Genomic DNA, 72,089 nt, shown 5'->3' with positions numbered 1-72,089 from the left:
TGAGTCATTCTTAATTAGAAGGACATAGGGTTGTCGTAGGGCTGCCCTAAGTCTAAATAGACTTCAAAGTACACAACAACAATCCTAATTCACTGCACTCTCTGTCTATTTTTCATGTATTCTTAGAACGCTTCAAGGATCGGAAGTTGCTGTTCAAATCTGTTCCCAAGATACTTTGATTTTAAAATATTTTTCAGAATTGTTCATTGATTAAAGCAATGGATCAATTAATGAAAATCAAAACAATCTGTGGGGTGAGATAGTGCATATGGAACTATTAGCCAAATTAATTTTGAATTCATATTCAAGAGAAAGTATTCAATGCACTTACGCATGAATTCAAAAAATGATTTGACATGGGAAATACTAATATCCCTATTTCTAAAATACTTAGCATTAAGAACTAGAATAAAAAAGGAACAAAGGAAAGAGAAAGAAATAACAACAACAACAACAACAACAACAACAACAATACAAAAAAAATACAAAACAGCACCACTGAAAGTCTTTGATTTTGGAAATGCGTCTTGATGATGTTCGAGGTTGTCCTCTCTCAGAAGGTTAAGAAAAGATTCCCATTTTTAGAAAAATCTAGAAAATGGTACTTCTGGGGTCACACTTTCTCGGCCTCGGTTCACCTTCTCCATAGAAAAACCATTGAAAAGACATACCCACGGATAACTGTTCATTTATTTTTCCAATAGAGTTTTTATTATTATTATTATTATTGATATTACAGTAGTGTCTCACTTATCCAACATAAACGGGCCAGCAGAACGTTGGATAAGCGAAAAGGTTGGATAAGAAGGAGGGATTAAGCAAAAGCCTAATAAACGCCAAATTATGTTATGATTTTACAAATTAATTAACAAAAATATCATGTTTTACCACAAATCGACAGTAAAAGCAGTTCAATACATGATAACGTTATGTGCGGTAGTAATGATTGTATTTACAAATTTAGCATCAAAACATCGCTATGTATTGAAACATTGACTACAAAAATACTGGCTACTAACAAACTGACTACAAATAAAGATAGATTTGCATAAAATGAACTTACAGTAACAAGATTGTCGGAAATTAAGCGCGTCGAAAGTTCACTCCTTCCTGCCTAGAGAAACAGCTGTGTATCTGGGCGGGATGCAAAACTGCGTCGGATAATCCAGACTGTTGGATATGTGAATGTTGGATAAATAAGACTCTACTGTATTCCTAAAGGGCGGGGAACGCTCCTGTCAATGTCAACTCCCAATGCACTATGATTTCGAAATCTGATTCGTAATGCGACATGAATGAAAGCACATTTGCACAAGGCAATGGATAAAGGAACATTTGGAGTATTGCAAGCGCGTGATGAATTTAGAAGATGGCCAGAAGGGAAATCATAACTCTCTCCGGCGTAAAGGAATGCATACGGAACTACGAGCATCGTTCATTTAGAATTTATTTTAAACAGGAAATATTGAATACATTCAAAATTAAATTCCAAAAATCATTTGATATGGGTAATATGAATATCCCAAGTTTGAAATGGTACTTAAACAAAGAAGAATTAGAATAAAAAAGAAGAAAGGAAAGAGATGTAAACAATAATATCGATAATAGACTAAAAAAGCAAGAATAAAAAGAGACCGTCCAGTGGCCGCTTACTAAGCCGGATACGAACTCCTACCATTGAGGGCTCTATCCAGACGCTTAGCGCTGTCGCCACCTAGGCTCTTCCCAGGATTCCAGCTGGAAAACGGCCTTAAGAAGCAGAAGCTGAAAGAGAAAGTGGGAGGGGGGAAACGCTCCTGATGTCATCACGCCAGCCAATCACGTCCCAGGGAAGGCGGGACTGACTGACGGAGGGGGCGGGGCCAAGACCAAGGCATCCCAAGGCTGCAAGGCAGGACTCGGTCACGGAGGGAGGGAGGGAGGGAGGGGGCGGGGCCAAGGGGCTCAGGGACTGGCCTTGAACAGCAGAGGCCAACCGGGGAGCTGTCCTTCCTTCCTTCCTTCCTTCCTTCCTTCCTTCCTTCCTTCCTTCCTTCCTTCCTTCAGCCTGAAGCCTTCCGAGGCCCCTCTGCCCTTCTTTCTCCAGGGAAGAAACCTCGCCCAAGGGGGAGACATGGCCCGCCCCTTCCGGATCCACCAACCAAGGGCCTCTGGGCTCCTCCCCCTCCCTCCCTCCCTCCCTCCCTCCCTCCCTCCCTCTCTCCCCTCCTGTCTACGTCATTATACCTATTATGACATACCCATAAGGCACAGATCCTGTCTGATCTTGAAAGCTAAGCAGGAATAACCCCTTGATAGTACTTGGGTGGGAGAGACCATTGGTGTTCTCCCATTAATTCTGCGCCAGAGCAAGCCCTGCTTAGTGCCAATCAGCATTCTACCACCCATTCTGAACCAGGGCCAGCCCTGCTTAGTGCATATTGCGTGTCTCCCATCCATTCTGAACGAGAACCAGCCATGTCACACTCTCTCAGCCTCAGAACAATTCAAAGGAACATCCCAATTGAGTCATTCTTAATTAGAAGGACATAGGGTTGTCGTAGGGCTGCCCTAAGTCTAAATAGACTTCAAAGTACACAACAACAATCCTAATTCACTGCACTCTCTGTCTATTTTTCATGTATTCTTAGAACGCTTCAAGGATCGGAAGTTGCTGTTCAAATCTGTTCCCAAGATACTTTGATTTTAAAATATTTTTCAGAATTGTTCATTGATTAAAGCAATGGATCAATTAATGAAAATCAAAACAATCTGTGGGGTGAGATAGTGCATATGGAACTATTAGCCAAATTAATTTTGAATTCATATTCAAGAGAAAGTATTCAATGCACTTACGCATGAATTCAAAAAATGATTTGACATGGGAAATACTAATATCCCTATTTCTAAAATACTTAGCATTAAGAACTAGAATAAAAAAGGAACAAAGGAAAGAGAAAGAAATAACAACAACAACAACAACAACAACAACAATACAAAAAAAATACAAAACAGCACCACTGAAAGTCTTTGATTTTGGAAATGCGTCTTGATGATGTTCGAGGTTGTCCTCTCTCAGAAGGTTAAGAAAAGATTCCCATTTTTAGAAAAATCTAGAAAATGGTACTTCTGGGGTCACACTTTCTCGGCCTCGGTTCACCTTCTCCATAGAAAAACCATTGAAAAGACATACCCACGGATAACTGTTCATTTATTTTTCCAATAGAGTTTTTATTATTATTATTATTATTGATATTACAGTAGTGTCTCACTTATCCAACATAAACGGGCCAGCAGAACGTTGGATAACCGAAAAGGTTGGATAAGAAGGAGGGATTAAGCAAAAGCCTAATAAACGCCAAATTATGTTATGATTTTACAAATTAATCCCCAAAATATCATGTTTTTCAACAAATCGACAGTAAAAGCAGTTCAATACATGGTAAGGTTATGTGCGGTAGTAATGATTGTATTTACAAATTTAGCATCAAAACATCGCTATGTATTGAAACATTGACTACAAAAATACTGGCTATTAACAAACTGACTACAAATAAAGATAGACTTGCATAAAATGAACTTACAGTAACAAGATTGTCGGAAATTAAGCGCGTCGAAAGTTCACTCCTTCCTGCCTAGAGAAACAGCTGTGTATCTGGGTGGGATGCAAAACTGCGTCGGATAATCCAGACTGTTGGATATGTGAATGTTGGATAAATAAGACTCTACTGTATTCCTAAAGGGCGGGGAACGCTCCTGTCAATGTCAACTCCCAATGCACTATGATTTCGAAATCTGATTCGTAATGCGACATGAATGAAAGCACATTTGCACAAGGCAATGGATAAAGGAACATTTGGAGTATTGCAAGCGCGTGATGAATTTAGAAGATGGCCAGAAGGGAAATCATAACTCTCTCCGGCGTAAAGGAATGCATACGGAACTACGAGCATCGTTCATTTAGAATTTATTTTAAACAGGAAATATTGAATACATTCAAAATTAAATTCCAAAAATCATTTGATATGGGTAATATGAATATCCCAAGTTTGAAATGGTACTTAAACAAAGAAGAATTAGAATAAAAAAGAAGAAAGGAAAGAGATGTAAACAATAATATCGATAATAGACTAAAAAAGCAAGAATAATTAGAGACCGTCCAGTGGCCGCTTACTAAGCCGGATACGAACTCCTACCATTGAGGGCTCTATCCAGACGCTTAGCGCTGTCGCCACCTAGGCTCTTCCCAGGATTCCAGCTGGAAAACGGCCTTAAGAAGCAGAAGCTGAAAGAGAAAGTGGGAGGGGGGAAACGCTCCTGATGTCATCACGCCAGCCAATCACGTCCCAGGGAAGGCGGGACTGACTGACGGAGGGGGCGGGGCCAAGACCAAGGCATCCCAAGGCTGCAAGGCAGGACTCGCCCACGGAGGGAGGGAGGGAGGGAGGGAGGGAGGGGGCGGGGCCAAGGCGCTCAGGGACTGGCCTTGAACAGCAGAGGCCAACCGGGGAGCTGTCCTTCCTTCCTTCCTTCCTTCCTTCCTTCCTTCCTTCCTTCCTTCCTTCCTTCCTTCCTTCCTTCAGCCTGAAGCCTTCTGAGGCCCCTCTGCCCTTCTTTCTCCAGGGAAGAAACCTCGCCCAAGGGGGAGACATGGCCCGCCCCTTCCGGATCCACCAACCAAGGGCCTCTGGGCTCCTCCCCCTCCCTCCCTCCCTCTCTCCCTCCCTCCCTCTCTCCCCTCCTGTCTACGTCATTATACCTATTATGACATACCCATAAGGCACAGATCCTGTCTGATCTTGAAAGCTAAGCAGGAATAACCCCTTGATAGTACTTGGGTGGGAGAGACCATTGGTGTTCTCCCATTAATTCTGCGCCAGAGCAAGCCCTGCTTAGTGCCAATCAGCATTCTACCACCCATTCTGAACCAGGGCCAGCCCTGCTTAGTGCATATTGCGTGTCTCCCATCCATTCTGAACGAGAACCAGCCATGTCACACTCTCTCAGCCTCAGAACAATTCAAAGGAACATCCCAATTGAGTCATTCTTAATTAGAAGGACATAGGGTTGTCGTAGGGCTGCCCTAAGTCTAAATAGACTTCAAAGTACACAACAACAATCCTAATTCACTGCACTCTCTGTCTATTTTTCATGTATTCTTAGAACGCTTCAAGGATCGGAAGTTGCTGTTCAAATCTGTTCCCAAGATACTTTGATTTTAAAATATTTTTCAGAATTGTTCATTGATTAAAGCAATGGATCAATTAATGAAAATCAAAACAATCTGTGGGGTGAGATAGTGCATATGGAACTATTAGCCAAATTAATTTTGAATTCATATTCAAGAGAAAGTATTCAATGCACTTACGCATGAATTCAAAAAATGATTTGACATGGGAAATACTAATATCCCTATTTCTAAAATACTTAGCATTAAGAACTAGAATAAAAAAGGAACAAAGGAAAGAGAAAGAAATAACAACAACAACAACAACAACAACAACAATACAAAAAAAATACAAAACAGCACCACTGAAAGTCTTTGATTTTGGAAATGCGTCTTGATGATGTTCGAGGTTGTCCTCTCTCAGAAGGTTAAGAAAAGATTCCCATTTTTAGAAAAATCTAGAAAATGGTACTTCTGGGGTCACACTTTCTCGGCCTCGGTTCACCTTCTCCATAGAAAAACCATTGAAAAGACATACCCACGGATAACTGTTCATTTATTTTTCCAATAGAGTTTTTATTATTATTATTATTATTGATATTACAGTAGTGTCTCACTTATCCAACATAAACGGGCCAGCAGAACGTTGGATAAGCGAAAAGGTTGGATAAGAAGGAGGGATTAAGCAAAAGCCTAATAAACGCCAAATTATGTTATGATTTTACAAATTAATTAACAAAAATATCATGTTTTACCACAAATCGACAGTAAAAGCAGTTCAATACATGATAACGTTATGTGCGGTAGTAATGATTGTATTTACAAATTTAGCATCAAAACATCGCTATGTATTGAAACATTGACTACAAAAATACTGGCTACTAACAAACTGACTACAAATAAAGATAGATTTGCATAAAATGAACTTACAGTAACAAGATTGTCGGAAATTAAGCGCGTCGAAAGTTCACTCCTTCCTGCCTAGAGAAACAGCTGTGTATCTGGGCGGGATGCAAAACTGCGTCGGATAATCCAGACTGTTGGATATGTGAATGTTGGATAAATAAGACTCTACTGTATTCCTAAAGGGCGGGGAACGCTCCTGTCAATGTCAACTCCCAATGCACTATGATTTCGAAATCTGATTCGTAATGCGACATGAATGAAAGCACATTTGCACAAGGCAATGGATAAAGGAACATTTGGAGTATTGCAAGCGCGTGATGAATTTAGAAGATGGCCAGAAGGGAAATCATAACTCTCTCCGGCGTAAAGGAATGCATACGGAACTACGAGCATCGTTCATTTAGAATTTATTTTAAACAGGAAATATTGAATACATTCAAAATTAAATTCCAAAAATCATTTGATATGGGTAATATGAATATCCCAAGTTTGAAATGGTACTTAAACAAAGAAGAATTAGAATAAAAAAGAAGAAAGGAAAGAGATGTAAACAATAATATCGATAATAGACTAAAAAAGCAAGAATAAAAAGAGACCGTCCAGTGGCCGCTTACTAAGCCGGATACGAACTCCTACCATTGAGGGCTCTATCCAGACGCTTAGCGCTGTCGCCACCTAGGCTCTTCCCAGGATTCCAGCTGGAAAACGGCCTTAAGAAGCAGAAGCTGAAAGAGAAAGTGGGAGGGGGGAAACGCTCCTGATGTCATCACGCCAGCCAATCACGTCCCAGGGAAGGCGGGACTGACTGACGGAGGGGGCGGGGCCAAGACCAAGGCATCCCAAGGCTGCAAGGCAGGACTCGGTCACGGAGGGAGGGAGGGAGGGAGGGGGCGGGGCCAAGGGGCTCAGGGACTGGCCTTGAACAGCAGAGGCCAACCGGGGAGCTGTCCTTCCTTCCTTCCTTCCTTCCTTCCTTCCTTCCTTCCTTCCTTCCTTCCTTCCTTCAGCCTGAAGCCTTCCGAGGCCCCTCTGCCCTTCTTTCTCCAGGGAAGAAACCTCGCCCAAGGGGGAGACATGGCCCGCCCCTTCCGGATCCACCAACCAAGGGCCTCTGGGCTCCTCCCCCTCCCTCCCTCCCTCCCTCCCTCCCTCCCTCCCTCCCTCTCTCCCCTCCTGTCTACGTCATTATACCTATTATGACATACCCATAAGGCACAGATCCTGTCTGATCTTGAAAGCTAAGCAGGAATAACCCCTTGATAGTACTTGGGTGGGAGAGACCATTGGTGTTCTCCCATTAATTCTGCGCCAGAGCAAGCCCTGCTTAGTGCCAATCAGCATTCTACCACCCATTCTGAACCAGGGCCAGCCCTGCTTAGTGCATATTGCGTGTCTCCCATCCATTCTGAACGAGAACCAGCCATGTCACACTCTCTCAGCCTCAGAACAATTCAAAGGAACATCCCAATTGAGTCATTCTTAATTAGAAGGACATAGGGTTGTCGTAGGGCTGCCCTAAGTCTAAATAGACTTCAAAGTACACAACAACAATCCTAATTCACTGCACTCTCTGTCTATTTTTCATGTATTCTTAGAACGCTTCAAGGATCGGAAGTTGCTGTTCAAATCTGTTCCCAAGATACTTTGATTTTAAAATATTTTTCAGAATTGTTCATTGATTAAAGCAATGGATCAATTAATGAAAATCAAAACAATCTGTGGGGTGAGATAGTGCATATGGAACTATTAGCCAAATTAATTTTGAATTCATATTCAAGAGAAAGTATTCAATGCACTTACGCATGAATTCAAAAAATGATTTGACATGGGAAATACTAATATCCCTATTTCTAAAATACTTAGCATTAAGAACTAGAATAAAAAAGGAACAAAGGAAAGAGAAAGAAATAACAACAACAACAACAACAACAACAACAATACAAAAAAAATACAAAACAGCACCACTGAAACTCTTTGATTTTGGAAATGCGTCTTGATGATGTTCGAGGTTGTCCTCTCTCAGAAGGTTAAGAAAAGATTCCCATTTTTAGAAAAATCTAGAAAATGGTACTTCTGGGGTCACACTTTCTCGGCCTCGGTTCACCTTCTCCATAGAAAAACCATTGAAAAGACATACCCACGGATAACTGTTCATTTATTTTTCCAATAGAGTTTTTATTATTATTATTATTATTGATATTACAGTAGTGTCTCACTTATCCAACATAAACGGGCCAGCAGAACGTTGGATAACCGAAAAGGTTGGATAAGAAGGAGGGATTAAGCAAAAGCCTAATAAACGCCAAATTATGTTATGATTTTACAAATTAATCCCCAAAATATCATGTTTTTCAACAAATCGACAGTAAAAGCAGTTCAATACATGGTAACGTTATGTGCGGTAGTAATGATTGTATTTACAAATTTAGCATCAAAACATCGCTATGTATTGAAACATTGACTACAAAAATACTGGCTATTAACAAACTGACTACAAATAAAGATAGACTTGCATAAAATGAACTTACAGTAACAAGATTGTCGGAAATTAAGCGCGTCGAAAGTTCACTCCTTCCTGCCTAGAGAAACAGCTGTGTATCTGGGTGGGATGCAAAACTGCGTCGGATAATCCAGACTGTTGGATATGTGAATGTTGGATAAATAAGACTCTACTGTATTCCTAAAGGGCGGGGAACGCTCCTGTCAATGTCAACTCCCAATGCACTATGATTTCGAAATCTGATTCGTAATGCGACATGAATGAAAGCACATTTGCACAAGGCAATGGATAAAGGAACATTTGGAGTATTGCAAGCGCGTGATGAATTTAGAAGATGGCCAGAAGGGAAATCATAACTCTCTCCGGCGTAAAGGAATGCATACGGAACTACGAGCATCGTTCATTTAGAATTTATTTTAAACAGGAAATATTGAATACATTCAAAATTAAATTCCAAAAATCATTTGATATGGGTAATATGAATATCCCAAGTTTGAAATGGTACTTAAACAAAGAAGAATTAGAATAAAAAAGAAGAAAGGAAAGAGATGTAAACAATAATATCGATAATAGACTAAAAAAGCAAGAATAATTAGAGACCGTCCAGTGGCCGCTTACTAAGCCGGATACGAACTCCTACCATTGAGGGCTCTATCCAGACGCTTAGCGCTGTCGCCACCTAGGCTCTTCCCAGGATTCCAGCTGGAAAACGGCCTTAAGAAGCAGAAGCGGAAAGAGAAAGTGGGAGGGGGGAAACGCTCCTGATGTCATCACGCCAGCCAATCACGTCCCAGGGAAGGCGGGACTGACTGACGGAGGGGGCGGGGCCAAGACCAAGGCATCCCAAGGCTGCAAGGCAGGACTCGCCCACGGAGGGAGGGAGGGAGGGAGGGAGGGGGCGGGGCCAAGGGGCTCAGGGACTGGCCTTGAACAGCAGAGGCCAACCGGGGAGCTGTCCTTCCTTCCTTCCTTCCTTCCTTCCTTCCTTCCTTCCTTCCTTCCTTCCTTCCTTCCTTCCTTCAGCCTGAAGCCTTCTGAGGCCCCTCTGCCCTTCTTTCTCCAGGGAAGAAACCTCGCCCAAGGGGGAGACATGGCCCGCCCCTTCCGGATCCACCAACCAAGGGCCTCTGGGCTCCTCCCCCTCCCTCCCTCCCTCTCTCCCTCCCTCCCTCTCTCCCCTCCTGTCTACGTCATTATACCTATTATGACATACCCATAAGGCACAGATCCTGTCTGATCTTGAAAGCTAAGCAGGAATAACCCCTTGATAGTACTTGGGTGGGAGAGACCATTGGTGTTCTCCCATTAATTCTGCGCCAGAGCAAGCCCTGCTTAGTGCCAATCAGCATTCTACCACCCATTCTGAACCAGGGCCAGCCCTGCTTAGTGCATATTGCGTGTCTCCCATCCATTCTGAACGAGAACCAGCCATGTCACACTCTCTCAGCCTCAGAACAATTCAAAGGAACATCCCAATTGAGTCATTCTTAATTAGAAGGACATAGGGTTGTCGTAGGGCTGCACTAAGTCTAAATAGACTTCAAAGTACACAACAACAATCCTAATTCACTGCACTCTCTGTCTATTTTTCATGTATTCTTATAACGCTTCAAGGATCGGAAGTTGCTGTTCAAATCTGTTCCCAAGATACTTTGATTTTAAAATATTTTTCAGAATTGTTCATTGATTAAAGCAATGGATCAATTAATGAAAATCAAAACAATCTGTGGGGTGAGATAGTGCATATGGAACTATTAGCCAAATTAATTTTGAATTCATATTCAAGAGAAAGTATTCAATGCACTTACGCATGAATTCAAAAAATGATTTGACATGGGAAATACTAATATCCCTATTTCTAAAATACTTAGCATTAAGAACTAGAATAAAAAAGGAACGAAGGAAAGAGAAAGAAACAACAACAACAACAACAACAACAACAATACAAAAAATATACAAAACAGCACCACTGAAAGTCTTTGATTTTGGAAATGCGTCTTGATGATGTTCGAGGTTGGCCCCTCTCAGAAGGTTAAGAAAAGATTCCCATTTTTAGAAAAATCTAGAAAATGATACTTCTGGGGTCACACTTTCCCGGCCTCGGTTCACCTTCTCCATAGAAAAACCATTGAAAAGACATACCCACGGATAACTGTTCATCTATTTTTCCAATAGAGTTTTTATTATTATTATTATTATTGATATTACAGTAGTGTCTCACTTATCCAACATAAACGGGCCAGCAGAACGTTGGATAAGCGAAAAGGTTGGATAAGAAGGAGGGATTAAGCAAAAGCCTAATAAACGCCAAATTATGTTATGATTTTACAAATTAATTAACAAAAATATCATGTTTTACCACAAATCGACAGTAAAAGCAGTTCAATACATGATAACGTTATGTGCGGTAGTAATGATTGTATTTACAAATTTAGCATCAAAACATCGCTATGTATTGAAACATTGACTACAAAAATACTGGCTACTAACAAACTGACTACAAATAAAGATAGATTTGCATAAAATGAACTTACAGTAACAAGATTGTCGGAAATTAAGCGCGTCAAAAGTTCACTCCTTCCTGCCTAGAGAAACAGCTGTGTATCTGGGCGGGATGCAAAACTGCGTCGGATAATCCAGACTGTTGGATATGTGAATGTTGGATAAATAAGACTCTACTGTATTCCTAAAGGGCGGGGAACGCTCCTGTCAATGTCAACTCCCAATGCACTATGATTTCGAAATCTGATTCGTAATGCGACATGAATGAAAGCACATTTGCACAAGGCAATGGAAAAAGGAACATTTGGAGTATTGCAAGCGCGTGATGAATTTAGAAGATGGCCAGAAGGGAAATCATAACTCTCTCCGGCGTAAAGGAATGCATACGGAACTACGAGCATCGTTCATTTAGAATTTATTTTAAACAGGAAATATTGAATACATTCAAAATTAAATTCCAAAAATCATTTGATATGGGTAATATGAATATCCCAAGTTTGAAATGGTACTTAAACAAAGAAGAATTAGAATAAAAAAGAAGAAAGGAAAGAGATGTAAACAATAATATCGATAATAGACTAAAAAAGCAAGAATAAAAAGAGACCGTCCAGTGGCCGCTTACTAAGCCGGATACGAACTCCTACCATTGAGGGCTCTATCCAGACGCTTAGCGCTGTCGCCACCTAGGCTCTTCCCAGGATTCCAGCTGGAAAACGGCCTTAAGAAGCAGAAGCTGAAAGAGAAAGTGGGAGGGGGGAAACGCTCCTGATGTCATCACGCCAGCCAATCACGTCCCAGGGAAGGCGGGACTGACTGACGGAGGGGGCGGGGCCAAGACCAAGGCATCCCAAGGCTGCAAGGCAGGACTCGCCCACGGAGGGAGGGAGGGAGGGAGGGAGGGGGCGGGGCCAAGGGGCTCAGGGACTGGCCTTGAACAGCAGAGGCCAACCGGGGAGCTGTCCTTCCTTCCTTCCTTCCTTCCTTCCTTCCTTCCTTCCTTCCTTCCTTCCTTCCTTCCTTCCTTCAGCCTGAAGCCTTCCGAGGCCCCTCTGCCCTTCTTTCTCCAGGGAAGGAACCTCGCCCAAGGGGGAGACATGGCCCGCCCCTTCCGGATCCACCAACCAAGGGCCTCTGGGCTCCTCCCCCTCCCTCCCTCCCTCCCTCCCTCCCTCCCTCCCTCTCTCCCCTCCTATCTACGTCATTATACCTATTATGACATACCCATAAGGCACAGATCCTGTCTGATCTTGAAAGCTAAGCAGGAATAACCCCTTGATAGTACTTGGGTGGGAGAGACCATTGGTGTTCTCCCATTAATTCTGCGCCAGAGCAAGCCCTGCTTAGTGCCAATCAGCATTCTACCACCCATTCTGAACCAGGGCCAGCCCTGCTTAGTGCATATTGCGTGTCTCCCATCCATTCTGAACGAGAACCAGCCATGTCACACTCTCTCAGCCTCAGAACAATTCAAAGGAACATCCCAATTGAGTCATTCTTAATTAGAAGGACATAGGGTTGTCGTAGGGCTGCCCTAAGTCTAAATAGACTTCAAAGTACACAACAACAATCCTAATTCACTGCACTCTCTGTCTATTTTTCATGTATTCTTATAACGCTTCAAGGATCGGAAGTTGCTGTTCAAATCTGTTCCCAAGATACTTTGATTTTAAAATATTTTTCAGAATTGTTCATTGATTAAAGCAATGGATCAATTAATGAAAATCAAAACAATCTGTGGGGTGAGATAGTGCATATGGAACTATTAGCCAAATTAATTTTGAATTCATATTCAAGAGAAAGTATTCAATGCACTTACGCATGAATTCAAAAAATGATTTGACATGGGAAATACTAATATCTCTATTTCTAAAATACTTAGCATTAAGAACTAGAATAAAAAAGGAACGAAGGAAAGAGAAAGAAACAACAACAACAACAACAACAACAACAACACAATAAAAATACAAAACAGCACAACTGAAAGTCTTTGATTTTGGAAATGCGTCTTGATGATGTTCGAGGTTGGCCTCTCTCAGAAGGTTAAGAAAAGATTCCCATTTTTAGAAAAATCTAGAAAATGATACTTCTGGGGTCACACTTTCTCGGCCTCGGTTCACCTTCTCCATAGAAAAACCATTGAAAAGACATACCCACGGATAACTGTTCATCTATTTTTCCAATAGAGTTTTTATTATTATTATTATTATTATTGATATTACAGTAGTGTCTCACTTATCCAACATAAACGGGCCAGCAGAACGTTGGATAAGCGAAAAGGTTGGATAAGAAGGAGGGATTAAGCAAAAGCCTAATAAACGCCAAATTATGTTATGATTTTACAAATTAATTAACAAAAATATCATGTTTTACCACAAATCGACAGTAAAAGCAGTTCAATACATGATAACGTTATGTGCGGTAGTAATGATTGTATTTACAAATTTAGCATCAAAACATCGCTATGTATTGAAACATTGACTACAAAAATACTGGCTACTAACAAACTGACTACAAATAAAGATAGATTTGCATAAAATGAACTTACAGTAACAAGATTGTCGGAAATTAAGCGCGTCGAAAGTTCACTCCTTCCTGCCTAGAGAAACAGCTGTGTATCTGGGCGGGATGCAAAACTGCGTCGGATAATCCAGACTGTTGGATATGTGAATGTTGGATAAATAAGACTCTACTGTATTCCTAAAGGGCGGGGAACGCTCCTGTCAATGTCAACTCCCAATGCACTATGATTTCGAAATCTGATTCGTAATGCGACATGAATGAAAGCACATTTGCACAAGGCAATGGATAAAGGAACATTTGGAGTATTGCAAGCGCGTGATGAATTTAGAAGATGGCCAGAAGGGAAATCATAACTCTCTCCGGCGTAAAGGAATGCATACGGAACTACGAGCATCGTTCATTTAGAATTTATTTTAAACAGGAAATATTGAATACATTCAAAATTAAATTCCAAAAATCATTTGATATGGGTAATATGAATATCCCAAGTTTGAAATGGTACTTAAACAAAGAAGAATTAGAATAAAAAAGAAGAAAGGAAAGAGATGTAAACAATAATATCGATAATAGACTAAAAAAGCAAGAATAAAAAGAGACCGTCCAGTGGCCGCTTACTAAGCCGGATACGAACTCCTACCATTGAGGGCTCTATCCAGACGCTTAGCGCTGTCGCCACCTAGGCTCTTCCCAGGATTCCAGCTGGAAAACGGCCTTAAGAAGCAGAAGCTGAAAGAGAAAGTGGGAGGGGGGAAACGCTCCTGATGTCATCACGCCAGCCAATCACGTCCCAGGGAAGGCGGGACTGACTGACGGAGGGGGCGGGGCCAAGACCAAGGCATCCCAAGGCTGCAAGGCAGGACTCGCCCACGGAGGGAGGGAGGGAGGGAGGGAGGGAGGGAGGGGGCGGGGCCAAGGGGCTCAGGGACTGGCCTTGAACAGCAGAGGCCAACCGGGGAGCTGTCCTTCCTTCCTTCCTTCCTTCCTTCCTTCCTTCCTTCCTTCCTTCCTTCCTTCCTTCCTTCCTTCAGCCTGAAGCCTTCCGAGGCCCCTCTGCCCTTCTTTCTCCAGGGAAGAAACCTCGCCCAAGGGGGAGACATGGCCCGCCCCTTCCGGATCCACCAACCAAGGGCCTCTGGGCTCCTCCCCCTCCCTCCCTCCCTCCCTCCCTCCCTCTCTCCCCTCCTGTCTACGTCATTATACCTATTATGACATACCCATAAGGCACAGATCCTGTCTGATCTTGAAAGGTAAGCAGGAATAACCCCTTGAATGGGTGGGAGAGACCATTGGTGTTCTCCCATTAATTCTGCGCCAGAGCAAGCCCTGCTTAGTGCCAATCAGCATTCTACCACCCATTCTGAACCAGGGCCAGCCCTGCTTAGTGCATATTGCGTGTCTCCCATCCATTCTGAACGAGAACCAGCCATGTCACACTCTCTCAGCCTCAGAACAATTCACAGGAACATCCCAATTGAGTCATTCTTAATTAGAAGGACATAGGGTTGTCGTAGGGCTGCCCTAAGTCTAAATAGACTTCAAAGTACACAACAACAATCCTAATTCACTGCACTCTCTGTCTATTTTTCATGTATTCTTATAACGCTTCAAGGATCGGAAGTTGCTGTTCAAATCTGTTCCCAAGATACTTTGATTTTAAAATATTTTTCAGAATTGTTCATTGATTAAAGCAATGGATCAATTAATGAAAATCAAAACAATCTGTGGGGTGAGATAGTGCATATGGAACTATTAGCCAAATTAATTTTGAATTCATATTCAAGAGAAAGTATTCAATGCACTTACGCATGAATTCAAAAAATGATTTGACATGGGAAATACTAATATCTCTATTTCTAAAATACTTAGCATTAAGAACTAGAATAAAAAAGGAACGAAGGAAAGAGAAAGAAACAACAACAACAACAACAACAACAACAACACAATAAAAATACAAAACAGCACAACTGAAAGTCTTTGATTTTGGAAATGCGTCTTGATGATGTTCGAGGTTGGCCTCTCTCAGAAGGTTAAGAAAAGATTCCCATTTTTAGAAAAATCTAGAAAATGATACTTCTGGGGTCACACTTTCTCGGCCTCGGTTCACCTTCTCCATAGAAAAACCATTGAAAAGACATACCCACGGATAACTGTTCATCTATTTTTCCAATAGAGTTTTTATTATTATTATTATTATTATTGATATTACAGTAGTGTCTCACTTATCCAACATAAACGGGCCAGCAGAACGTTGGATAAGCGAAAAGGTTGGATAAGAAGGAGGGATTAAGCAAAAGCCTAATAAACGCCAAATTATGTTATGATTTTACAAATTAATTAACAAAAATATCATGTTTTACCACAAATCGACAGTAAAAGCAGTTCAATACATGATAACGTTATGTGCGGTAGTAATGATTGTATTTACAAATTTAGCATCAAAACATCGCTATGTATTGAAACATTGACTACAAAAATACTGGCTACTAACAAACTGACTACAAATAAAGATAGATTTGCATAAAATGAACTTACAGTAACAAGATTGTCGGAAATTAAGCGCGTCGAAAGTTCACTCCTTCCTGCCTAGAGAAACAGCTGTGTATCTGGGCGGGATGCAAAACTGCGTCGGATAATCCAGACTGTTGGATATGTGAATGTTGGATAAATAAGACTCTACTGTATTCCTAAAGGGCGGGGAACGCTCCTGTCAATGTCAACTCCCAATGCACTATGATTTCGAAATCTGATTCGTAATGCGACATGAATGAAAGCACATTTGCACAAGGCAATGGATAAAGGAACATTTGGAGTATTGCAAGCGCGTGATGAATTTAGAAGATGGCCAGAAGGGAAATCATAACTCTCTCCGGCGTAAAGGAATGCATACGGAACTACGAGCATCGTTCATTTAGAATTTATTTTAAACAGGAAATATTGAATACATTCAAAATTAAATTCCAAAAATCATTTGATATGGGTAATATGAATATCCCAAGTTTGAAATGGTACTTAAACAAAGAAGAATTAGAATAAAAAAGAAGAAAGGAAAGAGATGTAAACAATAATATCGATAATAGACTAAAAAAGCAAGAATAAAAAGAGACCGTCCAGTGGCCGCTTACTAAGCCGGATACGAACTCCTACCATTGAGGGCTCTATCCAGACGCTTAGCGCTGTCGCCACCTAGGCTCTTCCCAGGATTCCAGCTGGAAAACGGCCTTAAGAAGCAGAAGCTGAAAGAGAAAGTGGGAGGGGGGAAACGCTCCTGATGTCATCACGCCAGCCAATCACGTCCCAGGGAAGGCGGGACTGACTGACGGAGGGGGCGGGGCCAAGACCAAGGCATCCCAAGGCTGCAAGGCAGGACTCGCCCACGGAGGGAGGGAGGGAGGGAGGGAGGGAGGGAGGGGGCGGGGCCAAGGGGCTCAGGGACTGGCCTTGAACAGCAGAGGCCAACCGGGGAGCTGTCCTTCCTTCCTTCCTTCCTTCCTTCCTTCCTTCCTTCCTTCCTTCCTTCCTTCCTTCCTTCCTTCAGCCTGAAGCCTTCCGAGGCCCCTCTGCCCTTCTTTCTCCAGGGAAGAAACCTCGCCCAAGGGGGAGACATGGCCCGCCCCTTCCGGATCCACCAACCAAGGGCCTCTGGGCTCCTCCCCCTCCCTCCCTCCCTCCCTCCCTCCCTCTCTCCCCTCCTGTCTACGTCATTATACCTATTATGACATACCCATAAGGCACAGATCCTGTCTGATCTTGAAAGGTAAGCAGGAATAACCCCTTGAATGGGTGGGAGAGACCATTGGTGTTCTCCCATTAATTCTGCGCCAGAGCAAGCCCTGCTTAGTGCCAATCAGCATTCTACCACCCATTCTGAACCAGGGCCAGCCCTGCTTAGTGCATATTGCGTGTCTCCCATCCATTCTGAACGAGAACCAGCCATGTCACACTCTCTCAGCCTCAGAACAATTCACAGGAACATCCCAATTGAGTCATTCTTAATTAGAAGGACATAGGGTTGTCGTAGGGCTGCCCTAAGTCTAAATAGACTTCAAAGTACACAACAACAATCCTAATTCACTGCACTCTCTGTCTATTTTTCATGTATTCTTATAACGCTTCAAGGATCGGAAGTTGCTGTTCAAATCTGTTCCCAAGATACTTTGATTTTAAAATATTTTTCAGAATTGTTCATTGATTAAAGCAATGGATCAATTAATGAAAATCAAAACAATCTGTGGGGTGAGATAGTGCATATGGAACTATTAGCCAAATTAATTTTGAATTCATATTCAAGAGAAAGTATTCAATGCACTTACGCATGAATTCAAAAAATGATTTGACATGGGAAATACTAATATCTCTATTTCTAAAATACTTAGCATTAAGAACTAGAATAAAAAAGGAACGAAGGAAAGAGAAAGAAACAACAACAACAACAACAACAACAACAACACAATAAAAATACAAAACAGCACAACTGAAAGTCTTTGATTTTGGAAATGCGTCTTGATGATGTTCGAGGTTGGCCTCTCTCAGAAGGTTAAGAAAAGATTCCCATTTTTAGAAAAATCTAGAAAATGATACTTCTGGGGTCACACTTTCTCGGCCTCGGTTCACCTTCTCCATAGAAAAACCATTGAAAAGACATACCCACGGATAACTGTTCATCTATTTTTCCAATAGAGTTTTTATTATTATTATTATTATTATTGATATTACAGTAGTGTCTCACTTATCCAACATAAACGGGCCAGCAGAACGTTGGATAAGCGAAAAGGTTGGATAAGAAGGAGGGATTAAGCAAAAGCCTAATAAACGCCAAATTATGTTATGATTTTACAAATTAATTAACAAAAATATCATGTTTTACCACAAATCGACAGTAAAAGCAGTTCAATACATGATAACGTTATGTGCGGTAGTAATGATTGTATTTACAAATTTAGCATCAAAACATCGCTATGTATTGAAACATTGACTACAAAAATACTGGCTACTAACAAACTGACTACAAATAAAGATAGATTTGCATAAAATGAACTTACAGTAACAAGATTGTCGGAAATTAAGCGCGTCGAAAGTTCACTCCTTCCTGCCTAGAGAAACAGCTGTGTATCTGGGCGGGATGCAAAACTGCATCGGATAATCCAGACTGTTGGATATGTGAATGTTGGATAAATAAGACTCTACTGTATTCCTAAAGGGCGGGGAACGCTCCTGTCAATGTCAACTCCCAATGCACTATGATTTCGAAATCTGATTCGTAATGCGACATGAATGAAAGCACATTTGCACAAGGCAATGGATAAAGGAACATTTGGAGTATTGCAAGCGCGTGATGAATTTAGAAGATGGCCAGAAGGGAAATCATAACTCTCTCCGGCGTAAAGGAATGCATACGGAACTACGAGCATCGTTCATTTAGAATTTATTTTAAACAGGAAATATTGAATACATTCAAAATTAAATTCCAAAAATCATTTGATATGGGTAATATGAATATCCCAAGTTTGAAATGGTACTTAAACAAAGAAGAATTAGAATAAAAAAGAAGAAAGGAAAGAGATGTAAACAATAATATCGATAATAGACTAAAAAAGCAAGAATAAAAAGAGACCGTCCAGTGGCCGCTTACTAAGCCGGATACGAACTCCTACCATTGAGGGCTCTATCCAGACGCTTAGCGCTGTCGCCACCTAGGCTCTTCCCAGGATTCCAGCTGGAAAACGGCCTTAAGAAGCAGAAGCTGAAAGAGAAAGTGGGAGGGGGGAAACGCTCCTGATGTCATCACGCCAGCCAATCACGTCCCAGGGAAGGCGGGACTGACTGACGGAGGGGGCGGGGCCAAGACCAAGGCATCCCAAGGCTGCAAGGCAGGACTCGCCCACGGAGGGAGGGAGGGAGGGAGGGAGGGAGGGGGCGGGGCCAAGGGGCTCAGGGACTGGCCTTGAACAGCAGAGGCCAACCGGGGAGCTGTCCTTCCTTCCTTCCTTCCTTCCTTCCTTCCTTCCTTCCTTCCTTCCTTCCTTCCTTCAGCCTGAAGCCTTCCGAGGCCCCTCTGCCCTTCTTTCTCCAGGGAAGAAACCTCGCCCAAGGGGGAGACATGGCCCGCCCCTTCCGGATCCACCAACCAAGGGCCTCTGGGCTCCTCCCCCTCCCTCCCCCCCTCCCTCCCTCCCTCCCTCTCTCCCCTCCTGTCTACGTCATTATACCTATTATGACATACCCATAAGGCACAGATCCTGTCTGATCTTGAAAGCTAAGCAGGAATAACCCCTTGATAGTACTTGGGTGGGAGAGACCATTGGTGTTCTCCCATTAATTCTGCGCCAGAGCAAGCCCTGCTTAGTGCCAATCAGCATTCTACCACCCATTCTGAACCAGGGCCAGCCCTGCTTAGTGCATATTGCGTGTCTCCCATCCATTCTGAACGAGAACCAGCCATGTCACACTCTCTCAGCCTCAGAACAATTCAAAGGAACATCCCAATTGAGTCATTCTTAATTAGAAGGACATAGGGTTGTCGTAGGGCTGCCCTAAGTCTAAATAGACTTCAAAGTACACAACAACAATCCTAATTCACTGCACTCTCTGTCTATTTTTCATGTATTCTTATAACGCTTCAAGGATCGGAAGTTGCTGTTCAAATCTGTTCCCAAGATACTTTGATTTTAAAATATTTTTCAGAATTGTTCATTGATTAAAGCAATGGATCAATTAATGAAAATCAAAACAATCTGTGGGGTGAGATAGTGCATATGGAACTGTGCCGTCCGCCGGACAATAAAAAACTATAAAACTGAAACGTGCTGTCCTTTATCCGGGCGAACTGCAAATCCCTATAAGCTGTCCTATAGATATTGAACGACTGAGTCTGGATAACTTCAAAAAGGATGTTTATTCATACAAGGTTGTAAACCTGGCACAGATCTTAAAGTTGCAGAAAATGAAACAAATTTCTATAGGTTTTAGGTACAGAATTATCCCTGGTTCCAGAAAGCAAAGGTGATTATAAAACCACTATACCCTAATCACGCTGCCTATATTAGAAGGAGAAACTCTTTCCTTCCCTATCTTTACAGCAAAGATTAGTTCTAGAAGCGACAGAATAACCCTGCTCCTCCAACTAGATTTCCTATTCCAGATCAATATAATTCAATACTTATCTAATTTGGATAGGCTTAGATTGGCCTGGTTTTGAGGATGATTTGTCCCAGTTAGCCTTGCACAGCTCCAGCACGTTGGAAGACTATAGCCAGAATGAAGCTCCAAAATGGAGACTAGACCCTGGTAAAAAGGGCGGTCCTAAGATGTTGCATTCTTTGACCAATCACTGCAAAGAAAACTGCAGCCAGCTCTTGCAGATTCCAAGCCACTTTTCCTAGGCTATTGCAGCCAGAGGCTCAAACAAAATGTAAAGGAGGGAAAACAAACAAACGACCAATAGGTAAGGCAAACCATCGTCCTGGGGGACGGAACACTCCCCGCTAAATTCCCAGGATGTGGGAATTTACCAATCAAAAACATACAAACACCTTTGTATACACAACAATACAAACACTAGAACTTTAAACATCTCCAATAAGCAACACGAGGTCACTAATTGGTCTGTCCAAAATGGACACTTTGCCTCTGTTGCAAGTCTTTAATTGAACTTTCCTGACCTTACCGTCCGGGCAAGGAAAGGTCTTTAATACAATGCCCATGGGCCACGCATGGCGGGGCAAGTCTTTGTCCTTTAACAACACAACGTTGTTAACCTCAATGTTGTCCTGTGGGCTTTGCCAGATTCTTCTAGCTTGAAGCTGGCTTAAGTACTCAGCTTTCCACCTTTTCCAAAAGTGGTTGGCCAAGGACTGCACCTGTTTCCACAGGGCACGGTGAGTTCCGTCCGGAACTGGCAACATGACGTCCTTCCATCCTGGCACCTTTTGTGTCAAAATAAGTGTAGGAGTCAGTGGTTGTAAGTTCTCAGGGTCACTGGTAAGGGGAACCAGCGGCCGGTTGTTGATAATTGCGGTAACTTCCGCCATAAGTGTCACCAAAACATCATGCGTCAATGACCTATGACTCAAAAACATGGCATTAAGGATTTTGCGACTAATACCAATCATCCTCTCCCAAACACCACCCATATGGGAGGCGTGAGGAACATTGAAAGTCCACATAATTTGTTCAGTATTCGTAAAGTTCTGTACCTTTGGGTCTCTCCCAAACCTAGACACACAATTGAGTTCTTTGGTCGCACCTACAAAATTGGTGCCACAGTCCGACCGAATTGACTTAATTGGCCCTCTGAGGGCTATGAACCTTTTCAATGCGTTTAAAAATGATGAAGTGTCCATCCCTTCTATGACTTCTATATGGACAGCTCGTATTACTAAACAAGTAAACAAAACTGCCCACCTCTTGTTATTTACAACACCACCCCTGGTTTTCCTAGTGACAACCTCCCAAGGACCAAACACATCGATTCCCACATGGGAAAAGGGTGGGTCTGTCAAAGTCCTATCCTGAGGTAGTTCTGCCATCAACTGACTTTGACAGTTTCGCCTAAGGCGCCTGCATTTAACACATTTGAAAATACAACTGTTGACCAACCTTTTGGCATTAACTACCCACAGACCTTCATTTCTAAGGGCTGCCTCAGTTAGAGTTCTACCCTGATGATGGATCCTTTCATGGTGATGCCGAACGAGCAGCAATGCAGTGTGACTATTAGGGGGTATGATGATGGGGTTTTTTATGCACGCCTTGAGTTTAGCTTTGGCTAACCTTCCTCCAACTCTCAAAATACCCTCCTTGTCTAGAAATGGGTTTAACTCATTTAGAAGACTTTGCTTAGGGATGTTGAGCCCTTGCTCTAGCCTAGCTATTTCCTGCTTGAAAGCAGATCTCTGTACTGACTTGAATATGACGCTCTTAGCCTTTATCATATCCTGGACCTGTAAAGGCTCACTATCTTTGCAAGCTAAACGATGTATAAGCCTAGCTACTGCTCTAAGAAGACTGTGCCACTCCGAAAAACATTCAAAACGGTGTGGTTCCAGGCAAGATCTTTGGCCCATCTTGATTTCTGTGGTTGATTTGCAGGCTTTCACCTCTGCACTTCGTGAGACTTGAGCATTCATAATGTCCGAAAACCTTTGCTCATCTTTCGAGAGCGCTGTGGCTTCGTCTCTCTCAGAGACTTTGAAGATGGAGGAATACTCTGGAGTTATTGCTTGGCAGTAGACTGAGATGTGACTTAGGCAACTGCGCACAAGTGTAGGACGTCCACCTTTAAGCACCTGTGCTTGATTGGAGTCCAACGACGATGGTGGGTGCATCTTGTTTATGCACACTGGGCCTGTAACTGTCCAGCCTAGTGGTAGCAGCTGAGCAATGGGCGCCCCTGGAGGTCCCTTAACTTGGTCGTTCACATAGAACAAGTTCGGACAGTCCGCACCAAGCAGAAGGGCAATGTCCACATCTGGACGGAAAGCAGGTATGGCATTCTTTAATCGTCGCAAATGTGGATGAGCCTCCACAACTTCTCTAGTTACAATTTGTTTTTTGTTCCGAGGGATGGAGGAACACTCAATCAGGTCTGGCAACTTGAACTGCCTCTTCTGGTCGCAAGAGGAGACAACAAAGCCAGATGCTATGCGACCCTGCAACTTCTTTTTTCCTGCACACGTAGTCATAGTGTAGTCAACCATCTTGGTTTTAAGGTCAAACATGCGGAAGAACTCTGGAGTAGCCAGGGAGGCGTCGCTCTGTGAATCCAGGGCCACATAGAGTCTCTTTCTAAGCCAAGGGCTCTTGGCTGGATATACATCTGCTAGGCAGATGGGATGGCAAACTCTGTACTGGTGCGAGTCAGAACACAGCTCTGTACAGGCGACTGCTGAAACCTCCACCTGCATCTCTGGTACGACTGGCTTGTCGGTGTCTTCGACTGCTGACTTTTCTTTTGGTGAAACGTTCCCTTTGGGGTGGGAGATGACACTGGAGTTGTGCATTGCGGTGCAATGCTTGAGGCTGTTGCATTTCTCACACTTGACGTTTTCTTTGCAGTTGGACGCAAAGTGTGGAGTTGCTCCACAGCATCTAAAGCAGATTCCCTGCTTTTGAACTAGCTGTTGCCTCTCTTTGTATGACTTTCTACTAAACTCCCTGCAGTTGGCCAAGCTGTGAGGCTTTTGGTGGATAGGGCAAAGCAACTCTTTTACCTCCGACCTGGGTTCATCAGTCTTGTGTTGAGTTTCGACTGCCTTTACGCTGACAGGTCTATTGGCCTCTCTAGGTGGTTTTTTCTCCACTTTAGGTGCCTTCTCTGGCTGGGTCCCTTGGTATAAGGTGGGGAGGCCCGTCTGCGGATCATTCCTTTCTCTGGCCGCCCTGGTGATGAACTGGACCAAATGAGAAAATGGAGGGTATGCCTGGGAGTGGGCCTCCTTGTAGTTGAAGACCTCCTGTCCCCAGCGTTCTTGCAAAGTGAAGGGCAGCTTGGTCAAGATCTGCCTCTGGGACAGGTGCTGATCGAGGCACTTCAAACCGGGCAGTTCTGGATTCTCCTTGGCCGACTCTAATTCCGTAAGGAGATCGCTAAGGTCCCACAAGAGTTTGAAGTCTTTGAGTTTTAAAGCTGGGAACCTTTGGAGCTTGTCCATAAGAGATGCTTCAATCTCTGTGCTGGCCCCATACCTCTGCTGCAACCTGGCCCAGGCCTTTTCCAGGGCTTTGTCGGGATCGGCTACGTGGGCTGCGTAGATCTTCTTAACTTGTGAGGATGAGGCTGGGCCCAACCATGCAGCCAGAAGAGTCAGTTCTTCCTCAGGCAATAACTTTAAGTCTCTGATTGCTCTCTGGAAGGTGGCCTTCCAGAGAAGAAATTCCTCAGGCTTGTCCGAAAACTTTTCGACACCCTTGTCCTTAAGATCTCTTCTGGGGCTTCTGATGATGGAGACAAGCTGGGACTCTGGCGTCGAAGGGAACAATTGAGGAGTTTGCTGTTGTGGAGTGGACTCCCACCGTGCACCTTGCGTCAACCTTTGGCCTCTTGGAGGGATGACATCGACCACTGACGAATCGGTGGCTCCCTGTGCAGCTGTCTGTAAGGGCCAACTAGCACTTGGCCTTGAGGCCCTGATTGACTGACCTAGGGATTTAGCAGGAGGCACAGGTAGCTCGGGCAAGGGTGAGCTCCCCGCTATGACGCTCTGCTCTGCAGGAAACTCAAAAGTGACTTTGGGGCCCTGCTCTGGGTAAGGAGAGAAGTCTTCCTGTTCCTCATCCGAAAACTGGCTGTTTAAGCTATTAAGATGCACAAGCACCTTGGAAGAAGGGTCCTGCTTCGGCAACTGACTTACATTTTCTTCTGTGAGTGGCTCAATTAGGGCCTTGGCCAAAGTCTCAGCCCTTACCTTTTTGGCAGTAGCGTCCATCCTTATTCTAAGCATTTCTATTTCACCTTGCCTTTGGGCCTGTTCCATTTGCATTTCGCTTTGTCTACGGGCCTGTTCTATTTGCATTCGTTGCTCTTCTTCTTTAAAGGGAAGGGTGAGATCAGCTGCCTTAGCATCAGCCTCCGCCCCTGCTACCTTGCTCTTTAGCTCCAGACGTGCAGCCTCCCTAATGTGCAAGGCAGCTAGGGAAGAGATGGCACTCCCAGCAGCAGAAGACTTGCTAGAGTGGCTATGTTTAGATGATGCACACTCCCTTAGCTTAGATACCTGGCTAGAGCGGTTGGACTTAAGACTAAGTGCCACAGCAGGTGATTTTAAAAGATTGGTCTCATGGCTGCATAAGGAAGACTGATTTCCTTTTGGCTCAGACCTTAGATTAACAGGTGGAGAACTAAATTCCAAGGCATCTAGAATTGCCCTCACCTTATTTTCTTTCTCATTAGTGTCAGCTAAGACACTCACTATTTCTAACTCTGAATCCTTGGCGTTAATGCGCTCGAGGACCTGGACTATCTTAGACACCAAACCCCTCCAGAGACCGAAGGTCTCTTCAAGGTCGGTCTGTAATATGGATGGCACCCTTGTAATACCCAAGCTCTCAATTCTGCCCATCAATGTTACAATTCGCTCCCATGCCGAACCTAACCTCACATGGAGGAGCTCCTTTTCATCTATTAGATGGGCTAGCATCTTGGCTGAAGGGTGCTTTATCCTTTGGGGCCTTTCATTCCTACTTTCAGCCTCAGAAGGAGGTATACCATCTGCATCATCTTGAAATTGCATAGACATTATGTATTCTTAATAGCAAGTAAATTTACAACAAAAGCAAATACAACATACCAGCAAGTAAATTTACAATAAAAGCAAATGCAATATATAATACAATGCACAACACTTAACCATAGCAATATATATCACTAAGTAACTATACTTTACAAAGATTGTGACCTTTGGCGCCAGATTTTAGTGGGCAAGCTGCAAAATGCCAACTGACAGCAACTTGCCACTTGATACCTCCCTTGCCCGAATGACGTAAACTGCCAAAATGGCGACTTCGCCAAATTTTCAAGCACCTCGTGCTCTGCGGCTCGAGGCCTGCCGCCGAAGGAGCACCGAGGCTGGCTTTGGAAAGGAGGAGAGAAAAGACGCCTCCTCCCCGCTGTGAAGGGAGGTCACCACCGCAGGACGATGAAGCAGGTCACCACCGCAGGACGATGAGGCAGGTCACCACCGCAGGACGATGAGGCAGGTCACCACCGCAGGACGATGAGGCAGGTCACCACCGCCAGGCGATGAGGCAGGTCACCACCGCAGGACGATGAGGCAGGTCACCACCGCAGGACGATGAGGTAGGTCGAAGCCGGCCGAGTGCTCCGGCCGAACTCGCAGCAGCGTTGCCAGGCCTGTCCAGGTTCTAGCCTGGTTCTGGTGGGCTTCACGCCTCAGAGCCAGCCAAAGAACTGTCGCTGGTGCTCCGCGGCTCGAGGTCTACCGCCGAGGGAGCCCTGGACGTTGCTGGGAACTGCACAGCCTGTGCAAACCCAGAAAGCCACTGGGCCACGTGCGCACACGCGAGCCAAATAGCAAGGAAATAGAGCCCCACTATTTGACTCCTTCAGGTCTGAGAGCGGGCTCCACTGCCTCAGACGCTGGTAGAGTCTTTAGGTATGCAGACTGAGCTCAGGCGGAAAAGCCGCGGCCTAAACTAAACTTCCTAAACTATAAAAAACTATAAGCCGTGCAAGCTAGCTCAAGCGGAAAAACCGCTGATCTACCTCAAAACTGTGCCGTCCGCCGGACAATAAAAAACTATAAAACTGAAACGTGCTGTCCTTTATCCGGGCGAACTGCAAATCCCTATAAGCTGTCCTATAGATATTGAACGACTGAGTCTGGATAACTTCAAAAAGGATGTTTATTCATACAAGGTTGTAAACCTGGCACAGATCTTAAAGTTGCAGAAAATGAAACAAATTTCTATAGGTTTTAGGTACAGAATTATCCCTGGTTCCAGAAAGCAAAGGTGATTATAAAACCACTATACCCTAATCACGCTGCCTATATTAGAAGGAGAAACTCTTTCCTTCCCTATCTTTACAGCAAAGATTAGTTCTAGAAGCGACAGAATAACCCTGCTCCTCCAACTAGATTTCCTATTCCAGATCAATATAATTCAATACTTATCTAATTTGGATAGGCTTAGATTGGCCTGGTTTTGAGGATGATTTGTCCCAGTTAGCCTTGCACAGCTCCAGCACGTTGGAAGACTATAGCCAGAATGAAGCTCCAAAATGGAGACTAGACCCTGGTAAAAAGGGCGGTCCTAAGATGTTGCATTCTTTGACCAATCACTGCAAAGAAAACTGCAGCCAGCTCTTGCAGATTCCAAGCCACTTTTCCTAGGCTATTGCAGCCAGAGGCTCAAACAAAATGTAAAGGAGGGAAAACAAACAAACGACCAATAGGTAAGGCAAACCATCGTCCTGGGGGACGGAACAGGAACTATTAGCCAAATTAATTTTGAATTCATATTCAAGAGAAAGTATTCAATGCACTTACGCATGAATTCAAAAAATGATTTGACATGGGAAATACTAATATCTCTATTTCTAAAATACTTAGCATTAAGAACTAGAATAAAAAAGGAACGAAGGAAAGAGAAAGAAACAACAACAACAACAACAACACAATAAAAATACAAAACAGCACAACTGAAAGTCTTTGATTTTGGAAATGCGTCTTGATGATGTTCGAGGTTGGCCTCTCTCAGAAGGTTAAGAAAAGATTCCCATTTTTAGAAAAATCTAGAAAATGATACTTCTGGGGTCACACTTTCTCGGCCTCGGTTCACCTTCTCCATAGAAAAACCATTGAAAAGACATACCCAACGGATAACTGTTCATCTATTTTTCCAATAGAGTTATTATTATTATTATTATTATTGATATTACAGTAGTGTCTCACTTATCCAACATAAACGGGCCAGCAGAACGTTGGATAAGCGAAAAGGTTGGATAAGAAGGAGGGATTAAGCAAAAGCCTAATAAACGCCAAATTATGTTATGATTTTACAAATTAATTAACAAAAATATCATGTTTTACCACAAATCGACAGTAAAAGCAGTTCAATACATGATAACGTTATGTGCGGTAGTAATGATTGTATTTACAAATTTAGCATCAAAACATCGCTATGTATTGAAACATTGACTACAAAAATACTGGCTACTAACAAACTGACTACAAATAAAGATAGATTTGCATAAAATGAACTTACAGTAACAAGATTGTCGGAAATTAAGCGCGTCGAAAGTTCACTCCTTCCTGCCTAGAGAAACAGCTGTGTATCTGGGCGGGATGCAAAACTGCGTCGGATAATCCAGACTGTTGGATATGTGAATGTTGGATAAATAAGACTCTACTGTATTCCTAAAGGGCGGGGAACGCTCCTGTCAATGTCAACTCCCAATGCACTATGATTTCGAAATCTGATTCGTAATGCGACATGAATGAAAGCACATTTGCACAAGGCAATGGATAAAGGAACATTTGGAGTATTGCAAGCGCGTGATGAATTTAGAAGATGGCCAGAAGGGAAATCATAACTCTCTCCGGCGTAAAGGAATGCATACGGAACTACGAGCATCGTTCATTTAGAATTTATTTTAAACAGGAAATATTGAATACATTCAAAATTAAATTCCAAAAATCATTTGATATGGGTAATATGAATATCCCAAGTTTGAAATGGTACTTAAACAAAGAAGAATTAGAATAAAAAAGAAGAAAGGAAAGAGATGTAAACAATAATATCGTTAATAGACTAAAAAAGCAAGAATAAAAAGAGACCGTCCAGTGGCCGCTTACTAAGCCGGATACGAACTCCTACCATTGAGGGCTCTATCCAGACGCTTAGCGCTGTCGCCACCTAGGCTCTTCCCAGGATTCCAGCTGGAAAACGGCCTTAAGAAGCAGAAGCTGAAAGAGAAAGTGGGAGGGGGGAAACGCTCCTGATGTCATCACGCCAGCCAATCACGTCCCAGGCAAGGCGGGACTGACTGACGGAGGGGGCGGGGCCAAGACCAAGGCATCCCAAGGCTGCAAGGCAGGACTCGCCCACGGAGGGAGGGAGGGAGGGAGGGAGGGAGGGGGCGGGGCCAAGGGGCTCAGGGACTGGCCTTGAACAGCAGAGGCCAACCGGGGAGCTGTCCTTCCTTCCTTCCTTCCTTCCTTCCTTCCTTCCTTCCTTCCTTCCTTCCTTCCTTCCTTCAGCCTGAAGCCTTCCGAGGCCCCTCTGCCCTTCTTTCTCCAGGGAAGAAACCTCGCCCAAGGGGGAGACATGGCCCGCCCCTTCCGGATCCACCAACCAAGGGCCTCTGGGCTCCTCCCCCTCCCTCCCTCCCTCCCTCCCTCTCTCCCCTCCTGTCTACGTCATTATACCTATTATGACATACCCATAAGGCACAGATCCTGTCTGATCTTGAAAGCTAAGCAGGAATAACCCCTTGATAGTACTTGGGTGGGAGAGACCATTGGTGTTCTCCCATTAATTCTGCGCCAGAGCAAGCCCTGCTTAGTGCCAATCAGCATTCTACCACCCATTCTGAACCAGGGCCAGCCCTGCTTAGTGCATATTGCGTGTCTCCCATCCATTCTGAACGAGAACCAGCCATGTCACACTCTCTCAGCCTCAGAACAATTCAAAGGAACATCCCAATTGAGTCATTCTTAATTAGAAGGACATAGGGTTGTCGTAGGGCTGCCCTAAGTCTAAATAGACTTCAAAGTACACAACAACAATCCTAATTCACTGCACTCTCTGTCTATTTTTCATGTATTCTTAGAACGCTTCAAGGATCGGAAGTTGCTGTTCAAATCTGTTCCCAAGATACTTTGATTTTAAAATATTTTTCAGAATTGTTCATTGATTAAAGCAATGGATCAATTAATGAAAATCAAAACAATCTGTGGGGTGAGATAGTGCATATGGAACTATTAGCCAAATTAATTTTGAATTCATATTCAAGAGAAAGTATTCAATGCACTTACGCATGAATTCAAAAAATGATTTGACATGGGAAATACTAATATCTCTATTTCTAAAATACTTAGCATTAAGAACTAGAATAAAAAAGGAACGAAGGAAAGAGAAAGAAACAATAACAACAACAACAACAACAACAACAACAACACAATAAAAATACAAAACAGCACAACTGAAAGTCTTTGATTTTGGAAATGCGTCTTGATGATGTTCGAGGTTGGCCTCTCTCAGAAGGTTAAGAAAAGATTCCCATTTTTAGAAAAATCTAGAAAATGATACTTCTGGGGTCACACTTTCTCGGCCTCGGTTCACCTTCTCCATAGAAAAACCATTGAAAAGACATACCCACGGATAACTGTTCATCTATTTTTCCAATAGAGTTATTATTATTATTATTATTATTGATATTACAGTAGTGTCTCACTTATCCAACATAAACGGGCCAGCAGAACGTTGGATAAGCGAAAAGGTTGGATAAGAAGGAGGGATTAAGCAAAAGCCTAATAAACGCCAAATTATGTTATGATTTTACAAATTAATTAACAAAAATATCATGTTTTACCACAAATCGACAGTAAAAGCAGTTCAATACATGATAACGTTATGTGCGGTAGTAATGATTGTATTTACAAATTTAGCATCAAAACATCGCTATGTATTGAAACATTGACTACAAAAATACTGGCTACTAACAAACTGACTACAAATAAAGATAGATTTGCATAAAATGAACTTACAGTAACAAGATTGTCGGAAATTAAGCGCGTCGAAAGTTCACTCCTTCCTGCCTAGAGAAACAGCTGTGTATCTGGGCGGGATGCAAAACTGCGTCGGATAATCCAGACTGTTGGATATGTGAATGTTGGATAAATAAGACTCTACTGTATTCCTAAAGGGCGGGGAACGCTCCTGTCAATGTCAACTCCCAATGCACTATGATTTCGAAATCTGATTCGTAATGCGACATGAATGAAAGCACATTTGCACAAGGCAATGGATAAAGGAACATTTGGAGTATTGCAAGCGCGTGATGAATTTAGAAGATGGCCAGAAGGGAAATCATAACTCTCTCCGGCGTAAAGGAATGCATACGGAACTACGAGCATCGTTCATTTAGAATTTATTTTAAACAGGAAATATTGAATACATTCAAAATTAAATTCCAAAAATCATTTGATATGGGTAATATGAATATCCCAAGTTTGAAATGGTACTTAAACAAAGAAGAATTAGAATAAAAAAGAAGAAAGGAAAGAGATGTAAACAATAATATCGATAATAGACTAAAAAAGCAAGAATAAAAAGAGACCGTCCAGTGGCCGCTTACTAAGCCGGATACGAACTCCTACCATTGAGGGCTCTATCCAGACGCATAGCGCTGTCGCCACCTAGGCTCTTCCCAGGATTCCAGCTGGAAAACGGCCTTAAGAAGCAGAAGCTGAAAGAGAAAGTGGGAGGGGGGAAAAGCTCCTGATGTCATCACGCCAGCCAATCACGTCCCAGGGAAGGCGGGACTGACTGACGGAGGGGGCGGGGCCAAGACCAAGGCATCCCAAGGCTGCAAGGCAGGACTCGCCCACGGAGGGAGGGAGGGAGGGAGGGAGGGGGCGGGGCCAAGGGGCTCAGGGACTGGCCTTGAACAGCAGAGGCCAACCGGGGAGCTGTCCTTCCTTCCTTCCTTCCTTCCTTCCTTCCTTCCTTCCTTCCTTCAGCCTGAAGCCTTCCGAGGCCCCTCTGCCCTTCTTTCTCCAGGGAAGAAACCTCGCCCAAGGGGGAGACATGGCCCGCCCCTTCCGGATCCACCAACCAAGGGCCTCTGGGCTCCTCCCCCTCCCTCCCTCCCTCCCTCCCTCCCTCTCTCCCCTCCTGTCTACGTCATTATACCTATTATGACATACCCATAAGGCACAGATCCTGTCTGATCTTGAAAGCTAAGCAGGAATAACCCCTTGATAGTACTTGGGTGGGAGAGACCATTGGTGTTCTCCCATTAATTCTGCGCCAGAGCAAGCCCTGCTTAGTGCCAATCAGCATTCTACCACCCATTCTGAACCAGGGCCAGCCCTGCTTAGTGCATATTGCGTGTCTCCCATCCATTCTGAACGAGAACCAGCCATGTCACACTCTCTCAGCCTCAGAACAATTCAAAGGAACATCCCAATTGAGTCATTCTTAATTAGAAGGACATAGGGTTGTCGTAGGGCTGCCCTAAGTCTAAATAGACTTCAAAGTACACAACAACAATCCTAATTCACTGCACTCTCTGTCTATTTTTCATGTATTCTTAGAACGCTTCAAGGATCGGAAGTTGCTGTTCAAATCTGTTCCCAAGATACTTTGATTTTAAAATATTTTTCAGAATTGTTCATTGATTAAAGCAATGGATCAATTAATGAAAATCAAAACAATCTGTGGGGTGAGATAGTGCATATGGAACTATTAGCCAAATTAATTTTGAATTCATATTCAAGAGAAAGTATTCAATGCACTTACGCATGAATTCAAAAAATGATTTGACATGGGAAATACTAATATCTCTATTTCTAAAATACTTAGCATTAAGAACTAGAATAAAAAAGGAACGAAGGAAAGAGAAAGAAACAATAACAACAACAACAACAACAACAACAACACAATAAAAATACAAAACAGCACAACTGAAAGTCTTTGATTTTGGAAATGCGTCTTGATGATGTTCGAGGTTGGCCTCTCTCAGAAGGTTAAGAAAAGATTCCCATTTTTAGAAAAATCTAGAAAATGATACTTCTGGGGTCACACTTTCTCGGCCTCGGTTCACCTTCTCCATAGAAAAACCATTGAAAAGACATACCCACGGATAACTGTTCATCTATTTTTCCAATAGAGTTATTATTATTATTATTATTATTGATATTACAGTAGTGTCTCACTTATCCAACATAAACGGGCCAGCAGAACGTTGGATAAGCGAAAAGGTTGGATAAGAAGGAGGGATTAAGCAAAAGCCTAATAAACGCCAAATTATGTTATGATTTTACAAATTAATTAACAAAAATATCATGTTTTACCACAAATCGACAGTAAAAGCAGTTCAATACATGATAACGTTATGTGCGGTAGTAATGATTGTATTTACAAATTTAGCATCAAAACATCGCTATGTATTGAAACATTGACTACAAAAATACTGGCTACTAACAAACTGACTACAAATAAAGATAGATTTGCATAAAATGAACTTACAGTAACAAGATTGTCGGAAATTAAGCGCGTCGAAAGTTCACTCCTTCCTGCCTAGAGAAACAGCTGTGTATCTGGGCGGGATGCAAAACTGCGTCGGATAATCCAGACTGTTGGATATGTGAATGTTGGATAAATAAGACTCTACTGTATTCCTAAAGGGCGGGGAACGCTCCTGTCAATGTCAACTCCCAATGCACTATGATTTCGAAATCTGATTCGTAATGCGACATGAATGAAAGCACATTTGCACAAGGCAATGGATAAAGGAACATTTGGAGTATTGCAAGCGCGTGATGAATTTAGAAGATGGCCAGAAGGGAAATCATAACTCTCTCCGGCGTAAAGGAATGCATACGGAACTACGAGCATCGTTCATTTAGAATTTATTTTAAACAGGAAATATTGAATACATTCAAAATTAAATTCCAAAAATCATTTGATATGGGTAATATGAATATCCCAAGTTTGAAATGGTACTTAAACAAAGAAGAATTAGAATAAAAAAGAAGAAAGGAAAGAGATGTAAACAATAATATCGATAATAGACTAAAAAAGCAAGAATAAAAAGAGACCGTCCAGTGGCCGCTTACTAAGCCGGATACGAACTCCTACCATTGAGGGCTCTATCCAGACGCATAGCGCTGTCGCCACCTAGGCTCTTCCCAGGATTCCAGCTGGAAAACGGCCTTAAGAAGCAGAAGCTGAAAGAGAAAGTGGGAGGGGGGAAACGCTCCTGATGTCATCACGCCAGCCAATCACGTCCCAGGGAAGGCGGGACTGACTGACGGAGGGGGCGGGGCCAAGACCAAGGCATCCCAAGGCTGCAAGGCAGGACTCGACCACGGAGGGAGGGAGGGAGGGAGGGAGGGAGGGGGCGGGGCCAAGGGGCTCAGGGACTGGCCTTGAACAGCAGAGGCCAACCGGGGAGCTGTCCTTCCTTCCTTCCTTCCTTCCTTCCTTCCTTCCTTCCTTCCTTCCTTCCTTCCTTCAGCCTGAAGCCTTCCGAGGCCCCTCTGCCCTTCTTTCTCCAGGGAAGAAACCTCGCCCAAGGGGGAGACATGGCCCGCCCCTTCCGGATCCACCAACCAAGGGCCTCTGGGCTCCTCCCCCTCCCTCCCTCCCTCCCTCCCTCCCTCTCTCCCCTCCTGTCTACGTCATTATACCTATTATGACATACCCATAAGGCACAGATCCTGTCTGATCTTGAAAGCTAAGCAGGAATAACCCCTTGATAGTACTTGGGTGGGAGAGACCATTGGTGTTCTCCCATTAATTCTGCGCCAGAGCAAGCCCTGCTTAGTGCCAATCAGCATTCTACCACCCATTCTGAACCAGGGCCAGCCCTGCTTAGTGCATATTGCGTGTCTCCCATCCATTCTGAACGAGAACCAGCCATGTCACACTCTCTCAGCCTCAGAACAATTCAAAGGAACATCCCAATTGAGTCATTCTTAATTAGAAGGACATAGGGTTGTCGTAGGGCTGCCCTAAGTCTAAATAGACTTCAAAGTACACAACAACAATCCTAATTCACTGCACTCTCTGTCTATTTTTCATGTATTCTTATAACGCTTCAAGGATCGGAAGTTGCTGTTCAAATCTGTTCCCAAGATACTTTGATTTTAAAATATTTTTCAGAATTGTTCATTGATTAAAGCAATGGATCAATTAATGAAAATCAAAACAATCTGTGGGGTGAGATAGTGCATATGGAACTATTAGCCAAATTAATTTTGAATTCATATTCAAGAGAAAGTATTCAATGCACTTACGCATGAATTCAAAAAATGATTTGACATGGGAAATACTAATATCTCTATTTCTAAAATACTTAGCATTAAGAACTAGAATAAAAAAGGAACGAAGGAAAGAGAAAGAAACAACAACAACAACAACAACACAATAAAAATACAAAACAGCACAACTGAAAGTCTTTGATTTTGGAAATGCGTCTTGATGATGTTCGAGGTTGGCCTCTCTCAGAAGGTTAAGAAAAGATTCCCATTTTTAGAAAAATCTAGAAAATGATACTTCTGGGGTCACACTTTCTCGGCCTCGGTTCACCTTCTCCATAGAAAAACCATTGAAAAGACATACCCAACGGATAACTGTTCATCTATTTTTCCAATAGAGTTATTATTATTATTATTATTATTGATATTACAGTAGTGTCTCACTTATCCAACATAAACGGGCCAGCAGAACGTTGGATAAGCGAAAAGGTTGGATAAGAAGGAGGGATTAAGCAAAAGCCTAATAAACGCCAAATTATGTTATGATTTTACAAATTAATTAACAAAAATATCATGTTTTACCACAAATCGACAGTAAAAGCAGTTCAATACATGATAACGTTATGTGCGGTAGTAATGATTGTATTTACAAATTTAGCATCAAAACATCGCTATGTATTGAAACATTGACTACAAAAATACTGGCTACTAACAAACTGACTACAAATAAAGATAGATTTGCATAAAATGAACTTACAGTAACAAGATTGTCGGAAATTAAGCGCGTCGAAAGTTCACTCCTTCCTGCCTAGAGAAACAGCTGTGTATCTGGGCGGGATGCAAAACTGCGTCGGATAATCCAGACTGTTGGATATGTGAATGTTGGATAAATAAGACTCTACTGTATTCCTAAAGGGCGGGGAACGCTCCTGTCAATGTCAACTCCCAATGCACTATGATTTCGAAATCTGATTCGTAATGCGACATGAATGAAAGCACATTTGCACAAGGCAATGGATAAAGGAACATTTGGAGTATTGCAAGCGCGTGATGAATTTAGAAGATGGCCAGAAGGGAAATCATAACTCTCTCCGGCGTAAAGGAATGCATACGGAACTACGAGCATCGTTCATTTAGAATTTATTTTAAACAGGAAATATTGAATACATTCAAAATTAAATTCCAAAAATCATTTGATATGGGTAATATGAATATCCCAAGTTTGAAATGGTACTTAAACAAAGAAGAATTAGAATAAAAAAGAAGAAAGGAAAGAGATGTAAACAATAATATCGATAATAGACTAAAAAAGCAAGAATAAAAAGAGACCGTCCAGTGGCCGCTTACTAAGCCGGATACGAACTCCTACCATTGAGGGCTCTATCCAGACGCTTAGCGCTGTCGCCACCTAGGCTCTTCCCAGGATTCCAGCTGGAAAACGGCCTTAAGAAGCAGAAGCTGAAAGAGAAAGTGGGAGGGGGGAAACGCTCCTGATGTCATCACGCCAGCCAATCACGTCCCAGGGAAGGCGGGACTGACTGACGGAGGGGGAGGGGCCAAGACCAAGGCATCCCAAGGCTGCAAGGCAGGACTCGCCCACGGAGGGAGGGAGGGAGGGAGGGAGGGGGCGGGGCCAAGGGGCTCAGGGACTGGCCTTGAACAGCAGAGGCCAACCGGGGAGCTGTCCTTCCTTCCTTCCTTCCTTCCTTCCTTCCTTCCTTCCTTCCTTCCTTCCTTCCTTCCTTCAGCCTGAAGCCTTCCGAGGCCCCTCTGCCCTTCTTTCTCCAGGGAAGAAACCTCGCCCAAGGGGGAGACATGGCCCGCCCCTTCCGGATCCACCAACCAAGGGCCTCTGGGCTCCTCCCCCTCCCTCCCTCCCTCCCTCCCTCCCTCTCTCCCCTCCTGTCTACGTCATTATACCTATTATGACATACCCATAAGGCACAGATCCTGTCTGATCTTGAAAGCTAAGCAGGAATAACCCCTTGATAGTACTTGGGTGGGAGAGACCATTGGTGTTCTCCCATTAATTCTGCGCCAGAGCAAGCCCTGCTTAGTGAATATTGCGTGTCTCCCATCCATTCTGAACGAGAACCAGCCATGTCACACTCTCTCAGCCTCAGAACAATTCAAAGGAACATCCCAATTGAGTCATTCTTAATTAGAAGGACATAGGGTTGTCGTAGGGCTGCCCTAAGTCTAAATAGACTTCAAAGTACACAACAACAATCCTAATTCACTGCACTCTCTGTCTATTTTTCATGTATTCTTATAACGCTTCAAGGATCGGAAGTTGCTGTTCAAATCTGTTCCCAAGATACTTTGATTTTAAAATATTTTTCAGAATTGTTCATTGATTAAAGCAATGGATCAATTAATGAAAATCAAAACAATCTGTGGGGTGAGATAGTGCATATGGAACTATTAGCCAAATTAATTTTGAATTCATATTCAAGAGAAAGTATTCAATGCACTTACGCATGAATTCAAAAAATGATTTGACATGGGAAATACTAATATCCCTATTTCTAAAATACTTAGCATTAAGAACTAGAATAAAAAAGGAACAAAGGAAAGAGAAAGAAATAACAACAACAACAACAACAACAACAACAATACAAAAAAAATACAAAACAGCACCACTGAAAGTCTTTGATTTTGGAAATGCGTCTTGATGATGTTCGAGGTTGTCCTCTCTCAGAAGGTTAAGAAAAGATTCCCATTTTTAGAAAAATCTAGAAAATGGTACTTCTGGGGTCACACTTTCTCGGCCTCGGTTCACCTTCTCCATAGAAAAACCATTGAAAAGACATACCCACGGATAACTGTTCATTTATTTTTCCAATAGAGTTTTTATTATTATTATTATTATTGATATTACAGTAGTGTCTCACTTATCCAACATAAACGGGCCAGCAGAACGTTGGATAACCGAAAAGGTTGGATAAGAAGGAGGGATTAAGCAAAAGCCTAATAAACGCCAAATTATGTTATGATTTTACAAATTAATCCCCAAAATATCATGTTTTTCAACAAATCGACAGTAAAAGCAGTTCAATACATGGTAACGTTATGTGCGGTAGTAATGATTGTATTTACAAATTTAGCATCAAAACATCGCTATGTATTGAAACATTGACTACAAAAATACTGGCTATTAACAAACTGACTACAAATAAAGATAGACTTGCATAAAATGAACTTACAGTAACAAGATTGTCGGAAATTAAGCGCGTCGAAAGTTCACTCCTTCCTGCCTAGAGAAACAGCTGTGTATCTGGGTGGGATGCAAAACTGCGTCGGATAATCCAGACTGTTGGATATGTGAATGTTGGATAAATAAGACTCTACTGTATTCCTAAAGGGCGGGGAACGCTCCTGTCAATGTCAACTCCCAATGCACTATGATTTCGAAATCTGATTCGTAATGCGACATGAATGAAAGCACATTTGCACAAGGCAATGGATAAAGGAACATTTGGAGTATTGCAAGCGCGTGATGAATTTAGAAGATGGCCAGAAGGGAAATCATAACTCTCTCCGGCGTAAAGGAATGCATACGGAACTACGAGCATCGTTCATTTAGAATTTATTTTAAACAGGAAATATTGAATACATTCAAAATTAAATTCCAAAAATCATTTGATATGGGTAATATGAATATCCCAAGTTTGAAATGGTACTTAAACAAAGAAGAATTAGAATAAAAAAGAAGAAAGGAAAGAGATGTAAACAATAATATCGATAATAGACTAAAAAAGCAAGAATAATTAGAGACCGTCCAGTGGCCGCTTACTAAGCCGGATACGAACTCCTACCATTGAGGGCTCTATCCAGACGCTTAGCGCTGTCGCCACCTAGGCTCTTCCCAGGATTCCAGCTGGAAAACGGCCTTAAGAAGCAGAAGCTGAAAGAGAAAGTGGGAGGGGGGAAACGCTCCTGATGTCATCACGCCAGCCAATCACGTCCCAGGGAAGGCGGGACTGACTGACGGAGGGGGCGGGGCCAAGACCAAGGCATCCCAAGGCTGCAAGGCAGGACTCGCCCACGGAGGGAGGGAGGGAGGGAGGGAGGGAGGGGGCGGGGCCAAGGCGCTCAGGGACTGGCCTTGAACAGCAGAGGCCAACCGGGGAGCTGTCCTTCCTTCCTTCCTTCCTTCCTTCCTTCCTTCCTTCCTTCCTTCCTTCCTTCCTTCCTTCAGCCTGAAGCCTTCTGAGGCCCCTCTGCCCTTCTTTCTCCAGGGAAGAAACCTCGCCCAAGGGGGAGACATGGCCCGCCCCTTCCGGATCCACCAACCAAGGGCCTCTGGGCTCCTCCCCCTCCCTCCCTCCCTCTCTCCCTCCCTCCCTCTCTCCCCTCCTGTCTACGTCATTATACCTATTATGACATACCCATAAGGCACAGATCCTGTCTGATCTTGAAAGCTAAGCAGGAATAACCCCTTGATAGTACTTGGGTGGGAGAGACCATTGGTGTTCTCCCATTAATTCTGCGCCAGAGCAAGCCCTGCTTAGTGCCAATCAGCATTCTACCACCCATTCTGAACCAGGGCCAGCCCTGCTTAGTGCATATTGCGTGTCTCCCATCCATTCTGAACGAGAACCAGCCATGTCACACTCTCTCAGCCTCAGAACAATTCAAAGGAACATCCCAATTGAGTCATTCTTAATTAGAAGGACATAGGGTTGTCGTAGGGCTGCCCTAAGTCTAAATAGACTTCAAAGTACACAACAACAATCCTAATTCACTGCACTCTCTGTCTATTTTTCATGTATTCTTAGAACGCTTCAAGGATCGGAAGTTGCTGTTCAAATCTGTTCCCAAGATACTTTGATTTTAAAATATTTTTCAGAATTGTTCATTGATTAAAGCAATGGATCAATTAATGAAAATCAAAACAATCTGTGGGGTGAGATAGTGCATATGGAACTATTAGCCAAATTAATTTTGAATTCATATTCAAGAGAAAGTATTCAATGCACTTACGCATGAATTCAAAAAATGATTTGACATGGGAAATACTAATATCCCTATTTCTAAAATACTTAGCATTAAGAACTAGAATAAAAAAGGAACAAAGGAAAGAGAAAGAAATAACAACAACAACAACAACAACAACAACAACACAAAAAAAATACAAAACAGCACCACTGAAAGTCTTTGATTTTGGAAATGCGTCTTGATGATGTTCGAGGTTGTCCTCTCTCAGAAGGTTAAGAAAAGATTCCCATTTTTAGAAAAATCTAGAAAATGGTACTTCTGGGGTCACACTTTCTCGGCCTCGGTTCACCTTCTCCATAGAAAAACCATTGAAAAGACATACCCACGGATAACTGTTCATTTATTTTTCCAATAGAGTTTTTATTATTATTATTATTATTGATATTACAGTAGTGTCTCACTTATCCAACATAAACGGGCCAGCAGAACGTTGGATAAGCGAAAAGGTTGGATAAGAAGGAGGGATTAAGCAAAAGCCTAATAAACGCCAAATTATGTTATGATTTTACAAATTAATTAACAAAAATATCATGTTTTACCACAAATCGACAGTAAAAGCAGTTCAATACATGATAACGTTATGTGCGGTAGTAATGATTGTATTTACAAATTTAGCATCAAAACATCGCTATGTATTGAAACATTGACTACAAAAATACTGGCTACTAACAAACTGACTACAAATAAAGATAGATTTGCATAAAATGAACTTACAGTAACAAGATTGTCGGAAATTAAGCGCGTCGAAAGTTCACTCCTTCCTGCCTAGAGAAACAGCTGTGTATCTGGGCGGGATGCAAAACTGCGTCGGATAATCCAGACTGTTGGATATGTGAATGTTGGATAAATAAGACTCTACTGTATTCCTAAAGGGCGGGGAACGCTCCTGTCAATGTCAACTCCCAATGCACTATGATTTCGAAATCTGATTCGTAATGCGACATGAATGAAAGCACATTTGCACAAGGCAATGGATAAAGGAACATTTGGAGTATTGCAAGCGCGTGATGAATTTAGAAGATGGCCAGAAGGGAAATCATAACTCTCTCCGGCGTAAAGGAATGCATACGGAACTACGAGCATCGTTCATTTAGAATTTATTTTAAACAGGAAATATTGAATACATTCAAAATTAAATTCCAAAAATCATTTGATATGGGTAATATGAATATCCCAAGTTTGAAATGGTACTTAAACAAAGAAGAATTAGAATAAAAAAGAAGAAAGGAAAGAGATGTAAACAATAATATCGATAATAGACTAAAAAAGCAAGAATAAAAAGAGACCGTCCAGTGGCCGCTTACTAAGCCGGATACGAACTCCTACCATTGAGGGCTCTATCCAGACGCTTAGCGCTGTCGCCACCTAGGCTCTTCCCAGGATTCCAGCTGGAAAACGGCCTTAAGAAGCAGAAGCTGAAAGAGAAAGTGGGAGGGGGGAAACGCTCCTGATGTCATCACGCCAGCCAATCACGTCCCAGGGAAGGCGGGACTGACTGACGGAGGGGGCGGGGCCAAGACCAAGGCATCACAAGGCTGCAAGGCAGGACTCGACCACGGAGGGAGGGAGGGAGGGAGGGAGGGAGGGGGCGGGGCCAAGGGGCTCAGGGACTGGCCTTGAACAGCAGAGGCCAACCGGGGAGCTGTCCTTCCTTCCTTCCTTCCTTCCTTCCTTCCTTCCTTCCTTCCTTCCTTCCTTCCTTCCTTCAGCCGGAAGCCTTCCGAGGCCCCTCTGCCCTTCTTTCTCCAGGGAAGAAACCTCGCCCAAGGGGGAGACATGGCCCGCCCCTTCCGGATCCACCAACCAAGGGCCTCTGGGCTCCTCCCCCTCCCTCCCTCCCTCCCTCCCTCCCTCTCTCCCCTCCTGTCTACGTCATTATACCTATTATGACATACCCATAAGGCACAGATCCTGTCTGATCTTGAAAGCTAAGCAGGAATAACCCCTTGATAGTACTTGGGTGGGAGAGACCATTGGTGTTCTCCCATTAATTCTGCGCCAGAGCAAGCCCTGCTTAGTGCCAATCAGCATTCTACCACCCATTCTGAACCAGGGCCAGCCCTGCTTAGTGCATATTGCGTGTCTCCCATCCATTCTGAACGAGAACCAGCCATGTCACACTCTCTCAGCCTCAGAACAATTCAAAGGAACATCCCAATTGAGTCATTCTTAATTAGAAGGACATAGGGTTGTCGTAGGGCTGCCCTAAGTCTAAATAGACTTCAAAGTACACAACAACAATCCTAATTCACTGCACTCTCTGTCTATTTTTCATGTATTCTTATAACGCTTCAAGGATCGGAAGTTGCTGTTCAAATCTGTTCCCAAGATACTTTGATTTTAAAATATTTTTCAGAATTGTTCATTGATTAAAGCAATGGATCAATTAATGAAAATCAAAACAATCTGTGGGGTGAGATAGTGCATATGGAACTATTAGCCAAATTAATTTTGAATTCATATTCAAGAGAAAGTATTCAATGCACTTACGCATGAATTCAAAAAATGATTTGACATGGGAAATACTAATATCTCTATTTCTAAAATACTTAGCATTAAGAACTAGAATAAAAAAGGAACGAAGGAAAGAGAAAGAAACAACAACAACAACAACAACACAATAAAAATACAAAACAGCACAACTGAAAGTCTTTGATTTTGGAAATGCGTCTTGATGATGTTCGAGGTTGGCCTCTCTCAGAAGGTTAAGAAAAGATTCCCATTTTTAGAAAAATCTAGAAAATGATACTTCTGGGGTCACACTTTCTCGGCCTCGGTTCACCTTCTCCATAGAAAAACCATTGAAAAGACATACCCAACGGATAACTGTTCATCTATTTTTCCAATAGAGTTATTATTATTATTATTATTATTGATATTACAGTAGTGTCTCACTTATCCAACATAAACGGGCCAGCAGAACGTTGGATAAGCGAAAAGGTTGGATAAGAAGGAGGGATTAAGCAAAAGCCTAATAAACGCCAAATTATGTTATGATTTTACAAATTAATTAACAAAAATATCATGTTTTACCACAAATCGACAGTAAAAGCAGTTCAATACATGATAACGTTATGTGCGGTAGTAATGATTGTATTTACAAATTTAGCATCAAAACATCGCTATGTATTGAAACATTGACTACAAAAATACTGGCTACTAACAAACTGACTACAAATAAAGATAGATTTGCATAAAATGAACTTACAGTAACAAGATTGTCGGAAATTAAGCGCGTCGAAAGTTCACTCCTTCCTGCCTAGAGAAACAGCTGTGTATCTGGGCGGGATGCAAAACTGCGTCGGATAATCCAGACTGTTGGATATGTGAATGTTGGATAAATAAGACTCTACTGTATTCCTAAAGGGCGGGGAACGCTCCTGTCAATGTCAACTCCCAATGCACTATGATTTCGAAATCTGATTCGTAATGCGACATGAATGAAAGCACATTTGCACAAGGCAATGGATAAAGGAACATTTGGAGTATTGCAAGCGCGTGATGAATTTAGAAGATGGCCAGAAGGGAAATCATAACTCTCTCCGGCGTAAAGGAATGCATACGGAACTACGAGCATCGTTCATTTAGAATTTATTTTAAACAGGAAATATTGAATACATTCAAAATTAAATTCCAAAAATCATTTGATATGGGTAATATGAATATCCCAAGTTTGAAATGGTACTTAAACAAAGAAGAATTAGAATAAAAAAGAAGAAAGGAAAGAGATGTAAACAATAATATCGATAATAGACTAAAAAAGCAAGAATAAAAAGAGACCGTCCAGTGGCCGCTTACTAAGCCGGATACGAACTCCTACCATTGAGGGCTCTATCCAGACGCTTAGCGCTGTCGCCACCTAGGCTCTTCCCAGGATTCCAGCTGGAAAACGGCCTTAAGAAGCAGAAGCTGAAAGAGAAAGTGGGAGGGGGGAAACGCTCCTGATGTCATCACGCCAGCCAATCACGTCCCAGGGAAGGCGGGACTGACTGACGGAGGGGGCGGGGCCAAGACCAAGGCATCCCAAGGCTGCAAGGCAGGACTCGCCCACGGAGGGAGGGAGGGAGGGAGGGGGCGGGGCCAAGGGGCTCAGGGACTGGCCTTGAACAGCAGAGGCCAACCGGGGAGCTGTCCTTCCTTCCTTCCTTCCTTCCTTCCTTCCTTCCTTCCTTCCTTCCTTCAGCCGGAAGCCTTCCGAGGCCCCTCTGCCCTTCTTTCTCCAGGGAAGAAACCTCGCCCAAGGGGGAGACATGGCCCGCCCCTTCCGGATCCACCAACCAAGGGCCTCTGGGCTCCTCCCCCTCCCTCCCTCCCTCCCTCCCTCCCTCCCTCCCTCTCTCCCCTCCTGTCTACGTCATTATACCTATTATGACATACCCATAAGGCACAGATCCTGTCTGATCTTGAAAGCTAAGCAGGAATAACCCCTTGATAGTACTTGGGTGGGAGAGACCATTGGTGTTCTCCCATTAATTCTGCGCCAGAGCAAGCCCTGCTTAGTGCCAATCAGCATTCTACCACCCATTCTGAACCAGGGCCAGCCCTGCTTAGTGAATATTGCGTGTCTCCCATCCATTCTGAACGAGAACCAGCCATGTCACACTCTCTCAGCCTCAGAACAATTCAAAGGAACATCCCAATTGAGTCATTCTTAATTAGAAGGACATAGGGTTGTCGTAGGGCTGCCCTAAGTCTAAATAGACTTCAAAGTACACAACAACAATCCTAATTCACTGCACTCTCTGTCTATTTTTCATGTATTCTTATAACGCTTCAAGGATCGGAAGTTGCTGTTCAAATCTGTTCCCAAGATACTTTGATTTTAAAATATTTTTCAGAATTGTTCATTGATTAAAGCAATGGATCAATTAATGAAAATCAAAACAATCTGTGGGGTGAGATAGTGCATATGGAACTATTAGCCAAATTAATTTTGAATTCATATTCAAGAGAAAGTATTCAATGCACTTACGCATGAATTCAAAAAATGATTTGACATGGGAAATACTAATATCCCTATTTCTAAAATACTTAGCATTAAGAACTAGAATAAAAAAGGAAAAAAGGAAAGAGAAAGAAATAACAACAACAACAACAACAACAACAACAATACAAAAAAAATACAAAACAGCACCACTGAAAGTCTTTGATTTTGGAAATGCGTCTTGATGATGTTCGAGGTTGGCCTCTCTCAGAAGGTTAAGAAAAGATTCCCATTTTTAGAAAAATCTAGAAAATGATACTTCTGGGGTCACACTTTCTCGGCCTCGGTTCACCTTCTCCATAGAAAAACCATTGAAAAGACATACCCACGGATAACTGTTCATCTATTTTTCCAATAGAGTTTTTATTATTATTATTATTATTGATATTACAGTAGTGTCTCACTTATCCAACATAAACGGGCCAGCAGAACGTTGGATAAGCGAAAAGGTTGGATAAGAAGGAGGGATTAAGCAAAAGCCTAATAAACGCCAAATTATGTTATGATTTTACAAATTAATTAACAAAAATATCATGTTTTACCACAAATCGACAGTAAAAGCAGTTCAATACATGATAACGTTATGTGCGGTAGTAATGATTGTATTTACAAATTTAGCATCAAAACATCGCTATGTATTGAAACATTGACTACAAAAATACTGGCTACTAACAAACTGACTACAAATAAAGATAGATTTGCATAAAATGAACTTACAGTAACAAGATTGTCGGAAATTAAGCGCGTCGAAAGTTCACTCCTTCCTGCCTAGAGAAACAGCTGTGTATCTGGGCGGGATGCAAAACTGCGTCGGATAATCCAGACTGTTGGATATGTGAATGTTGGATAAATAAGACTCTACTGTATTCCTAAAGGGCGGGGAACGCTCCTGTCAATGTCAACTCCCAATGCACTATGATTTCGAAATCTGATTCGTAATGCGACATGAATGAAAGCACATTTGCACAAGGCAATGGATAAAGGAACATTTGGAGTATTGCAAGCGCGTGATGAATTTAGAAGATGGCCAGAAGGGAAATCATAACTCTCTCCGGCGTAAAGGAATGCATACGGAACTACGAGCATCGTTCATTTAGAATTTATTTTAAACAGGAAATATTGAATACATTCAAAATTAAATTCCAAAAATCATTTGATATGGGTAATATGAATATCCCAAGTTTGAAATGGTACTTAAACAAAGAAGAATTAGAATAAAAAAGAAGAAAGGAAAGAGATGTAAACAATAATATCGATAATAGACTAAAAAAGCAAGAATAAAAAGAGACCGTCCAGTGGCCGCTTACTAAGCCGGATACGAACTCCTACCATTGAGGGCTCTATCCAGACGCTTAGCGCTGTCGCCACCTAGGCTCTTCCCAGGATTCCAGCTGGAAAACGGCCTTAAGAAGCAGAAGCTGAAAGAGAAAGTGGGAGGGGGGAAACGCTCCTGATGTCATCACGCCAGCCAATCACGTCCCAGGGAAGGCGGGACTGACTGACGGAGGGGGCGGGGCCAAGACCAAGGCATCCCAAGGCTGCAAGGCAGGACTCGACCACGGAGGGAGGGAGGGAGGGAGGGAGGGAGGGGGCGGGGCCAAGGGGCTCAGGGACTGGCCTTGAACAGCAGAGGCCAACCGGGGAGCTGTCCTTCCTTCCTTCCTTCCTTCCTTCCTTCCTTCCTTCCTTCCTTCCTTCCTTCAGCCTGAAGCCTTCCGAGGCCCCTCTGCCCTTCTTTCTCCAGGGAAGAAACCTCGCCCAAGGGGGAGACATGGCCCGCCCCTTCCGGATCCACCAACCAAGGGCCTCTGGGCTCCTCCCCCTCCCTCCCTCCCTCCCTCCCTCCCTCTCTCCCCTCCTGTCTACGTCATTATACCTATTATGACATACCCATAAGGCACAGATCCTGTCTGATCTTGAAAGCTAAGCAGGAATAACCCCTTGATAGTACTTGGGTGGGAGAGACCATTGGTGTTCTCCCATTAATTCTGCGCCAGAGCAAGCCCTGCTTAGTGCCAATCAGCATTCTACCACCCATTCTGAACCAGGGCCAGCCCTGCTTAGTGCATATTGCGTGTCTCCCATCCATTCTGAACGAGAACCAGCCATGTCACACGCTCTCAGCCTCAGAACAATTCAAAGGAACATCCCAATTGAGTCATTCTTAATTAGAAGGACATAGGGTTGTCGTAGGGCTGCCCTAAGTCTAAATAGACTTCAAAGTACACAACAACAATCCTAATTCACTGCACTCTCTGTCTATTTTTCATGTATTCTTATAACGCTTCAAGGATCGGAAGTTGCTGTTCAAATCTGTTCCCAAGATACTTTGATTTTAAAATATTTTTCAGAATTGTTCATTGATTAAAGCAATGGATCAATTAATGAAAATCAAAACAATCTGTGGGGTGAGATAGTGCATATGGAACTATTAGCCAAATTAATTTTGAATTCATATTCAAGAGAAAGTATTCAATGCACTTACGCATGAATTCAAAAAATGATTTGACATGGGAAATACTAATATCTCTATTTCTAAAATACTTAGCATTAAGAACTAGAATAAAAAAGGAACGAAGGAAAGAGAAAGAAACAACAACAACAACAACAACACAATAAAAATACAAAACAGCACAACTGAAAGTCTTTGATTTTGGAAATGCGTCTTGATGATGTTCGAGGTTGGCCTCTCTCAGAAGGTTAAGAAAAGATTCCCATTTTTAGAAAAATCTAGAAAATGATACTTCTGGGGTCACACTTTCTCGGCCTCGGTTCACCTTCTCCATAGAAAAACCATTGAAAAGACATACCCAACGGATAACTGTTCATCTATTTTTCCAATAGAGTTATTATTATTATTATTATTATTGATATTACAGTAGTGTCTCACTTATCCAACATAAACGGGCCAGCAGAACGTTGGATAAGCGAAAAGGTTGGATAAGAAGGAGGGATTAAGCAAAAGCCTAATAAACGCCAAATTATGTTATGATTTTACAAATTAATTAACAAAAATATCATGTTTTACCACAAATCGACAGTAAAAGCAGTTCAATACATGATTCAATACATGATAACGTTATGTGCGGTAGTAATGATTGTATTTACAAATTTAGCATCAAAACATCGCTATGTATTGAAACATTGACTACAAAAATACTGGCTACTAACAAACTGACTACAAATAAAGATAGATTTGCATAAAATGAACTTACAGTAACAAGATTGTCGGAAATTAAGCGCGTCGAAAGTTCACTCCTTCCTGCCTAGAGAAACAGCTGTGTATCTGGGCGGGATGCAAAACTGCGTCGGATAATCCAGACTGTTGGATATGTGAATGTTGGATAAATAAGACTCTACTGTATTCCTAAAGGGCGGGGAACGCTCCTGTCAATGTCAACTCCCAATGCACTATGATTTCGAAATCTGATTCGTAATGCGACATGAATGAAAGCACATTTGCACAAGGCAATGGATAAAGGAACATTTGGAGTATTGCAAGCGCGTGATGAATTTAGAAGATGGCCAGAAGGGAAATCATAACTCTCTCCGGCGTAAAGGAATGCATACGGAACTACGAGCATCGTTCATTTAGAATTTATTTTAAACAGGAAATATTGAATACATTCAAAATTAAATTCCAAAAATCATTTGATATGGGTAATATGAATATCCCAAGTTTGAAATGGTACTTAAACAAAGAAGAATTAGAATAAAAAAAGAAGAAAGGAAAGAGATGTAAACAATAATATCGATAATAGACTAAAAAAGCAAGAATAAAAAGAGACCGTCCAGTGGCCGCTTACTAAGCCGGATACGAACTCCTACCATTGAGGGCTCTATCCAGACGCTTAGCGCTGTCGCCACCTAGGCTCTTCCCAGGATTCCAGCTGGAAAACGGCCTTAAGAAGCAGAAGCTGAAAGAGAAAGTGGGAGGGGGGAAACGCTCCTGATGTCATCACGCCAGCCAATCACGTCCCAGGGAAGGCGGGACTGACTGACGGAGGGGGCGGGGCCAAGACCAAGGCATCCCAAGGCTGCAAGGCAGGACTCGCCCACGGAGGGAGGGAGGGAGGGAGGGAGGGGGGCCAAGGGGCTCAGGGACTGGCCTTGAACAGCAGAGGCCAACCGGGGAGCTGTCCTTCCTTCCTTCCTTCCTTCCTTCCTTCCTTCCTTCCTTCCTTCCTTCCTTCCTTCCTTCAGCCTGAAGCCTTCCGAGGCCCCTCTGCCCTTCTTTCTCCAGGGAAGAAACCTCGCCCAAGGGGGAGACATGGCCCGCCCCTTCCGGATCCACCAACCAAGGGCCTCTGGGCTCCTCCCCCTCCCTCCCTCCCTCCCTCCCTCCCTCCCTCCCTCCCTCCCTCCCTCTCTCCCCTCCTGTCTACGTCATTATACCTATTATGACATACCCATAAGGCACAGATCCTGTCTGATCTTGAAAGCTAAGCAGGAATAACCCCTTGATAGTACTTGGGTGGGAGAGACCATTGGTGTTCTCCCATTAATTCTGCGCCAGAGCAAGCCCTGCTTAGTGCCAATCAGCATTCTACCACCCATTCTGAACCAGGGCCAGCCCTGCTTAGTGCATATTGCGTGTCTCCCATCCATTCTGAACGAGAACCAGCCATGTCACACTCTCTCAGCCTCAGAACAATTCAAAGGAACATCCCAATTGAGTCATTCTTAATTAGAAGGACATAGGGTTGTCGTAGGGCTGCCCTAAGTCTAAATAGACTTCAAAGTACACAACAACAATCCTAATTCACTGCACTCTCTGTCTATTTTTCATGTATTCTTATAACGCTTCAAGGATCGGAAGTTGCTGTTCAAATCTGTTCCCAAGATACTTTGATTTTAAAATATTTTTCAGAATTGTTCATTGATTAAAGCAATGGATCAATTAATGAAAATCAAAACAATCTGTGGGGTGAGATAGTGCATATGGAACTATTAGCCAAATTAATTTTGAATTCATATTCAAGAGAAAGTATTCAATGCACTTACGCATGAATTCAAAAAATGATTTGACATGGGAAATACTAATATCTCTATTTCTAAAATACTTAGCATTAAGAACTAGAATAAAAAAGGAACGAAGGAAAGAGAAAGAAACAACAACAACAACAACAACACAATAAAAATACAAAACAGCACAACTGAAAGTCTTTGATTTTGGAAATGCGTCTTGATGATGTTCGAGGTTGGCCTCTCTCAGAAGGTTAAGAAAAGATTCCCATTTTTAGAAAAATCTAGAAAATGATACTTCTGGGGTCACACTTTCTCGGCCTCGGTTCACCTTCTCCATAGAAAAACCATTGAAAAGACATACCCACGGATAACTGTTCATCTATTTTTCCAATAGAGTTTGTATTATTATTATTATTATTGATATTACAGTAGTGTCTCACTTATCCAACATAAACGGGCCAGCAGAACGTTGGATAAGCGAAAAGGTTGGATAAGAAGGAGGGATTAAGCAAAAGCCTAATAAACGCCAAATTATGTTATGATTTTACAAATTAATTAACAAAAATATCATGTTTTACCACAAATCGACAGTAAAAGCAGTTCAATACATGATAACGTTATGTGCGGTAGTAATGATTGTATTTACAAATTTAGCATCAAAACATCGCTATGTATTGAAACATTGACTACAAAAATACTGGCTACTAACAAACTGACTACAAATAAAGATAGATTTGCATAAAATGAACTTACAGTAACAAGATTGTCGGAAATTAAGCGCGTCGAAAGTTCACTCCTTCCTGCCTAGAGAAACAGCTGTGTATCTGGGCGGGATGCAAAACTGCGTCGGATAATCCAGACTGTTGGATATGTGAATGTTGGATAAATAAGACTCTACTGTATTCCTAAAGGGCGGGGAACGCTCCTGTCAATGTCAACTCCCAATGCACTATGATTTCGAAATCTGATTCGTAATGCGACATGAATGAAAGCACATTTGCACAAGGCAATGGATAAAGGAACATTTGGAGTATTGCAAGCGCGTGATGAATTTAGAAGATGGCCAGAAGGGAAATCATAACTCTCTCCGGCGTAAAGGAATGCATACGGAACTACGAGCATCGTTCATTTAGAATTTATTTTAAACAGGAAATATTGAATACATTCAAAATTAAATTCCAAAAATCATTTGATATGGGTAATATGAATATCCCAAGTTTGAAATGGTACTTAAACAAAGAAGAATTAGAATAAAAAAGAAGAAAGGAAAGAGATGTAAACAATAATATCGATAATAGACTAAAAAAGCAAGAATAAAAAGAGACCGTCCAGTGGCCGCTTACTAAGCCGGATACGAACTCCTACCATTGAGGGCTCTATCCAGACGCTTAGCGCTGTCGCCACCTAGGCTCTTCCCAGGATTCCAGCTGGAAAACGGCCTTAAGAAGCAGAAGCTGAAAGAGAAAGTGGGAGGGGGGAAACGCTCCTGATGTCATCACGCCAGCCAATCACGTCCCAGGGAAGGCGGGACTGACTGACGGAGGGGGCGGGGCCAAGACCAAGGCATCCCAAGGCTGCAAGGCAGGACTCGACCACGGAGGGAGGGAGGGAGGGAGGGAGGGAGGGGGCGGGGCCAAGGGGCTCAGGGACTGGCCTTGAACAGCAGAGGCCAACCGGGGAGCTGTCCTTCCTTCCTTCCTTCCTTCCTTCAGCCTGAAGCCTTCCGAGGCCCCTCTGCCCTTCTTTCTCCAGGGAAGAAACCTCGCCCAAGGGGGAGACATGGCCCGCCCCTTCCGGATCCACCAACCAAGGGCCTCTGGGCTCCTCCCCCTCCCTCCCTCCCTCCCTCCCTCCCTCTCTCCCCTCCTGTCTACGTCATTATACCTATTATGACATACCCATAAGGCACAGATCCTGTCTGATCTTGAAAGCTAAGCAGGAATAACCCCTTGATAGTACTTGGGTGGGAGAGACCATTGGTGTTCTCCCATTAATTCTGCGCCAGAGCAAGCCCTGCTTAGTGCCAATCAGCATTCTACCACCCATTCTGAACCAGGGCCAGCCCTGCTTAGTGCATATTGCGTGTCTCCCATCCATTCTGAACGAGAACCAGCCATGTCACACTCTCTCAGCCTCAGAACAATTCAAAGGAACATCCCAATTGAGTCATTCTTAATTAGAAGGACATAGGGTTGTCGTAGGGCTGCCCTAAGTCTAAATAGACTTCAAAGTACACAACAACAATCCTAATTCACTGCACTCTCTGTCTATTTTTCATGTATTCTTATAACGCTTCAAGGATCGGAAGTTGCTGTTCAAATCTGTTCCCAAGATACTTTGATTTTAAAATATTTTTCAGAATTGTTCATTGATTAAAGCAATGGATCAATTAATGAAAATCAAAACAATCTGTGGGGTGAGATAGTGCATATGGAACTATTAGCCAAATTAATTTTGAATTCATATTCAAGAGAAAGTATTCAATGCACTTACGCATGAATTCAAAAAATGATTTGACATGGGAAATACTAATATCTCTATTTCTAAAATACTTAGCATTAAGAACTAGAATAAAAAAGGAACGAAGGAAAGAGAAAGAAACAACAACAACAACAACAACACAATAAAAATACAAAACAGCACAACTGAAAGTCTTTGATTTTGGAAATGCGTCTTGATGATGTTCGAGGTTGGCCTCTCTCAGAAGGTTAAGAAAAGATTCCCATTTTTAGAAAAATCTAGAAAATGATACTTCTGGGGTCACACTTTCTCGGCCTCGGTTCACCTTCTCCATAGAAAAACCATTGAAAAGACATACCCAACGGATAACTGTTCATCTATTTTTCCAATAGAGTTATTATTATTATTATTATTATTGATATTACAGTAGTGTCTCACTTATCCAACATAAACGGGCCAGCAGAACGTTGGATAAGCGAAAAGGTTGGATAAGAAGGAGGGATTAAGCAAAAGCCTAATAAACGCCAAATTATGTTATGATTTTACAAATTAATTAACAAAAATATCATGTTTTACCACAAATCGACAGTAAAAGCAGTTCAATACATGATAACGTTATGTGCGGTAGTAATGATTGTATTTACAAATTTAGCATCAAAACATCGCTATGTATTGAAACATTGACTACAAAAATACTGGCTACTAACAAACTGACTACAAATAAAGATAGATTTGCATAAAATGAACTTACAGTAACAAGATTGTCGGAAATTAAGCGCGTCGAAAGTTCACTCCTTCCTGCCTAGAGAAACAGCTGTGTATCTGGGCGGGATGCAAAACTGCGTCGGATAATCCAGACTGTTGGATATGTGAATGTTGGATAAATAAGACTCTACTGTATTCCTAAAGGGCGGGGAACGCTCCTGTCAATGTCAACTCCCAATGCACTATGATTTCGAAATCTGATTCGTAATGCGACATGAATGAAAGCACATTTGCACAAGGCAATGGATAAAGGAACATTTGGAGTATTGCAAGCGCGTGATGAATTTAGAAGATGGCCAGAAGGGAAATCATAACTCTCTCCGGCGTAAAGGAATGCATACGGAACTACGAGCATCGTTCATTTAGAATTTATTTTAAACAGGAAATATTGAATACATTCAAAATTAAATTCCAAAAATCATTTGATATGGGTAATATGAATATCCCAAGTTTGAAATGGTACTTAAACAAAGAAGAATTAGAATAAAAAAGAAGAAAGGAAAGAGATGTAAACAATAATATCGATAATAGACTAAAAAAGCAAGAATAAAAAGAGACCGTCCAGTGGCCGCTTACTAAGCCGGATACGAACTCCTACCATTGAGGGCTCTATCCAGACGCTTAGCGCTGTCGCCACCTAGGCTCTTCCCAGGATTCCAGCTGGAAAACGGCCTTAAGAAGCAGAAGCTGAAAGAGAAAGTGGGAGGGGGGAAACGCTCCTGATGTCATCACGCCAGCCAATCACGTCCCAGGGAAGGCGGGACTGACTGACGGAGGGGGCGGGGCCAAGACCAAGGCATCCCAAGGCTGCAAGGCAGGACTCGACCACGGAGGGAGGGAGGGAGGGAGGGAGGGAGGGGGCGGGGCCAAGGGGCTCAGGGACTGGCCTTGAACAGCAGAGGCCAACCGGGGAGCTGTCCTTCCTTCCTTCCTTCCTTCCTTCAGCCTGAAGCCTTCCGAGGCCCCTCTGCCCTTCTTTCTCCAGGGAAGAAACCTCGCCCAAGGGGGAGACATGGCCCGCCCCTTCCGGATCCACCAACCAAGGGCCTCTGGGCTCCTCCCCCTCCCTCCCTCCCTCCCTCCCTCCCTCTCTCCCCTCCTGTCTACGTCATTATACCTATTATGACATACCCATAAGGCACAGATCCTGTCTGATCTTGAAAGCTAAGCAGGAATAACCCCTTGATAGTACTTGGGTGGGAGAGACCATTGGTGTTCTCCCATTAATTCTGCGCCAGAGCAAGCCCTGCTTAGTGCCAATCAGCATTCTACCACCCATTCTGAACCAGGGCCAGCCCTGCTTAGTGCATATTGCGTGTCTCCCATCCATTCTGAACGAGAACCAGCCATGTCACACTCTCTCAGCCTCAGAACAATTCAAAGGAACATCCCAATTGAGTCATTCTTAATTAGAAGGACATAGGGTTGTCGTAGGGCTGCCCTAAGTCTAAATAGACTTCAAAGTACACAACAACAATCCTAATTCACTGCACTCTCTGTCTATTTTTCATGTATTCTTATAACGCTTCAAGGATCGGAAGTTGCTGTTCAAATCTGTTCCCAAGATACTTTGATTTTAAAATATTTTTCAGAATTGTTCATTGATTAAAGCAATGGATCAATTAATGAAAATCAAAACAATCTGTGGGGTGAGATAGTGCATATGGAACTATTAGCCAAATTAATTTTGAATTCATATTCAAGAGAAAGTATTCAATGCACTTACGCATGAATTCAAAAAATGATTTGACATGGGAAATACTAATATCTCTATTTCTAAAATACTTAGCATTAAGAACTAGAATAAAAAAGGAACGAAGGAAAGAGAAAGAAACAACAACAACAACAACAACACAATAAAAATACAAAACAGCACAACTGAAAGTCTTTGATTTTGGAAATGCGTCTTGATGATGTTCGAGGTTGGCCTCTCTCAGAAGGTTAAGAAAAGATTCCCATTTTTAGAAAAATCTAGAAAATGATACTTCTGGGGTCACACTTTCTCGGCCTCGGTTCACCTTCTCCATAGAAAAACCATTGAAAAGACATACCCAACGGATAACTGTTCATCTATTTTTCCAATAGAGTTATTATTATTATTATTATTATTGATATTACAGTAGTGTCTCACTTATCCAACATAAACGGGCCAGCAGAACGTTGGATAAGCGAAAAGGTTGGATAAGAAGGAGGGATTAAGCAAAAGCCTAATAAACGCCAAATTATGTTATGATTTTACAAATTAATTAACAAAAATATCATGTTTTACCACAAATCGACAGTAAAAGCAGTTCAATACATGATAACGTTATGTGCGGTAGTAATGATTGTATTTACAAATTTAGCATCAAAACATCGCTATGTATTGAAACATTGACTACAAAAATACTGGCTACTAACAAACTGACTACAAATAAAGATAGATTTGCATAAAATGAACTTACAGTAACAAGATTGTCGGAAATTAAGCGCGTCGAAAGTTCACTCCTTCCTGCCTAGAGAAACAGCTGTGTATCTGGGCGGGATGCAAAACTGCGTCGGATAATCCAGACTGTTGGATATGTGAATGTTGGATAAATAAGACTCTACTGTATTCCTAAAGGGCGGGGAACGCTCCTGTCAATGTCAACTCCCAATGCACTATGATTTCGAAATCTGATTCGTAATGCGACATGAATGAAAGCACATTTGCACAAGGCAATGGATAAAGGAACATTTGGAGTATTGCAAGCGCGTGATGAATTTAGAAGATGGCCAGAAGGGAAATCATAACTCTCTCCGGCGTAAAGGAATGCATACGGAACTACGAGCATCGTTCATTTAGAATTTATTTTAAACAGGAAATATTGAATACATTCAAAATTAAATTCCAAAAATCATTTGATATGGGTAATATGAATATCCCAAGTTTGAAATGGTACTTAAACAAAGAAGAATTAGAATAAAAAAGAAGAAAGGAAAGAGATGTAAACAATAATATCGATAATAGACTAAAAAAGCAAGAATAATTAGAGACCGTCCAGTGGCCGCTTACTAAGCCGGATACGAACTCCTACCATTGAGGGCTCTATCCAGACGCTTAGCGCTGTCGCCACCTAGGCTCTTCCCAGGATTCCAGCTGGAAAACGGCCTTAAGAAGCAGAAGCTGAAAGAGAAAGTGGGAGGGGGGAAACGCTCCTGATGTCATCACGCCAGCCAATCACGTCCCAGGGAAGGCGGGGACTGACTGACGGAGGGGGCGGGGCCAAGACCAAGGCATCCCAAGGCTGCAAGGCAGGACTCGCCCACGGAGGGAGGGAGGGAGGGAGGGAGGGGGCGGGGCCAAGGGGCTCAGGGACTGGCCTTGAACAGCAGAGGCCAACCGGGGAGCTGTCCTTCCTTCCTTCCTTCCTTCCTTCCTTCCTTCCTTCCTTCCTTCCTTCCTTCCTTCCTTCCTTCCTTCCTTCAGCCTGAAGCCTTCCGAGGCCCCTCTGCCCTTCTTTCTCCAGGGAAGAAACCTCGCCCAAGGGGGAGACATGGCCCGCCCCTTCCGGATCCACCAACCAAGGGCCTCTGGGCTCCTCCCCCTCCCTCCCTCCCTCCCTCCCTCCCTCCCTCCCTCCCTCCCTCTCTCCCCTCCTGTCTACGTCATTATACCTATTATGACATACCCATAAGGCACAGATCCTGTCTGATCTTGAAAGCTAAGCAGGAATAACCCCTTGATAGTACTTGGGTGGGAGAGACCATTGGTGTTCTCCCATTAATTCTGCGCCAGAGCAAGCCCTGCTTAGTGCCAATCAGCATTCTACCACCCATTCTGAACCAGGGCCAGCCCTGCTTAGTGCATATTGCGTGTCTCCCATCCATTCTGAACGAGAACCAGCCATGTCACACTCTCTCAGCCTCAGAACAATTCAAAGGAACATCCCAATTGAGTCATTCTTAATTAGAAGGACATAGGGTTGTCGTAGGGCTGCCCTAAGTCTAAATAGACTTCAAAGTACACAACAACAATCCTAATTCACTGCACTCTCTGTCTATTTTTCATGTATTCTTATAACGCTTCAAGGATCGGAAGTTGCTGTTCAAATCTGTTCCCAAGATACTTTGATTTTAAAATATTTTTCAGAATTGTTCATTGATTAAAGCAATGGATCAATTAATGAAAATCAAAACAATCTGTGGGGTGAGATAGTGCATATGGAACTATTAGCCAAATTAATTTTGAATTCATATTCAAGAGAAAGTATTCAATGCACTTACGCATGAATTCAAAAAATGATTTGACATGGGAAATACTAATATCTCTATTTCTAAAATACTTAGCATTAAGAACTAGAATAAAAAAGGAACGAAGGAAAGAGAAAGAAACAACAACAACAACAACAACACAATAAAAATACAAAACAGCACAACTGAAAGTCTTTGATTTTGGAAATGCGTCTTGATGATGTTCGAGGTTGGCCTCTCTCAGAAGGTTAAGAAAAGATTCCCATTTTTAGAAAAATCTAGAAAATGATACTTCTGGGGTCACACTTTCTCGGCCTCGGTTCACCTTCTCCATAGAAAAACCATTGAAAAGACATACCCACGGATAACTGTTCATCTATTTTTCCAATAGAGTTTTTATTATTATTATTATTATTATTGATATTACAGTAGTGTCTCACTTATCCAACATAAACGGGCCAGCAGAACGTTGGATAAGCGAAAAGGTTGGATAAGAAGGAGGGATTAAGCAAAAGCCTAATAAACGCCAAATTATGTTATGATTTTACAAATTAATTAACAAAAATATCATGTTTTACCACAAATCGACAGTAAAAGCAGTTCAATACATGATAACGTTATGTGCGGTAGTAATGATTGTATTTACAAATTTAGCATCAAAACATCGCTATGTATTGAAACATTGACTACAAAAATACTGGCTACTAACAAACTGACTACAAATAAAGATAGATTTGCATAAAATGAACTTACAGTAACAAGATTGTCGGAAATTAAGCGCGTCGAAAGTTCACTCCTTCCTGCCTAGAGAAACAGCTGTGTATCTGGGCGGGATGCAAAACTGCGTCGGATAATCCAGACTGTTGGATATGTGAATGTTGGATAAATAAGACTCTACTGTATTCCTAAAGGGCGGGGAACGCTCCTGTCAATGTCAACTCCCAATGCACTATGATTTCGAAATCTGATTCGTAATGCGACATGAATGAAAGCACATTTGCACAAGGCAATGGATAAAGGAACATTTGGAGTATTGCAAGCGCGTGATGAATTTAGAAGATGGCCAGAAGGGAAATCATAACTCTCTCCGGCGTAAAGGAATGCATACGGAACTACGAGCATCGTTCATTTAGAATTTATTTTAAACAGGAAATATTGAATACATTCAAAATTAAATTCCAAAAATCATTTGATATGGGTAATATGAATATCCCAAGTTTGAAATGGTACTTAAACAAAGAAGAATTAGAATAAAAAAGAAGAAAGGAAAGAGATGTAAACAATAATATCGATAATAGACTAAAAAAGCAAGAATAAAAAGAGACCGTCCAGTGGCCGCTTACTAAGCCGGATACGAACTCCTACCATTGAGGGCTCTATCCAGACGCTTAGCGCTGTCGCCACCTAGGCTCTTCCCAGGATTCCAGCTGGAAAACGGCCTTAAGAAGCAGAAGCTGAAAGAGAAAGTGGGAGGGGGGAAACGCTCCTGATGTCATCACGCCAGCCAATCACGTCCCAGGGAAGGCGGGACTGACTGACGGAGGGGGCGGGGCCAAGACCAAGGCATCCCAAGGCTGCAAGGCAGGACTCGCCCACGGAGGGAGGGAGGGAGGGAGGGAGGGGGCGGGGCCAAGGGGCTCAGGGACTGGCCTTGAACAGCAGAGGCCAACCGGGGAGCTGTCCTTCCTTCCTTCCTTCCTTCCTTCCTTCCTTCCTTCCTTCCTTCCTTCCTTCCTTCCTTCCTTCCTTCAGCCGGAAGCCTTCCGAGGCCCCTCTGCCCTTCTTTCTCCAGGGAAGAAACCTCGCCCAAGGGGGAGACATGGCCCGCCCCTTCCGGATCCACCAACCAAGGGCCTCTGGGCTCCTCCCCCTCCCTCCCTCCCTCCCTCCCTCCCTCCCTCTCTCCCCTCCTGTCTACGTCATTATACCTATTATGACATACCCATAAGGCACAGATCCTGTCTGATCTTGAAAGCTAAGCAGGAATAACCCCTTGATAGTACTTGGGTGGGAGAGACCATTGGTGTTCTCCCATTAATTCTGCGCCAGAGCAAGCCCTGCTTAGTGCCAATCAGCATTCTACCACCCATTCTGAACCAGGGCCAGCCCTGCTTAGTGCATATTGCGTGTCTCCCATCCATTCTGAACGAGAACCAGCCATGTCACACTCTCTCAGCCTCAGAACAATTCAAAGGAACATCCCAATTGAGTCATTCTTAATTAGAAGGACATAGGGTTGTCGTAGGGCTGCCCTAAGTCTAAATAGACTTCAAAGTACACAACAACAATCCTAATTCACTGCACTCTCTGTCTATTTTTCATGTATTCTTATAACGCTTCAAGGATCGGAAGTTGCTGTTCAAATCTGTTCCCAAGATACTTTGATTTTAAAATATTTTTCAGAATTGTTCATTGATTAAAGCAATGGATCAATTAATGAAAATCAAAACAATCTGTGGGGTGAGATAGTGCATATGGAACTATTAGCCAAATTAATTTTGAATTCATATTCAAGAGAAAGTATTCAATGCACTTACGCATGAATTCAAAAAATGATTTGACATGGGAAATACTAATATCCCTATTTCTAAAATACTTAGCATTAAGAACTAGAATAAAAAAGGAACGAAGGAAAGAGAAAGAAATAACAACAACAACAACAACAACAACAACAACAACAATACAAAAAAAATACAAAACAGCACCACTGAAAGTCTTTGATTTTGGAAATGCGTCTTGATGATGTTCGAGGTTGGCCTCTCTCAGAAGGTTAAGAAAAGATTCCCATTTTTAGAAAAATCTAGAAAATGATACTTCTGGGGTCACACTTTCTCGGCCTCGGTTCACCTTCTCCATAGAAAAACCATTGAAAAGACATACCCACGGATAACTGTTCATCTATTTTTCCAATAGAGTTTTTATTATTATTATTATTATTGATATTACAGTAGTGTCTCACTTATCCAACATAAACGGGCCAGCAGAACGTTGGATAAGCGAAAAGGTTGGATAAGAAGGAGGGATTAAGCAAAAGCCTAATAAACGCCAAATTATGTTATGATTTTACAAATTAATTAACAAAAATATCATGTTTTACCACAAATCGACAGTAAAAGCAGTTCAATACATGATAACGTTATGTGCGGTAGTAATGATTGTATTTACAAATTTAGCATCAAAACATCGCTATGTATTGAAACATTGACTACAAAAATACTGGCTACTAACAAACTGACTACAAATAAAGATAGATTTGCATAAAATGAACTTACAGTAACAAGATTGTCGGAAATTAAGCGCGTCGAAAGTTCACTCCTTCCTGCCTAGAGAAACAGCTGTGTATCTGGGCGGGATGCAAAACTGCGTCGGATAATCCAGACTGTTGGATATGTGAATGTTGGATAAATAAGACTCTACTGTATTCCTAAAGGGCGGGGAACGCTCCTGTCAATGTCAACTCCCAATGCACTATGATTTCGAAATCTGATTCGTAATGCGACATGAATGAAAGCACATTTGCACAAGGCAATGGATAAAGGAACATTTGGAGTATTGCAAGCGCGTGATGAATTTAGAAGATGGCCAGAAGGGAAATCATAACTCTCTCCGGCGTAAAGGAATGCATACGGAACTACGAGCATCGTTCATTTAGAATTTATTTTAAACAGGAAATATTGAATACATTCAAAATTAAATTCCAAAAATCATTTGATATGGGTAATATGAATATCCCAAGTTTGAAATGGTACTTAAACAAAGAAGAATTAGAATAAAAAAGAAGAAAGGAAAGAGATGTAAACAATAATATCGATAATAGACTAAAAAAGCAAGAATAAAAAGAGACCGTCCAGTGGCCGCTTACTAAGCCGGATACGAACTCCTACCATTGAGGGCTCTATCCAGACGCTTAGCGCTGTCGCCACCTAGGCTCTTCCCAAGATTCCAGCTGGAAAACGGCCTTAAGAAGCAGAAGCTGAAAGAGAAAGTGGGAGGGGGGAAACGCTCCTGATGTCATCACGCCAGCCAATCACGTCCCAGGGAAGGCGGGACTGACTGACGGAGGGGGCGGGGCCAAGACCAAGGCATCCCAAGGCTGCAAGGCAGGACTCGCCCACGGAGGGAGGGAGGGAGGGAGGGAGGGAGGGGGCGGGGCCAAGGGGCTCAGGGACTGGCCTTGAACAGCAGAGGCCAACCGGGGAGCTGTCCTTCCTTCCTTCCTTCCTTCCTTCCTTCCTTCCTTCCTTCCTTCCTTCAGCCTGAAGCCTTCCGAGGCCCCTCTGCCCTTCTTTCTCCAGGGAAGAAACCTCGCCCAAGGGGGAGACATGGCCCGCCCCTTCCGGATCCACCAACCAAGGGCCTCTGGGCTCCTCCCCCTCCCTCCCTCCCTCCCTCCCTCTCTCCCCTCCTGTCTACGTCATTATACCTATTATGACATACCCATAAGGCACAGATCCTGTCTGATCTTGAAAGCTAAGCAGGAATAACCCCTTGATAGTACTTGGGTGGGAGAGACCATTGGTGTTCTCCCATTAATTCTGCGCCAGAGCAAGCCCTGCTTAGTGCCAATCAGCATTCTACCACCCATTCTGAACCAGGGCCAGCCCTGCTTAGTGCATATTGCGTGTCTCCCATCCATTCTGAACGAGAACCAGCCATGTCACACTCTCTCAGCCTCAGAACAATTCAAAGGAACATCCCAATTGAGTCATTCTTAATTAGAAGGACATAGGGTTGTCGTAGGGCTGCCCTAAGTCTAAATAGACTTCAAAGTACACAACAACAATCCTAATTCACTGCACTCTCTGTCTATTTTTCATGTATTCTTATAACGCTTCAAGGATCGGAAGTTGCTGTTCAAATCTGTTCCCAAGATACTTTGATTTTAAAATATTTTTCAGAATTGTTCATTGATTAAAGCAATGGATCAATTAATGAAAATCAAAACAATCTGTGGGGTGAGATAGTGCATATGGAACTATTAGCCAAATTAATTTTGAATTCATATTCAAGAGAAAGTATTCAATGCACTTACGCATGAATTCAAAAAATGATTTGACATGGGAAATACTAATATCCCTATTTCTAAAATACTTAGCATTAAGAACTAGAATAAAAAAGGAAAAAAGGAAAGAGAAAGAAACAACAACAACAACAACAACAACAACAATACAAAAAATATACAAAACAGCACCACTGAAAGTCTTTGATTTTGGAAATGCGTCTTGATGATGTTCGAGGTTGGCCTCTCTCAGAAGGTTAAGAAAAGATTCCCATTTTTAGAAAAATCTAGAAAATGATACTTCTGGGGTCACACTTTCTCGGCCTCGGTTCACCTTCTCCATAGAAAAACCATTGAAAAGACATACCCACGGATAACTGTTCATCTATTTTTCCAATAGAGTTTTTATTATTATTATTATTATTGATATTACAGTAGTGTCTCACTTATCCAACATAAACGGGCCAGCAGAACGTTGGATAAGCGAAAAGGTTGGATAAGAAGGAGGGATTAAGCAAAAGCCTAATAAACGCCAAATTATGTTATGATTTTACAAATTAATTAACAAAAATATCATGTTTTACCACAAATCGACAGTAAAAGCAGTTCAATACATGATAACGTTATGTGCGGTAGTAATGATTGTATTTACAAATTTAGCATCAAAACATCGCTATGTATTGAAACATTGACTACAAAAATACTGGCTACTAACAAACTGACTACAAATAAAGATAGATTTGCATAAAATGAACTTACAGTAACAAGATTGTCGGAAATTAAGCGCGTCGAAAGTTCACTCCTTCCTGCCTAGAGAAACAGCTGTGTATCTGGGCGGGATGCAAAACTGCGTCGGATAATCCAGACTGTTGGATATGTGAATGTTGGATAAATAAGACTCTACTGTATTCCTAAAGGGCGGGGAACGCTCCTGTCAATGTCAACTCCCAATGCACTATGATTTCGAAATCTGATTCGTAATGCGACATGAATGAAAGCACATTTGCACAAGGCAATGGATAAAGGAACATTTGGAGTATTGCAAGCGCGTGATGAATTTAGAAGATGGCCAGAAGGGAAATCATAACTCTCTCCGGCGTAAAGGAATGCATACGGAACTACGAGCATCGTTCATTTAGAATTTATTTTAAACAGGAAATATTGAATACATTCAAAATTAAATTCCAAAAATCATTTGATATGGGTAATATGAATATCCCAAGTTTGAAATGGTACTTAAACAAAGAAGAATTAGAATAAAAAAGAAGAAAGGAAAGAGATGTAAACAATAATATCGATAATAGACTAAAAAAGCAAGAATAAAAAGAGACCGTCCAGTGGCCGCTTACTAAGCCGGATACGAACTCCTACCATTGAGGGCTCTATCCAGACGCTTAGCGCTGTCGCCACCTAGGCTCTTCCCAGGATTCCAGCTGGAAAACGGCCTTAAGAAGCAGAAGCTGAAAGAGAAAGTGGGAGGGGGGAAACGCTCCTGATGTCATCACGCCAGCCAATCACGTCCCAGGGAAGGCGGGACTGACTGACGGAGGGGGAGGGGCCAAGACCTAGGCATCCCAAGGCTGCAAGGCAGGACTCGCCCACGGAGGGAGGGAGGGAGGGAGGGAGGGGGCGGGGCCAAGGGGCTCAGGGACTGGCCTTGAACAGCAGAGGCCAACCGGGGAGCTGTCCTTCCTTCCTTCCTTCCTTCCTTCCTTCCTTCCTTCCTTCCTTCCTTCCTTCCTTCCTTCAGCCTGAAGCCTTCCGAGGCCCCTCTGCCCTTCTTTCTCCAGGGAAGAAACCTCGCCCAAGGGGGAGACATGGCCCGCCCCTTCCGGATCCACCAACCAAGGGCCTCTGGGCTCCTCCCCCTCCCTCCCTCCCTCCCTCCCTCCCTCTCTCCCCTCCTGTCTACGTCATTATACCTATTATGACATACCCATAAGGCACAGATCCTGTCTGATCTTGAAAGCTAAGCAGGAATAACCCCTTGATAGTACTTGGGTGGGAGAGACCATTGGTGTTCTCCCATTAATTCTGCGCCAGAGCAAGCCCTGCTTAGTGCCAATCAGCATTCTACCACCCATTCTGAACCAGGGCCAGCCCTGCTTAGTGCATATTGCGTGTCTCCCATCCATTCTGAACGAGAACCAGCCATGTCACACTCTCTCAGCCTCAGAACAATTCAAAGGAACATCCCTATTGAGTCATTCTTAATTAGAAGGACATAGGGTTGTCGTAGGGCTGCCCTAAGTCTAAATAGACTTCAAAGTACACAACAACAATCCTAATTCACTGCACTCTCTGTCTATTTTTCATGTATTCTTATAACGCTTCAAGGATCGGAAGTTGCTGTTCAAATCTGTTCCCAAGATACTTTGATTTTAAAATATTTTTCAGAATTGTTCATTGATTAAAGCAATGGATCAATTAATGAAAATCAAAACAATCTGTGGGGTGAGATAGTGCATATGGAACTATTAGCCAAATTAATTTTGAATTCATATTCAAGAGAAAGTATTCAATGCACTTACGCATGAATTCAAAAAATGATTTGACATGGGAAATACTAATATCCCTATTTCTAAAATACTTAGCATTAAGAACTAGAATAAAAAAGGAAAAAAGGAAAGAGAAAGAAACAACAACAACAACAACAACAACAACAATACAAAAAATATACAAAACAGCACCACTGAAAGTCTTTGATTTTGGAAATGCGTCTTGATGATGTTCGAGGTTGGCCTCTCTCAGAAGGTTAAGAAAAGATTCCCATTTTTAGAAAAATCTAGAAAATGATACTTCTGGGGTCACACTTTCTCGGCCTCGGTTCACCTTCTCCATAGAAAAACCATTGAAAAGACATACCCACGGATAACTGTTCATCTATTTTTCCAATAGAGTTTTTATTATTATTATTATTATTGATATTACAGTAGTGTCTCACTTATCCAACATAAACGGGCCAGCAGAACGTTGGATAAGCGAAAAGGTTGGATAAGAAGGAGGGATTAAGCAAAAGCCTAATAAACGCCAAATTATGTTATGATTTTACAAATTAATTAACAAAAATATCATGTTTTACCACAAATCGACAGTAAAAGCAGTTCAATACATGATAACGTTATGTGCGGTAGTAATGATTGTATTTACAAATTTAGCATCAAAACATCGCTATGTATTGAAACATTGACTACAAAAATACTGGCTACTAACAAACTGACTACAAATAAAGATAGATTTGCATAAAATGAACTTACAGTAACAAGATTGTCGGAAATTAAGCGCGTCGAAAGTTCACTCCTTCCTGCCTAGAGAAACAGCTGTGTATCTGGGCGGGATGCAAAACTGCGTCGGATAATCCAGACTGTTGGATATGTGAATGTTGGATAAATAAGACTCTACTGTATTCCTAAAGGGCGGGGAACGCTCCTGTCAATGTCAACTCCCAATGCACTATGATTTCGAAATCTGATTCGTAATGCGACATGAATGAAAGCACATTTGCACAAGGCAATGGATAAAGGAACATTTGGAGTATTGCAAGCGCGTGATGAATTTAGAAGATGGCCAGAAGGGAAATCATAACTCTCTCCGGCGTAAAGGAATGCATACGGAACTACGAGCATCGTTCATTTAGAATTTATTTTAAACAGGAAATATTGAATACATTCAAAATTAAATTCCAAAAATCATTTGATATGGGTAATATGAATATCCCAAGTTTGAAATGGTACTTAAACAAAGAAGAATTAGAATAAAAAAGAAGAAAGGAAAGAGATGTAAACAATAATATCGATAATAGACTAAAAAAGCAAGAATAAAAAGAGACCGTCCAGTGGCCGCTTACTAAGCCGGATACGAACTCCTACCATTGAGGGCTCTATCCAGACGCTTAGCGCTGTCGCCACCTAGGCTCTTCCCAGGATTCCAGCTGGAAAACGGCCTTAAGAAGCAGAAGCTGAAAGAGAAAGTGGGAGGGGGGAAACGCTCCTGATGTCATCACGCCAGCCAATCACGTCCCAGGGAAGGCGGGACTGACTGACGGAGGGGGAGGGGCCAAGACCTAGGCATCCCAAGGCTGCAAGGCAGGACTCGCCCACGGAGGGAGGGAGGGAGGGAGGGAGGGGGCGGGGCCAAGGGGCTCAGGGACTGGCCTTGAACAGCAGAGGCCAACCGGGGAGCTGTCCTTCCTTCCTTCCTTCCTTCCTTCCTTCCTTCCTTCCTTCCTTCCTTCCTTCCTTCCTTCAGCCTGAAGCCTTCCGAGGCCCCTCTGCCCTTCTTTCTCCAGGGAAGAAACCTCGCCCAAGGGGGAGACATGGCCCGCCCCTTCCGGATCCACCAACCAAGGGCCTCTGGGCTCCTCCCCCTCCCTCCCTCCCTCCCTCCCTCCCTCTCTCCCCTCCTGTCTACGTCATTATACCTATTATGACATACCCATAAGGCACAGATCCTGTCTGATCTTGAAAGCTAAGCAGGAATAACCCCTTGATAGTACTTGGGTGGGAGAGACCATTGGTGTTCTCCCATTAATTCTGCGCCAGAGCAAGCCCTGCTTAGTGCCAATCAGCATTCTACCACCCATTCTGAACCAGGGCCAGCCCTGCTTAGTGCATATTGCGTGTCTCCCATCCATTCTGAACGAGAACCAGCCATGTCACACTCTCTCAGCCTCAGAACAATTCAAAGGAACATCCCAATTGAGTCATTCTTAATTAGAAGGACATAGGGTTGTCGTAGGGCTGCCCTAAGTCTAAATAGACTTCAAAGTACACAACAACAATCCTAATTCACTGCACTCTCTGTCTATTTTTCATGTATTCTTATAACGCTTCAAGGATCGGAAGTTGCTGTTCAAATCTGTTCCCAAGATACTTTGATTTTAAAATATTTTTCAGAATTGTTCATTGATTAAAGCAATGGATCAATTAATGAAAATCAAAACAATCTGTGGGGTGAGATAGTGCATATGGAACTATTAGCCAAATTAATTTTGAATTCATATTCAAGAGAAAGTATTCAATGCACTTACGCATGAATTCAAAAAATGATTTGACATGGGAAATACTAATATCTCTATTTCTAAAATACTTAGCATTAAGAACTAGAATAAAAAAGGAACGAAGGAAAGAGAAAGAAACAACAACAACAACAACAACACAATAAAAATACAAAACAGCACAACTGAAAGTCTTTGATTTTGGAAATGCGTCTTGATGATGTTCGAGGTTGGCCTCTCTCAGAAGGTTAAGAAAAGATTCCCATTTTTAGAAAAATCTAGAAAATGATACTTCTGGGGTCACACTTTCTCGGCCTCGGTTCACCTTCTCCATAGAAAAACCATTGAAAAGACATACCCACGGATAACTGTTCATCTATTTTTCCAATAGAGTTTTTATTATTATTATTATTATTATTATTGATATTACAGTAGTGTCTCACTTATCCAACATAAACGGGCCAGCAGAACGTTGGATAAGCGAAAAGGTTGGATAAGAAGGAGGGATTAAGCAAAAGCCTAATAAACGCCAAATTATGTTATGATTTTACAAATTAATTAACAAAAATATCATGTTTTACCACAAATCGACAGTAAAAGCAGTTCAATACATGATAACGTTATGTGCGGTAGTAATGATTGTATTTACAAATTTAGCATCAAAACATCGCTATGTATTGAAACATTGACTACAAAAATACTGGCTACTAACAAACTGACTACAAATAAAGATAGATTTGCATAAAATGAACTTACAGTAACAAGATTGTCGGAAATTAAGCGCGTCGAAAGTTCACTCCTTCCTGCCTAGAGAAACAGCTGTGTATCTGGGCGGGATGCAAAACTGCGTCGGATAATCCAGACTGTTGGATATGTGAATGTTGGATAAATAAGACTCTACTGTATTCCTAAAGGGCGGGGAACGCTCCTGTCAATGTCAACTCCCAATGCACTATGATTTCGAAATCTGATTCGTAATGCGACATGAATGAAAGCACATTTGCACAAGGCAATGGATAAAGGAACATTTGGAGTATTGCAAGCGCGTGATGAATTTAGAAGATGGCCAGAAGGGAAATCATAACTCTCTCCGGCGTAAAGGAATGCATACGGAACTACGAGCATCGTTCATTTAGAATTTATTTTAAACAGGAAATATTGAATACATTCAAAATTAAATTCCAAAAATCATTTGATATGGGTAATATGAATATCCCAAGTTTGAAATGGTACTTAAACAAAGAAGAATTAGAATAAAAAAGAAGAAAGGAAAGAGATGTAAACAATAATATCGATAATAGACTAAAAAAGCAAGAATAAAAAGAGACCGTCCAGTGGCCGCTTACTAAGCCGGATACGAACTCCTACCATTGAGGGCTCTATCCAGACGCTTAGCGCTGTCGCCACCTAGGCTCTTCCCAGGATTCCAGCTGGAAAACGGCCTTAAGAAGCAGAAGCTGAAAGAGAAAGTGGGAGGGGGGAAACGCTCCTGATGTCATCACGCCAGCCAATCACGTCCCAGGGAAGGCGGGACTGACTGACGGAGGGGGCGGGGCCAAGACCAAGGCATCCCAAGGCTGCAAGGCAGGACTCGCCCACGGAGGGAGGGAGGGAGGGAGGGGGCGGGGCCAAGGGGCTCAGGGACTGGCCTTGAACAGCAGAGGCCAACCGGGGAGCTGTCCTTCCTTCCTTCCTTCCTTCCTTCCTTCCTTCCTTCCTTCCTTCCTTCCTTCCTTCAGCCGGAAGCCTTCCGAGGCCCCTCTGCCCTTCTTTCTCCAGGGAAGAAACCTCGCCCAAGGGGGAGACATGGCCCGCCCCTTCCGGATCCACCAACCAAGGGCCTCTGGGCTCCTCCCCCTCCCTCCCTCCCTCCCTCCCTCCCTCTCTCCCCTCCTGTCTACGTCATTATACCTATTATGACATACCCATAAGGCACAGATCCTGTCTGATCTTGAAAGCTAAGCAGGAATAACCCCTTGATAGTACTTGGGTGGGAGAGACCATTGGTGTTCTCCCATTAATTCTGCGCCAGAGCAAGCCCTGCTTAGTGCCAATCAGCATTCTACCACCCATTCTGAACCAGGGCCAGCCCTGCTTAGTGAATATTGCGTGTCTCCCATCCATTCTGAACGAGAACCAGCCATGTCACACTCTCTCAGCCTCAGAACAATTCAAAGGAACATCCCAATTGAGTCATTCTTAATTAGAAGGACATAGGGTTGTCGTAGGGCTGCCCTAAGTCTAAATAGACTTCAAAGTACACAACAACAATCCTAATTCACTGCACTCTCTGTCTATTTTTCATGTATTCTTAGAACGCTTCAAGGATCGGAAGTTGCTGTTCAAATCTGTTCCCAAGATACTTTGATTTTAAAATATTTTTCAGAATTGTTCATTGATTAAAGCAATGGATCAATTAATGAAAATCAAAACAATCTGTGGGGTGAGATAGTGCATATGGAACTATTAGCCAAATTAATTTTGAATTCATATTCAAGAGAAAGTATTCAATGCACTTACGCATGAATTCAAAAAATGATTTGACATGGGAAATACTAATATCCCTATTTCTAAAATACTTAGCATTAAGAACTAGAATAAAAAAGGAAAAAAGGAAAGAGAAAGAAATAACAACAACAACAACAACAACAACAACAACAATACAAAAAAAATACAAAACAGCACCACTGAAAGTCTTTGATTTTGGAAATGCGTCTTGATGATGTTCGAGGTTGGCCTCTCTCAGAAGGTTAAGAAAAGATTCCCATTTTTAGAAAAATCTAGAAAATGATACTTCTGGGGTCACACTTTCTCGGCCTCGGTTCACCTTCTCCATAGAAAAACCATTGAAAAGACATACCCACGGATAACTGTTCATCTATTTTTCCAATAGAGTTTTTATTATTATTATTATTATTGATATTACAGTAGTGTCTCACTTATCCAACATAAACGGGCCAGCAGAACGTTGGATAAGCGAAAAGGTTGGATAAGAAGGAGGGATTAAGCAAAAGCCTAATAAACGCCAAATTATGTTATGATTTTACAAATTAATTAACAAAAATATCATGTTTTACCACAAATCGACAGTAAAAGCAGTTCAATACATGATAACGTTATGTGCAGTAGTAATGATTGTATTTACAAATTTAGCATCAAAACATCGCTATGTATTGAAACATTGACTACAAAAATACTGGCTACTAACAAACTGACTACAAATAAAGATAGATTTGCATAAAATGAACTTACAGTAACAAGATTGTCGGAAATTAAGCGTGTCGAAAGTTCACTCCTTCCTGCCTAGAGAAACAGCTGTGTATCTGGGCGGGATGCAAAACTGCGTCGGATAATCCAGACTGTTGGATATGTGAATGTTGGATAAATAAGACTCTACTGTATTCCTAAAGGGCGGGGAACGCTCCTGTCAATGTCAACTCCCAATGCACTATGATTTCGAAATCTGATTCGTAATGCGACATGAATGAAAGCACATTTGCACAAGGCAATGGATAAAGGAACATTTGGAGTATTGCAAGCGCGTGATGAATTTAGAAGATGGCCAGAAGGGAAATCATAACTCTCTCCGGCGTAAAGGAATGCATACGGAACTACGAGCATCGTTCATTTAGAATTTATTTTAAACAGGAAATATTGAATACATTCAAAATTAAATTCCAAAAATCATTTGATATGGGTAATATGAATATCCCAAGTTTGAAATGGTACTTAAACAAAGAAGAATTAGAATAAAAAAGAAGAAAGGAAAGAGATGTAAACAATAATATCGATAATAGACTAAAAAAGCAAGAATAAAAAGAGACCGTCCAGTGGCCGCTTACTAAGCCGGATACGAACTCCTACCATTGAGGGCTCTATCCAGACGCTTAGCGCTGTCGCCACCTAGGCTCTTCCCAGGATTCCAGCTGGAAAACGGCCTTAAGAAGCAGAAGCGGAAAGAGAAAGTGGGAGGGGGGAAACGCTCCTGATGTCATCACGCCAGCCAATCACGTCCCAGGGAAGGCGGGACTGACTGACGGAGGGGGCGGGGCCAAGACCAAGGCATCCCAAGGCTGCAAGGCAGGACTCGCCCACGGAGGGAGGGAGGGAGGGAGAGAGGGAGGGAGGGAGGGGGCGGGGCCAAGGGGCTCAGGGACTGGCCTTGAACAGCAGAGGCCAACCGGGGAGCTGTTCTTCCTTCCTTCCTTCCTTCAGCCTGAAGCCTTCCGAGGCCCCTCTGCCCTTCTTTCTCCAGGGAAGAAACCTCGCCCAAGGGGGAGACATGGCCCGCCCCTTCCGGATCCACCAACCAAGGGCCTCTGGGCTCCTCCCCCTCCCTCCCTCCCTGCCCTCCTGTCTACGTCATTATACCTATTATGACATACCCATAAGGCACAGATCCTGTCTGATCTTGAAAGCTAAGCAGGAATAACCCCTTGATAGTACTTGGGTGGGAGAGACCATTGGTGTTCTCCCATTAATTCTGCGCCAGAGCAAGCCCTGCTTAGTGAATATTGCGTGTCTCCCATCCATTCTGAACGAGAACCAGCCATGTCACACTCTCTCAGCCTCAGAACAATTCAAAGGAACATCCCAATTGAGTCATAATTAATTAGAAGGACATAGGGTTGTCGTAGGGCTGCCCTAAGTCTAAATAGACTTCAAAGTACACAACAACAATCCTAAT

Source organism: Anolis carolinensis, chromosome 3, assembly GCF_035594765.1.
Source record: "Anolis carolinensis isolate JA03-04 chromosome 3, rAnoCar3.1.pri, whole genome shotgun sequence".
NCBI lineage: Eukaryota > Metazoa > Chordata > Lepidosauria > Squamata > Dactyloidae > Anolis > Anolis carolinensis.
Note: the sequence above shows the minus strand (reverse complement) of the source record.